The sequence below is a fragment of the Salvia hispanica genome, chromosome 3 (assembly GCF_023119035.1).
Source record: "Salvia hispanica cultivar TCC Black 2014 chromosome 3, UniMelb_Shisp_WGS_1.0, whole genome shotgun sequence".
NCBI lineage: Eukaryota > Viridiplantae > Streptophyta > Magnoliopsida > Lamiales > Lamiaceae > Salvia > Salvia hispanica.
Window position 1 is genome coordinate 27,247,863 of NC_062967.1, and position 70,968 is coordinate 27,318,830.

Consider the following 70,968-nt stretch of genomic DNA (forward strand, 5'->3'; position numbering starts at 1 on the left):
ATTATATACTACTACTAATTTACTAAAGATCAGATTTGCACAGAAAATAAAAATAAAAATTCATATACTATTAGTATTTGTTAGTTACTCCATACTACCACTGTTTGACAAAATCGTGAGCTACTCATCAAAATGTTCATAAACAGCAATGTGAAAATTCGTAATTACAATAATATGTATGACAGTATGAAGAATACACTAATTAAATTAAAACCATAGTATCTCTACTTAACATTATTCTCTCTTAATTTACCATTTCTCCACTTTAACTATTTATTATCATTCTTATAAAACGAGTATGCAAAAGTGATCGGGACTCTAATGGTGGACGGATGTAGTATGACTTTAACCGATTGTGACTTATTGATATCTAGTTGAATTGTGATATGGTTGTTGACTTGTTGTGTGTCATGCGTTATTTATGATAACAGTTCAATAGCCCTCGATGCAATTACATATGGTAACAATATAAAGATTTTATTGTGGTTCAGAGTAAATTGTCATACGTTCACGGTATATAAACACCAGATAATTAACTAACTTAGTTGTGTTCAACTTCCAACACTCAACTCCTTCTAGAATAAGACTTCAAAGAGGATAATATATTCCAACATAAATTACACTACCATATACTAGATTTTATCATTTTTAGTAGATATAAATTTGCATCCTTAAAAGGTTTGCTAACCAAAAGGTATGATACAATTGGGCTTTACCTATGAATAAATATATGTGCACACATAAAAGCATGACCATATGAATTTTTTTTTTAACATAATCAACAGTTATAGACTTAATAGTAGTATAAAAATATTTAGTGAACAATGTAGGAAGGTATATTACATTTTCTCACCAAAAGGTATCATACAATTAGGACAACGAACCAACCAACCAACCCCGAGAGACTCACTCCAGCAGCCGTCTGTGTTTGCACCACGCGATGGCAATCACGTATAGGAAGACAGTGCCGGCTGAGCCACCTCCAACAGTCCACAAAAACCTCGTCATCCCATGCACTTCGTCTTTGAAAAGTTCGATGGTGATGTTCATACCGAAAATCCCAGCAACCACCACAAACGCACTCACCACAAGGGTTGCTGTTGTCAACATAACCCCCATCTGAAGAAGATGGTTTTGTTTGTCGTCAAGCATAATATTGATGTAATCCTCTGTATCATCGACGTACTCCCTCAGCTTCATAGAAAAGGGTAACTTGTTAAGAAAGGAGAAATAATATTCCGAATTTGAATGCCAAGTTGAAAGATGCGTGTGACATACAGTGGATAACTTGTTGAGTGTACCGTCTATCTGAACGAAATACGCTTCCAAAAGCATTTCTAGCTCCTCCACATCGAGCTTGTTGCTTATGGCACTATGCGTACTAGTATGGGTACCGTGACTGCGTCTGCTTGGGGCGTTAGGGCCGCCAAACAAGGCCTCTTCGCTGGTAATGTTCCGGTGGCCAACATAAGCACTCTCAGTGCCCTCCAATATTTCAGCAGGTGTCCTGAAATGGTATGTTAGTAATGTTGTAAGTGAAGTATTTGTAGGAAGATACATGTGTAACATGCCTGTCATCCATGTCAGCCTCGTCCAGGTCATCTTGCTCTTCTACAGTAGAAACAGAAGAAGACGCAAGCTGTCCATCTAGTTTGTCTGTTAGATACATCTCTGCCATATCATCATCGTCATCCAACAAATGCTCTAGCTCATCCCTCACCTGATAAACCATGACAGAACACATTCATAAAATCTTCATCTCAGAGTCCAACAGAATACGCGTAGCAGAAAAGGATAACGCAAATTACTCTACCCAACCTTTTGCACGCGCCCAGTTATAGCAACCAGGCGACTTTTAATCTGTCTGACTCGTTCCAAATTGAGAGTACTAATTTTTGAAGTCAGTTTATCAAGTGCTGGATGAGCTTCTTGCTCCAGTGTCCTTGCCTAGCTTGAGATACAAGAGGAAAAAAATGAACTGCAGAATAAATACTATATGACATATTGGACTTCGCTAACAGAAAAACTAACATAGAGTTTTCGAACCTCATTGTCCAAGCAACTGCAAGCAGCCTCAAGGCATGCCTCCAATGCAACAAACTCAAAAGGGAGCAGCTTCGGACCATCTCGATTCTCCCCAAGTTGTTCTTTCCCATCTGCCTTCTCTCCCTCTTCTTTATTGGGAAAGTTATTGGAGCTATCTGGAGGACTTGCGGGCATTGAGTGAGGCCCTTCCAAATCATATAAGTTTGTCCAGTTTGCACTCTCACCATCCCCAGCTTCCTTAACCACCATTACCACACCTCATTCAGATATGTGAAGCTAAGACGTGAAATATCTTTAAAATTAGACAGTAATTTTCAGCTAATATAAGCTCATCACAATTCATGATTAAGCATTATTTATATCTTTATCACAAGGAAATATGCAATCCTAGCCCATTTCACTGAATATAAATCAAGCAAGTTATCTCAAGTCATTGAAACAAGAGCTAAAATGCAGGAAAACTACACAAAATATAGGTTGATGCAAATCTTTAACACCAACTTTGAATAGGTGAAAAAGTACATTGTGCAGACAATTTCCCATGATCATGTATTCAATTATGACAAAGTTCAATCCTATGTGAGGACATGACAAAAATTATTATTGAAATAATATGTCATTTGATTTTTTTTGTAATTTTCGACGAAGCCTCGTCGTTTTGGTGAAGTTTAACATTTTGTTATGCCACCGCAGACCAAGACACATCGTTTTGGACATTCCATCGTGCCACCTTAGATTCAATTTGGGCGAAATTTGATATTATGGAAAACTAGTATCACACTAAAAGTTTGTGTGTCTCTACCCCACATTCAAATTTGATGGTAAAGAACTCAATTGACATATAATTGGTGTTTTATTCTGCCATTAACCCTGGAAACAATCAAGGGCTTTAGATATCCCAAAGTTTCCGATCCAGTAACAATAAATTAGTCTATGCAACTAATCACACTTAATCATCCTAATTCACAATTGCAAAAAGGATTTAATCAAATTGATTAATTCCACGAGATAATAAATAACCAACTACTAGTAAAGTAGATGCAAGCGAAGAAGAAACCTGAGCTTTGACGGCTTGATGATGGCGAAGAATCCTCCTCTGAAGCTCATCAACAAAGGGAATCACAGAAGGATCCTTGGAATTGAGCAGGAAAACCTCCTGCGCCGTAATGATCGCCTTAATATGCTCCAGATTGATCACAATCGCCCGCTCACGGCCGAGGACGGTGGAGGGGTAGGAGAGGAGCGGGTCGAGGATCCGGAGATCGCGGGCCGGCAGCCCGGTCCGCCGCATGATGGCGTGCTTCCCGACCTCCACAGAGTTGGCGTGCCCCGTGGAGTCGAGGAGCAGCCACGACCGCACTCCCACGGCCTTCTTCCGGAGCGCGCCGGCGAGGCCGACGGCGGCGGGGCGGAGGAGGGGCTCGCCGCATCCGTCGTCATCCGGCGCCGCGGCGACCTGGTTCGGGGGCTGGAGCGTGGCTGCGCGCATCGATTCGGCGGATTTGGCGAGGGATTGGGATCGGAAAATTTGGGGATTTGGTGATGATTGTGAGATTTTTTAAGAAAGGTAGTGAGATTTTTGTCGAACACATCAAAAGCATGTGATTCCTCCACTCACGATGCTAATCGAATCAACTCGCTTCGTTTGGGCCCAATAACCTTACCGAGTTTGGGCCCAATAAATTCATTGGGTTATTCTGACTAAGCTGTTGGGCTAAAAAAAAGTTACTTTTAATTCATCCAATCTATTTTTAGAGCATCTCCAATGGCTTTAGGCCAGCCATAGGCTAGCCACTCTCTCTCCATGCCACGTTATCATTACTAAAAATCCACCTGCCACATCATCATTCTAAGCAAATAGGCTAGCCGCAATAAAAATAATTCAATTTACGAAATTAAATTTATGACAAATTACGGAAATAAAATTTACGAGACATATACGGGAAAATTCATTAATTTCATTTAAATAAAAAAGGTACATTGATTAAAAAAATTACATTAAATAAAAAAAAGTGGTGCAAATAAAAATGACGTGAAAATCGCGAATATAGTGTTTCAAAAATTAAAAAATAATAATAATAAAAAATTGCGCTGGCTGATCGCCAGCCTCCAATGGCGGCCAGCGCCTTCAAATCGGCGTGCGCTCGCCTAATGGCTAGCCGATTCGCCGTTCGCCAATCGCAGTACTTCGGCTAGCCAACCGACTAGCGACGCGAATCGGCTAGCCGGTGGACTAGCCGCTATTAGAGATGCTCTTATATATAATTATATACTATTATAATAAATGAGAACACAAAATTTCTTAAATAATTATCGTTTTAAAATTTGTACATATAATTTTGTGAGGACAAGCGTAAGAGTAAATAAAACAAACTAAGATAATGAGTATAACATTATTCAAACAATGAATTAAAATATATTTTCGCGTACATTTGAAATAATAATTTCTTTTATTAATTTTTTTTAAGTTTGGAAAAATGATTGATTGAATAATTAGAAATAGTTCGTTTAAGGTATATTTTATGAGGCTTGAGTTAATTTCGGGTAAGTCCCATTAATTTGATAGCGGATTATCGAATTTTGGTTATTCGAGATGTGATTTATTCGGATTATAAATTTTCAGCCACATTCCTATTAAATTATGGGGCTATTTCGACCATCCAATGAGTTTCGAGTTGAACCGATAAAGTTATTAGTATAATATTAGTAGTTGAGAATAAAATCCAACTCATTAAATAGACAAACATGTCAAAGATGGAACTCGGAAGGGAACTAACTTTTGTAGATCGACCAAAATGGAAAAGCATGAATATTGGTCATGGATGAAAAGATTATTAGGAAAATGGTAATTATTTCTTATTTTATTTTGTAATATATCCGTTGTTGCCTAATTTTACTCTACATTATAAACAAGGTACACATTTTAAATGTAGGATGGATTATATCTCAAAATTTGATTCATTGTATAACAGATAACTTCACTTAAGATAGTACACTTTTTAATTAGTAACAAATTAGACTTCGTTTTAAATTTTAGATTACAGGCACAACTTATTGACATGTGACAACCACATTTCAGTCATCTTCTTAATCCACATCACAAAAATAAATCTTGACGTGAATCATCAATGGACGAAAATTTTGAGGATGTCAAGTTTTCTGCATGTTGAATGCTACATTTTACTAGTTGCAATGTGTTAAAAGAGATGATTTCTCTTAACATGATTCCGGCGTCGCGATTGCGATCGTCCGAGGGATAAAAGGTAGTCGCGGGAGCTTTGCCATCAAACCAAGAACAATACGGAATTGAAATAAAAGCGTGAAAATAAAATAGAAGGATAATTGATATTTCTTGATGGAATATAAGATTACAATGTCTCCTATTTATAAGACTACCCTGACTTAGAAAACAAGAAAATAAAGATCTGAAATATATGTTGAATCAATACTACTAAACTAAATAATAGTGTAAGGTCTACACTCGCCAAGATACAAACAAGTAATACAACTATTACAGAAGATCTACTAAGAACTAGCTTAGATCTTCAAATCTGGAACCAACTGTTTGCTAATCCGAGAAACCTGAAACACTTAGCAAACCGATCAAATTCGTTCACCCGCAAAATATAAACAGAAGAACGAATCCAGAAGGTAAAAGAAAGATCAAAGATCAGAAAAGATTAATAGGCTCAAGTTGCATCACATACAACTGCACAGGCCTATTTATCCGACCCTCAATTCCTATATCCACCGATTGATTTGCCCAGGAATGAGAAACTATAGAAGATTTGCTTCCAAGTATCCACAAGCCCTAGACTCAGCAATTCCCACAGATTGCAGTCAAGCACAAGAGGCCTAGCTCCTGCAAATCACTCCCTTCCTCAAGAACCCAAGAAAACCTCCCACAAGCACGGTCAGATCCCTTAGACCAAAAACCAGAGGTTTTCTTACTCAGATTCTCCCTCACAACTGACTCAGTGTTTACACACGCAGCACCACGAAGGAGAACACTCCAATCTCTCAAGCTCACAGCACACATAGATCAACACAGAGGAAGAAGAGAAGAAACCCTAATCTCAACACAGAGAAACGGCGCATCAATCACTGAAGGTAAGGGGGGAGAGAGGGAGTATATAAAAGACTCTAACATAACCCTCAATACCCAGAAGACACGTGTAGGGTTAAGGAATGAAGTGGGCTAAGGCCTCAGCTACAATCAGGCCAACACTCTCGGGCTGGTTACACAAGAAGCAGACCGGCCCAATTACTAGGCCCACTATATTACATTTCTCCACCTTGGGCCTTATCAAATCAGCAAGGAATTTGGCCTGTGCTTTTCATCATCGCCTATTGATGCCTGCCAAGTCAATGACTAAACAGACATCAAACTCATAGTGTATCCATCAACAGTTATACAAGTATAGCAAAGAATAATACACAAGGATGATACCTGACCACTTTACCTATCCAGAGTCTATGTGAAGCTTTCTGACACAGTAGAGCATCTTCTCCACTGAGAGACACTTAGTCCCCATATCTGCTGGATTATGGTCAGTGTGGAACTTTTCAAGAAGGACTTCGCCTTTCTCCACTACATCTCTGATGAAGTGAAACCTCACATCAATGTGCTTGTAACTGTCATGGAAGACTGAATTCTTGCACACTTGAATTGTTGACTAACTGTCTGAGTAAACAACAATGGGCTGCTTAAGAAACTTCAGCTCACTCATCACTCCTTTTAGCCAAAGTGTCTCTTTCATGGCCTCTATGATGGCTATATACTCAGACTCAGAAGTGGAAAGGGCTACAATGTGCTGCAGCTGTGACTTCCAACTAATACAAGATCCACCAAGTGTGAAAACATAAGAAGTGGTTGATTTCCTCTTATCCCTGTCATTTGCATAATTTGAATCTACAAAGCCACAGAGGTTAGTATTATCTGAACACTTAGAAAAATTCAAACCATAGTTGACAGTATGCTTGAGGTATCTCAGTAACCATTTCAGAGCCTCCCAATGTGGCTGTCCTGGATTAGACATATATCTAGACATGCAAGAGACAGAATATGCAATATCTGGCCTTGTACTCACCATTAGATACACAACAGATCCAATTGCATTGGAATATGGGACATCCTCATTCTTTGGACCTCACTGTCAGTTTTTGGACACTGGTCCTTGCTGAGAATAAAGTGAGGAGCCAATGGGACAGTGGATGGCTTGGCATCCATCATATAAACTTACTGAGAATCTTTCTTATATAGGAACTCTGATTCAAAGTCAGTTCCCTCTTCTTCATGTCTCTCACAATGTCAATGCCCAGAATCTTCTGAGCATCCCCTAAATCCTTCATATCAAAGTTAGTAGACAACATATTTTGCACATATTTGACAGCAGAAGAACTAGGACTCATAATCAGCATGTCATCAACATACAATAAAAGGAACACAGGAGTAGAAGAGAGATCTTTAAAGTAAAGGCATTGATCAAAAGCACTTCTAACAAAACCTAGGGACTGCATGCATTGATCAAACTTAATATTCCATCTCCTAGGGGGCTGCTTTAAACCATACAAAGCCTTTTTCAAGAGACACACATGATCAGGGTATTTAGGGTCAACAAACCCTTCAGGTTGGCTCATGTAAATAGGCTTATCTAGATCACCATGTAAGAAGGCTATTTTAACATCCATTTGCTTGAGATCCCAGTCAAAATAAGCACACAAAGCAAGTATTAACCTAACAGTTGTAAATTTAACTACTGGGGCAAAGATCTCTGTATAGTCCACCCCCTCTTGTTGAGTGAAGCCTTTTGCAACCAATCTGGCCTTATATCTCAGGCCACTCAGCTCCTGCTTCAACTTGAACAACCACCTGCACTCAACAATTGTACAATTTTTAGGTCTGGGCATTAAAATCCAAGTCTTATTCAGAATTAAAGATTTCATCTCATCCTCCATGGCCGTCAACCACTTAGGGTAGAACATGGATTTAAGAGCCTGTTTGTATGACTGTGGTTCATCTCCATCTGATTCATGAACATTGAAAGCCAAGGCTATCAAGTTCATCTCATTACTCCATCTCTTGGGTGGTCCAATGTTTGTCCTCCTTGTTCTATCACTGGCCAAAACATAGTTAGGAGGAACATAAACAACAGAATCAGATAGTGTTGTGTCATTTAAGTCTTGAGTCTCAGCTGGGCCAAGTTGGGGACCAGCATTCTCTGTGTCTGGTTCTAAGTTGTCCTGCAAAGAAGTGTCAGTTTGCTCAAACTCATAAGGCATAGGAACCTCCACCTCATTTGAGGTAGACTCCACCTCAGCAGAGGCAGGCTCCACCTCATTTGAAATATCAGAGGTCCTAGAAGCAGCAGAATCAACCAAGCAAGGAAAGTCAAACTCATTAAAAATCACATTCCTGCTATTAGTAACTTTAAAACCAGGCTCACCTCTAAGCCACACTCTGTAGCCCTTCACACCTTCAGGATACCCCAAGAAAACACATTTTTTGGACCTAGGTTCTAATTTATCAGTCTTTGACAGAATAAAAGCAGAACAACCAAAAACTCTTAGGTGTGAAGGCTAACAGGTTTTCCCCAAAAAACAGACTCAGGACACTTTCCTTTTAAAGGGACAGAGGGGGCCCTATTAACCAAATAAGCAACAGTGGTAATGGTCTCACCCCAAAACTTTTTTGACAAACCACTCAGGGAAAGAAGACACCTAACCTTATCCAACAAAGTTCTATTCATTCTCTCTGCAACCCCATTTTGTTGGGGAGTATAAGGAACAGTCCTATATCTCCTAATATCGGATTTAACACAGAGATCATTCATTTGAGAGTTGCAGAATTCAAGACCATTGTCAGTTCTAAGAGTCCTAACCTTCTTCCCGGTTTGATTTTCAATAAGACAACCAATTTTTGAACTTTTCAAAGACATTAGATTTATTTTTCAATAAAAACACCCACACTTTCCTTGAAAAATCATCAACTATAGACAGGAAATATGAGCAACCACCATGTGTAGTAACAGAAGCAGGCCCCCATGGGCTTGGAACAAAGCACTCATGACTCGCAACTTGTGGAACATTCATCTAAAGAAAGATTCATTATGGATCAAATGGATCCATAGCGAGTTCCTCCAACACAACACAATCTGGGATTGGACGGCAAGGAAAAGGGAATCACCCCTGTTCAAGAGACTACTGGATATCCGAGACTTTATGCTCAATGGCAGGACTAGAGAGGAAGTCGCACACCTATGGGCCAAATGGGACGCTGCAAAGGGGACAGCCGAGGCATATGAGTGGTTTCGGCCCAAAGGCGAACGCAAACTTTGGCCACGGTTTATTTGGAAAGACTTCGTGCCACCAAAGTTTTCTTTCACTACTTGGCAAGCTATGAAAGGCCGGCTAGCGACCAGAGATAGGCTGGGTTACTTGAACTCAGCCCAAGAATGCCCCTTATGCTTAACACATACCGAGTCAGCCGAACACCTGTTCTTCAAGTGTAGTAAGACGAGAGAAGTGTGGACAACCATCAAAACATGGCTCGGACTGAGGAGGCTGCTCAGCTCTATCCCAAGTGCTATCAAATGGATGACCAAGGAACGTGTGACAGCCGTGATACGCAAAGCTAGAAGACTAGCTCTTACGGCAACAGTCAGCCTTACATGGAGGGCACGCAATGCTGTGGTCCACGAGGGTACCACTTTTGAGCCGAGACACATTGTCTTTGAGGTAAAGAAGATCACATATGCCACTCTATACACTCTTTACCCGCAGGAAACGGTGCAACATTACCTCGGCATCTAGGAATGCGACGGGAACCGGTATGCCACTTGGGTACTCTTTTTCCCCTTAGAGAGTTTTTCCCACTGGGTTTTATCTCTAAGGGGTTTTAATGAGGGCCCCCCTCCAACCTCCCGAGGGGCTTGCAGTGGAATCTTTCTGACATGATTCCGAAACGGTTCGAAGGAAAGATCTTGGCGGAATGCTTTTTCTTGCTACGTACATCAGTCTTGGAATGTTCTGCTTTAGATAACTTTCTCGAGTTTATCTTGTATTTCAGAAATATTTGTATCGGATATTTGAGCATGACATTCACCCCCCTCAGCCAACAAGCCTAGGCTAGTTGGTTTGTATCCCTCGGGAATGCCCGTGTTTTGCTTGTACTTTACTTTCTTCGTTTAATTCCATTCTTTGAAACACCAAAAAAAAAAAGAAGCAGGCCCCCATACATCAGCATGTAAATAATCAAGAACATCATGGCTGGAACAGGTAGGCACAGAAGCAGGAAAAGAAACCTTATGTTGTTTTCTCTTAACACATGTATCACAGAAAGGCAAAGGCAAATTAACATCATTATTGGTCAGAAGACCACTCTTACAGAGGATGTGCATGCCTTTCTCACTCATATGACCTAGTCTATTATGCCACAAAACAGTGTTATTCACTTTAGCAACATGTGCAGCATTAACATCACATAAGGGCAGAGTAGAGCATATATACTAATTATTTTTCTTGTCGGCTTTAAACATGCACAAAGAGCCCTTAAAAATTTTCATAACCCCATTTCCCCATCTATCTTCCAACCCTTCAGTTTCAAGAGCAGAACAAGACAAGAGGTTATAATAAAGACTTGGCACATATTTCACATTTTTCAAAGTATAAGAGATACCAGAACTGAACCTCAGGCACACACTTCCAATGCCTTCAATCCTGCACTGCCTATTGTTTGCCATGGAAACAAATCTATCAGTAACAGAGGTTAGTTCAGAAAATAAATCTTTGAATGGTGAAATATGATAAGTACAACCGAATCAACAAGCCATTCATACTTATTTATACCAGTATTCAGGGAGGCATTAACAGAGGTAATATCACAGTGCATAAAGCAGGTACCAAGATCATCATCATCAGATTTAACCAGGCTGGCAACAATTTCAGTCTTAGTCTCAATGGGCACTCCTTATTGAAGTTCCCAAGTTCATGGCATTTGAAACACCTCTTAGACTTTTTATAGTCTTGAGAGGAGGATCTGGACTTGCTCCTGTGGTTTTTTCTGTTTCCCTTGTCAGAAGGCTTGTCATTTTGTTGCTTATCCTTTGCCCTGGTGTTGGATCTTCCCCTAATCTGCAAAGCCTTATCAAGAGCAGCTTTAGAATCAGATTTTTCTTTCAATTCCAGTTCCTTTGATTTTAAGGCACTGACAATCATGTCCATGGTGGCATTATCCCTACCATACTTGATTGTTGCCTTAACATCACCATAAGAATCTGGAATTGCATTCATAAGAGCAATGGTTGTATAATCATCAATAGTCTTGTCCCTATACCTCTTAATGTCTAACACAAGCTTAGCAAAACAGTCATGATTTTCAAGCAGGTACATGCGATTAGACAGAGAGGTTTCAGTATACAACTCATCAAGCTTATCCCAAAGAGCTTTAGCAGTATCAATCACACCAACTTTTCTAATAACAGGATCACTCAAACTTAAGAAAATAGTAGATAAGGCTAACTCATTCATCTCAGCATGTTTGGTAGCATCTTCAATAACAGATCCATCCACAGCTTTGAAGACTTTCTGCTGCACAAGAACACACTTTAGTTTTTGCTTCCAAATACTATAGTCTCATTTCCCATTGAAGGGAACAAGACCAAAAGGGAGGTTAGACATTATATAACCAACAAAAAAGGAAGCAAGAAGAAAAGAGCACTTAGAGAGGGAAAAAGAAAACTACAGGAAAGCTAAAAACACAAAAGGCACAAGCACATCAAGAAGTTACACAACAAAGCACCTAGGTCAGGATTTCCCAGTTCACAAACACTTGATTTTTCGAGGGCGCAGGGGGTCACTGAAAGAGGTTCTCCAGCTTGTTGCAACCACACGTTTTAAAACTTCTTGAAAAACTCAGCAAGAAAAACAAACCGGCAGAAAACCAAGAACACCTCAAGACAAACCAGAGCAGAAAAGAACCAACAGAATCCCTACAGAACAGGGATAAAACGCACAGCGGAACCAGGAACGGAGCAGAGAGAGAGAAGCCAGACAACCAATACCAGATCAAGAGATCAAGATAGAGATCCCTTGTATTACCAAGAGCCAAAAACGCCCGCTGACAAGGGCGAAGAGGAATCAGAAACACTCGGCTGAGCCCTAACACTGGCTTTGATGCCATTGTAAGGTCTACACTCGCCAAGATACAAACAAGTAATACAACTATTACAGAAGATCTACTAAGAACTAGCTTAGATCTTCAAATCTGGAACCAACCGTTTGCTAATCCGAGAAACCTGAAACACTTAGCAAACAGATCAAATTCGTTCACCCACAAAATATAAACAGAAGAACGAATCCAGAAGGTAAAAGAAAGATCAAAGATCAGAAAAGATTAATAGGCTCAAGTTGCATCACATACAACTGCACAGGCCTATTTATCCGACCCTCAATTCCTATATCCACCGATTGATTTGCCCAGGAATGAGAAACTATAGAAGATCTGCTTCCAAGTATCCACAAGCCATAGACTTAGCAATTCCCACAGATTGCAGTCAAGCACAAGAGCCCTAGCTCCTGCAAATCACTCCCTTCCTCAAGAACTCAAGAAAACCTCCCACAAGCACGGTCAGATCCCTTAGACCAGAAACCAGAGGTTTCCTTACTCAGATTCTCCCTCACAACTGACTCAGTGTTTACACACGCAGCACCACGAAGGAGAACACTCCAATCTCTCAAATGAATGATCTATGTGTTAAATCTGGTATTAGGAGACATAGGACTGTTCCTTATACTCCCCAACAAAATAGGGTTGCAGAGAGAATGAATAGAACTTTGTTGGATAAGGTTAGGTGTCTTCTTTCCCTGAGTGGTTTGTCAAAAAAGTTTTTGGGTGAGGCCATTACCACTGCTGCTTATTTAGTTAATAGGTCCCCCTCTGTCCCTTTAAAAGGAAAATGTCCTGAGTATGTTTTTTGGGGAAAACCTGTTAGCCTTTCACACCTAAGAGTTTTTGGTTGTTCTGCTTTTATTCTGTCAAAGACTGATAAATTAGAACCTAGGTCCAAAAAGTGTATTTTCTTGGGGTATCCTGAAGGTGTGAAGGGCTACAGAGTGTGGCTTAGAGGTGAGCCTGGTTTTAAAGTTACTAATAGCAGGGATGTGATTTTTAATGAGTCTGTCTTTCCTTGCTTGGTTGATTCTGCTGCTTCTAGGACCTCTGATACTTCAAATGAGGTGGAGCCTGCCTCTGCTGAGGTGGAGTCTACCTCAAATGAGGTGGAGGTTCCTATGCCTTATGAGTTTGAGCAAACTGACACTTCCTTGCCGGACAACTTAGAACCAGACACAGAGAATGCTGGCCCACAACCTAGTCCAGCTGAGATTCAAGACTTAAATGACTCGACAAATAGAAATATGGGGGTATTCGTAGAGATATTCTCGTATCACAGTGATATCAAATCATAATAGTATGTTATTATTATTATTATTTGATCAACACTAATTTGACTTTGTTAGTTTAGAATTTTCAGATTTAAAAAACAAAGTGAATCTTCTGAATTTTGAAAAAAAAAATAACGATCTGATTTAAAAATAGAAACATCGAAACCACATTTAATGATTCAGTTTGATTGGCTCGATTATTGCTATTTTGACCACCCTTAATCAGATAGATTTTTGATGGGCTGAAATTTGTAGGCTACAATTCTGGTGTAGCTGATCTTAAGCCCAATAGATATTATTGGTGCAGTTGGCCCAATAATATGTATTGACTAAAATAGGCTTCAATAATTTTCATATCTGATTTCTTTTTTCCTATTCTCCATTACTATCATTTAAAAAAAAATTGCATACCAAAATATATTTACATTCAGTTGATATTAATTTTTAGATACAGGTTAATGTGGTATCATTAACTTCAAAATTAATAGTCCAAGTAATTCAACCATCAACCAAATTATACAAATTAGACCACATATCTAAATAAAATGAAACAACAAGGTGGCAATCGAATAAAAATCATCTTCATTAAAGAAATATATTATTTATAGATATATATTTCTTGTAGGTGTGGATTCCGCAGATAAATAAATTGCAAGTTTAATTATGGGCATTGAAGATCCTCATAGGAAAATGGAACAAGAAATTAATTGCAGATGGGCTGCTTTTATAAACAAACATTAAATGAATCTCGTCAGTTTTCACAAAATTAAAATGAATGTTATATTAAAAAAGGAAAAGAAAAGTATAGAAAAAGAAAAAGGTGAATCAGCCACATAAATGTTTTTTCAATTCAATATTGTTTCAGAAGTATGGTTGGCACAAGAAATGCTGATGTTAAATGGGCATTAACTTGAATAACTATTTTGGGCTTCAAGTAGACCAGGTAGATAGGGAGTAGGCTCGGTACAATTTAAGTAAATGTTGCTATACCTAAAAAAAATACATTTATTATACTAGTAGTATTAGTAAATTCAAGAGAAATTACAAAATTCGGTCAAATTATAGTCTGTGCTGCACATATCTGAATTGTGTTGATCAAGAATGATGAACGCGTCATACATAACAAACAGGACTTGGTATGCATACTCGAGTAACTCGTCCCCGGTATACTCCCCCCATCGATAAATACCCCTTCATGTCCAACACGTGCATGCACGAGCTCACAAAGCTCCTAGTGAGCACATATTATAAGCCCATTTTAGTTAGCATTTAGCGAGCACATACAATTGAATAGGAGGAGGATAAAATTTTGAGAAGTTACGAGCATACACAATTACACATGCACGGTAATTTAACGAGTATCAAAATGTCTTTGCTCGGTCTCTTTTGGCCCCAAAAGGTCATGCATACAATTGCAAGAGGTCCCCAATAGAACCCAATACTCAATAATTTATTTAACTTTTTTTTAAAAAGATATCAAATTAATTTTACCATGCACGTAAACGGTCTGTTTGTTTTCTACTCCCTTCGCCCCAGGGAAGATGACCCCTTCCTTGGGTGGCACGGGATTTTATGTAGCTTTATTTTGTGTGTTAAGTGGAGAGTAAAGTCAGAGAGAGAATAAAGTAGAGATAAATGTATTTCTATTTTTAGTAATGAGTTATCTTGATTGGAACAAACCAAAAAGGAAAGTGGGTCATCTTCGGTGAGACAGAGGAGTATTTTTTTTTGTTTTACCTAGCATGATGGTGCTCGCCTGCTCGGTTATGTATTTAAATTTTATAAACAAACTAAATTAATTTTACCGAGCATATAGTTCCTTAATTGGTAATTCATGTACTCCGATGCATAATGTAAAATAATTTTTTACCGAGCAAAATGTATTATTATTTTTAAAAAATTAGTAAATGAATTTTACAGAGAACATAAATGTTCAATAAGTTATGTATTTTTTAAAAAAAAATATTTATTTAGTATAGTAAAATTGTTTTGAGTTTACTGATCATGTACTTAGATCCAAACACTATCCAGACACAGCATTTACAATCAAGATCTTGGTGTACTTTTAAGGCATGAAAATATATTTTTTGGATGTGATGTATCCATGGCATTTGTCTTTATACAGATAGTGATTTTTGGATGATATTCGATGAATATAGAATATTGCGTGGTTAATATTGGGTAGTTGGACAATTACCATATACATCCTAATAAATTAAGCACAATAAAAATTGTGATTCGCTGAAAATTATAAAAAAACATGAAAGCAATTATTTTTATTAGAAAAGTACCAAATATTTACCGAGCAATAATAAATACATGAAATAACTTATCTAATGCATGGTGCACTGGTAAAATAGAACCCACTTGTAAATAGCTAGCAATTAATGTAAGCTTATGGGACATCATAAACCCCAGAAATTTTAACCTTCTACGTGGACATTTCATTTTATTTAATTTAAGATAAAATGTTAGAGTTAGGTACAACATATCTGTCTACAAAATTTTAATGTTACTACTATATTTATACATATCAAGATATCAATAACTCCCCAACTAATCATATTTATCGAAACGCATTAAATTGATGCTTCATGTAGATAACTCAATAGTAAATAGCCTACCTAGTTTATAGCATCCCCACACCCACGCCAAAATGAAAAACAAAACATTATTAGGATTAAACTAAAAAAGGATTATAGTATATAACCTTTAGAATGATTGAGTCAAGACTCAATAGATCCAAATTCAGATTCATATATGTGTGGACCATTTGATAAATTAAACAGATTATACAGATTGTGTGACACAATACTATCCAAAAGAAAATAATCTATATAATTTAAGTGGTCCACTTTTATATTTGGATTGATGGCGCTTAATACTTATGTGGTCCATTGTTTATGTCTGAATAGACGACACTCAATAATTATTTTTAGTTTAGTTTTGGAGTTTCTCATTTTGTTTAAAGTTGCGGGGTAAGATCACTAGTCTTTCGTGGGTGATGATTGACAGATAATGCGCTGATTTGTGTTGCTCGCGTGCTTCAATTTTTTTGTTTTTGTAATGTTTTAAATAAAATGTTTGTTTCATTGTTTTCATGTTGATGTTTATATTTTGAGTTGCTTTATACCGCTATCTTGCTATACTTTTGGCTTGAGCGTACCATTCGAAAAATCTATGGTACGATGAATGGAAAGCTCGAACGCATATCAGCACACATTACACCATACGACCACAAATTAAGATCAACTATTCTAAAAGTAAAATATTAAGCAAAATTGAACAAAAGCCTAACCAAGAGACCAACAACTCCTTCATCCTCGTTGTTTTTCTTTTTATTACTTTTTCTATAGAAACAAACTATACATGCATAATTTGGACAACAATCATGATTAAAATGATAGTACTACTATATATGAATGTTTACATACATGGTCCTAACTCACAAGTCACAAGTCTACACATTCCAACAACTGTTAATGAGTAAGTAAGTGCATAATTTAATAAACCAATGTACAGTAACAAACATTGAAATTTACTGCATTTATGAATAATAGTTAATATGTCATGTACAATCGACGACACATTAATTTAGATCTAAATTCTGGACCACTTTAACCATTTCATTGTTAGCAGCCGGCTTTCTAAAACTGACACTTTTTTTATATATATTTGTCTTTTATTCTGTAAATACATAACAAGATCTCAATATAAATTTGCAAGCCAAATAGTCTACATTTTATTACAGTATTTCTCAATTTTTGGCAACTTTTTCAAACTTCCAACCCCATGAGAATATAGTTTTCCAATCATTAAAAAAAAAAAATCGCAAACTCTAGTAGTTTTCACAGTATAAATTTTATATTCATTTTTTAGATTTACCATATAAGGCAATAGGACCGTACCTCGTTGACAATACAGTTTAGTAGGCTATTTCATTGCATAAATCGGTTGAAAAGTCAGATCTCCAATTAGTCCTTAAATAGTCCAATAATAATTTTCTAGCTAGGATTAGAGCATACACAACGGTGTGAGACACCCTAATTTGCCACAACAAGGGAGTGTTGCACTCGCATCTCTCGGCCAATCGCAGCACGAGTACGACGTACACGCTAAACATGTGATGCGACTAAGCTCGAATTTGAGGAGGTTTTAATTAGATAAATCAAAAGGAGTAATTCTGTTTTAAAAAAATAAAAACAAAATTAATTAAGAACTTCGTGAGAAATTCAAATGTTTTGGTTCTCTCATGCATTTTCGATGTGAGTCACTTAAAAAGATTTCACATTGGTCTTAATTAATGTACTATTCAATTAATACAAAAAACAACTAGTAGATTATTGATGGAAGAGGTTTCTCAACGGGACACTTTATTGATAATTTGAGCGACATTAGAAATTGATCCGGATAAATAAATACAAAAAAGAGGCAGGTCAACTTTGAATTATGTATGTTACTTTGCTCCTCGGTCTGTTTTGGTGTTGGTTGCGACATGTCTTGGCTTGTTTTGATACTTTGTTGTTGTGGTTGTTTGTTGTTGTCCCCTTGCATGAGCTTCTGCCGATCTTAGCCTGGATCGGTTGAAATATAGTTAGTGAAAATTACTAAGTACTTTATTAGAAAGAGAAATTTAAAGTAAAGACTAATTTTGATGATTCTCAAAAAAAAAAAAATATGACTATTTCTTGGGGATGGGTATAGACTTATAGTATATTCCTAAATAAATAGTAGAGGGCTCGTGCCCTATACAAAAATCAATAGATTTGGAATTAAATTAGAGTTCTTAATTATTTTTAATTGCTCTATTTAACTGTTTTAAAATTTCAATTTGTGAAATCAGACACCTTTCTAACACACATAATATGCACATTGCATGCACGCGCACGTAATATGCCCATTGGACACACACATTGCGCACATGCACAACATACACTCTTGCACGAACAACTCAAAATACATTAAAAACTAATATAGAGATACATAATACACGGAAATAAAAATTTTAAAATAATATTAAGGTAAAAGTTAATGTCAAATTTTGGTTAATTTTTTAACATACCAAACAAATAATTTAGAATCAGTATATAATTTTATATCTACTAAATAGTTAATTTGAAATTGAATTAGAATATTATAACTTCACCAACGGATCGTAGGGCAGTTGGCCGCGCGGAGTTGTGGTTACTTTGAGGAAACCCCGCTACCCGCTGGAAAACTTTTGGCCTTAATCCGCAAACCTGTTTAAGCAGAATTAGTCGGATTCTGCCAAAAGCTCTTTCGGTGTAATTCCAATTTCATGTAATTCCAATTTACTAACGCAAATTCCAATTCAATGATTTTTTATACACATAGTGCGTGCTCAAGCCATGACTTAATGGAGAGCTAAGATCTCAAAAGTACAACTGAATCACAATTACTATAAAAGTAGAAAAACAAAGAAAAGCAGAGGTATTGGGCTACCACAAACACCCCTCAATCCTGATAAACAAGCACAAACCAAAACAAAAAAAAAAAGCAAGGAGAGCAGCCAAGAAACAACACGTGCTTCAAAAAGACGTCCAAACATCAAGAACAACAAGACACCCAAAAAAATCTTTCAGCTGTATTTGCTAGAGAATTGGGAGTTCTTATCATAATGCACAAGTACTTAACAAGCTGAGGGTTCACTACAAATACGAGTTTGGCTCATTATTGCTGAGTTGATGGCTTACTTCTTCACATTCATCAAACAATGCATGTAGTTATTGATAGACAGAAGAATTACGGTATGCACTTCCGTGTACTAGTTAAAGCGTTACGTCTGTGTTATTACTCTGTCCATCCATCAATAAACTTCTCATTTTACCATTTTTGTCGGTTCACTAATAAATTTCTAATTTGTTTTTTACTACTTTTGGTAATGGACCATATATTCCACTAACTTTATCTTACTCATATTTTATTATAAAACTAGTAATATAGGAGTATAAAAGTAGGATTCACCTTTCACTAGTTTTTCCAACTAACTTTCTACTACTATATATATTTCTTAAAACTCGTGTCGGAACAAAACTCTGCTTGTATTGGTGGACGGAGGAGTACAACGTACTCCCTCCATCTTATTAAATACTACCTCCGTCCACCAAAATTTGTCACATTTTTCCATTTTCGTCCGTCCCCAAAATTTGTCTTATTTCACTTTTACCATTTTTTATAGTGGACCTCATCTTCCACTCACTCATTCCTACTCACATTTTATTATAAAACTAATATATAAAAGTATGACCCATAATTTACTAATTTTTTCAACTCACTTTCCATTACATTCTTAAAATTTGTGCCGGGTCAAAGTGAGACAAATTTTGATAGACGGAGGTAATATGAAATATTTGGAAATCGGCACGAATGTATATGTACTGTTGTTTAGTAAATTAATGAAAAGAAAGAAAAGTAGGAGAGTAGAAAAAATAGAAATAGAATTATTATTATTTTAAAAAACATTTTATTTTTAATGGGATATTGAATAGCAGTAAGTAATTTCAAACTACGATCTACTGGACCCTGGATATAAATAATTCTCCCACTCCTCACGTGATGAGATATTATATTATATATGTTTAATTTATAATATTAAATCAGCAACATAAATCTAAACTAGGATGTGATGTGATTTGGTCCTAGGCTCCTAGCATTCACTCTGCCACAATTACTATGGTTGCCAAGTGTGTAGGGCTGGTTCAGACGTACAATTTATTAGCCATAAAATTCTTAGATGAATGATCTGCCTCCATTAATATTGAATCATGACGTTACACATTCATTTCACTCCTATATAAGTGTTGAAATACGCCTACCCCTAGATTTACGTACTAAATGCATGTACACGTTGTTGGTATACATGTTTATACAAATATGGAGACATTAGTTATGTTCAACCAGTAAGTCTGAGTTTCGAGTTTTTTGTTTAATCAGTGAGTTGGAGGTTCGAGTTGTCTTGAATTGTGAGTTATATGCTTCTAGTTGAAGGAAAAGTGCATGATTGTGTTATGAAGAGTTTTAAAATATTACTACAGTATTATTTAAATTTCAACTGCTCATATCCAAGTTATAACGAATCATATTGTGATCAAATGTATGATGTCGAGGTGCATATTGAGTAATATTTGCACATACTCCCTCCGTTCCAAAATAGGAATCTTATTTAGTTATGAGACGAGTTTTAAGAAAATCTAAAGAAAAGTGAGTTGAATAAATTAGTGGAATATGAGTCTCACTTATATATATTAGTTTTATAACAAAATGTGAGTGAAATAAGTTGGTGGAATGTGGAACCTACTTACTATTTATAGTTAAAGTGAAATAAGACTCTTATTATGGAATTGACCGGAATGGCAAAACATGACTCTTATTGTAGGACGGAGGGAGCTTATATTATTGGATATAAATCGGATAAGAGTGATGTAGATCACACTTAAGCTAAGTTTATTAATTGAAGTAAGTTTCCATTTGAACCTTTTCTAAATCGAGATTCAATTTAAGTCCAGTCCCATCAGAAACCCAGTTTAGAAAAACCTTGGAAAGCACGTATAAGATCCACTACTATTAGCTTTATCACTAATTTAAGATTAATTTTAATTATGTTTACCCTAATGATTTCTACTGATTAATATTTTTCAAATTCCACCTTGCTCCAATTCAATTTTCTCAAAAATAATTACAATACAGTGTCTGTACTTAATAATCATATTATGATTGATAATAGATTCCATAAATAACTCTCAACCCTCTAATAATCACTATTTTTCAGTTCATATTCCATAATATCTAATAAAAAATATATATATATATATAAAATACATGAGTAATTAAAAATATTGTGGGTGACTCTAGCCCACTTTCTGTAGGTCGGGGATGGACTAGTTCATAATTTTCTGATCTAGTTGTGGATTTGGATTGAGCGGAATCTTAAACTGATCGTATTAGACCCAACCAAGATCACATTAAGCCTACAAAGAGTGAGCCATGGTATGCTACAAGCGCAAACCAACACAACTAATTAAAACAATACTCCCTCAATCCACGAATAAGAGTCTCGTTCACTTTTTTGCACTTGTTTTGTATAAATGATAATAAATAGTTAAAGTGGACAAATGATAAAGTAAGAGAGAATAATAAAAAGTCTTGTCTAAATTATTCTCTCTCTTACTGTATCATTTGTCCACTTTAACTATTTATATCATTTTTACAAAACACATGCGAAAAAATGAACGGGACTTTTATTCGTGGACGAGGGAGTATATATTATTCAAGACAAAGCCAAAACAAAAAATAACATCTAAACTAACAAGTAAAACAAAACATCAATTCAAATCCTAAAAAATTGATAAATCCAAATCAACAAAATGTGCAGAGACCCAATCCACACAGCAACAGAATCAAAATATCCATCGACACCTTTAAAAAATTTCTCCTATAATGTCTATACAAATTACTCCCTCCGTCTCAGATAATTCGACCCAATATTCCATTTCGGACCGTCCCACATAATTTGTCTTATTTCACTTTTACCATTTTTGGTAGTGGACCATATATTCCACTAACTCATTCTTACTCACATTTTATATAAAATTAATACTTTAAAAGTAAGACTCACATCCTACCAACTTTTTCAACTCACTTTCCATTAAATTTCTTAAAACCCATGCCGGATCAAAGTGTCTCAATTATCTGGAACGGAGGGAGTATCTTAACAAAAAATAGTTATAATCTCGTACTTTCATTCTTAAATTCTAGGTCCATGCCCTAGTTTATGACTGGATAGACTTGGAATTGATAGCTCTTTGGCCTAAAAAATACTCTCTCCGTCCCATTGAAGATGACCCACTTTCCTTTTTAGTTTGTTCCAACCAAGATGACTCATTATTTAAAATGGAAACACTTTTATCTCTACTTTATTCTCTCTCTCTTACTTTACTCTCTCCTCTTAACACACAAAAATTAATTGCATAAAATCCCGTACCACTCAAAGAAGGGGTCATCTTCCTTGGGACGGAGGAAGTATCAATTTTATAGTTAGACTTTTAGAAAAAGAGGAAGATTGATGAAGAAAAGCAGATGTATAAACTTTTTGTATGACCAGTCTCCATAAGTACATTAGCCTGAGCTGTCATCATTATAATTACAATTCTGTTCTGACACTAATTTTTGCACAGAAATTCTTGCATGATTCATAATCCATAAATTGACCAATATATTTTTTAAAAATTGACCTGAATAGTGATAAAATACAAACTTATATATTATACAAACTCAAAACTCCTCAATACGGCTTCAACGCAGTTTCAATACAATATCAACACAGTGTAAAATTTCAAGATTTTAATGTCAATACAATATCAACACAGCATTAATCATTGACTACCGTTGAAATTCTGTTGACGTTTTCCTGTTGATGTTTTTTTTTTTGATCTGTTGACATTTTTTAATGGTCCACATCATAGTTTTGAGTTTGTACAATATTTAGAGTTTTCATTTTGTCACATCCCAATATATCGTTGTGCATTAACATCTAGTACTGCATAATCTAAATAAGTTGTATACATGTATTTCCTTGCCTATTAGGAGTACTAATTAAATATCGCAACTTAGTAGTTTTTGGCATGCTTTATGTATGCGATGCAATTTAGAAGCCAGAAAAATGAAATAAATTCAATTGGGGTAAGTTAAATTTGTTTGTAAAGGCTAGTTGCTTCTAAAATGATGAACTTCTCTTATAATTTGTTTTGCAATTAATTTTAAATTGAAACGTTAATAATGTATTCATTTATGATTTATTGCAGTTGTTGCCTAAAATATGTCTAAATTTAAAATTGTATAGCAATATGTTATAAAAATTTATACTCTTATAAACTATTACTGTGGTTGCTACTTCCTCTGTTTCATAGTAGTGAAGTCATTTTGTCATTTTGGTATGTTAGGCCATCCACATCACAGTCTCTTATTCGTCTCTTAACCGTCTCATCTCTTCACTATTCATGGGCCCCACTGTACTTTTCATCTAATCTCTTAACTAAGAGACAGCACATGCATCCATCTATCTCTTAATCATCTCATCCCTTAACTATTCATTCAATTTTATTTTTTATTTTTATTTTCAACAAATTCAATTAATATTTCATTGAAATATTAAATTAATACTAATAATTCATTAAATCATTAAAAACCACAAAAATTATAACATCCGAAAATATAAAAAATACATAATTGAAATCCTATGGAGTATTTTTAATTTTAATTTTAATTTTTGAATTTTCAATTTTTATTACAATATTGAAAAATACAAAAATTAAAAATTACAATATTTTAATTTATTTTATTTTCGAATTTTCCTGATTTTTTAAAAAAAAACAAAAAAAAAATATTTTAAACGGCCCGCGAGTGGGCGTCACGCACGAACCGGAGCACACCACTTCGCCAAGGCGCGTGTCTCGCCAGCTCGAGGCCGGCCTCTTCAGGACGCGTCACGCATCGAGACGGCTCGTCTCTTCGAGACGAGATGCATGCCGCATCGCCGTCTCGAAGCTGTCTCGTCTCGTCGAGACGAGATAGGGACCGCATCGAGACGCGATGCGGATGCCCTTACATAGTAGTAGTTGAGTTATTTTCACTTTTAGTAAAAGTCACACATTTCTTTCAACTTACTTTACTCTCTCTTACTTTATTCTCTCTTCATCTCTCTACCTTTTTTATTTCCTACTTTATTATTTCTTTACTTAATTCATTTAACACAATTTTTCTTAATCTTCGTGTCGGAAAGAAATGCCTTCACTACTATGGAACGGAGGGAGTACGATATAAAGTTTAAACTCCTCCCAATTAAGGGTTCGTTTGGTAATTATATTTAATTAAATAATGAAAATTGTTAATTGAAAAAAATGCTTAAAGTCAGCGGTTGACATGCAGAATCCATCAAGAAAGATAATAATTCATTTACTCCGTAATAATTAACACAATAACTAATATACGATAAAAAGAATAACAAAGAAAATAAATACTAGCGAGGTCAACCATGCCAAAGTTCGATTTTGTAGCACACAATAAATTCAAAAGACGCCAATATAGCTAATAATAAACATTCATCAAGCCGAGATCTAATAAAAATCACACTCCCCGAGAAAAATCAAAACAAAATAAAAGTTTATGTTATTTGTGTTCCATAATATAATTATCTAGAAATAAACAAACTATGATAAAATTTAATGGTTTTATTAGTAATTAACTTTTTTTATTTAATAATCATTTTCAGTCTCGACCCATCGTAATTGATGCGTTTATTTTTCATTTGAAGTTAAAGGACCGAAAAAGGGGAAAAGAGAAATAAAAATAGAGAAGAGAACAATAAATCAATGAAATAAATTGGTCAAACAATTAATAAAGTCTAATAGTTTTTGCAGTACTGTGCTAGTCCTATTATATGTTTTATGATCTTTATAGGACAAAATATTTATATCAATATTGAAGGAAATAATTGGAAAACACAAAAAGCTGCTGCCAGAAATATAATTAATTCCTGACAAAGTCATGTAAATCAGTAGATATATATTTGCTTGAATAAATTTCATAATATCAAACTAATCGTTATCCAACTCAATGTACTTTTTAATTAAAATAATTATTTTTTCATCCGTTCACATGCATTATTTATCATATCAAATATTTTTCAAAATACTCCATATTATTTATCATATTAAATATACTATAATAACCTTTTAAGGTGGTTTGATGTTGTTTCTTGGAATATTTTTTATTCGGATTGTTTGTATGCGTTGAATTTTTTTCTCTCGCCATACTCTTTTGTCAGATATTCTTTATAACGTAGTATTATTTATTATGTATAAAATGTATAATAATATTTAATTTTGTTTGCCAATTTTGGCATTGTTTAGTGGTTTGCTTTTTGTTATGATTGTTTGTATGCGTTGAATTTTTCCGCACGCTATAATACTCTTTTGACTCTTGCATTTTATTAGTATTTAAAAACATACGATAAATTAATTGGGTCCATCATCACACTGCTCATTTTTTTGTCTAGTTATACAATTAGAGAAAATTAAATTAAATAGCATTGAACTATTGATGCAAGAAAAGTAAAATGACATTATTATTTCATTAATGTTTAGCCATGCAATAATAAGCCACCACATATAACGGTAGCAACCATCAATAATTAATATTGGAAAATTACTCTTCTTTTAAACCATGAATATGACGCACCAAGATTTTGAATTGCGAATATATAATTAATTATGAGGTTTTATTAATGAGTAATTATGAGGTAATTTATGACAAGTAAGTTAATAGGTTTGACTTTATTTTTTATTTTTGAAGGGTGTAGGTTTGATTTAAGAGTATATAAAGTTAAAAAAAAAAAAAAAAAAGTCAAACCTACCTGTCATAAATTACCTCATAATTGCTCATTAAAAAAACTCTCATGAATGACTGTATAATTGCAATTCAATTCATGACTAAAAATAACAATAATATTAAGAGAAAAAAAGAAAGAGCATAAATAATTGGGTTTGGTGTGTTTTGGATTAATTTTTATGTTGTCTGTATTTTAAACTATTTATGTATATATAACTCGTTATTTTAGATTTATTTGTTCTATATTTTAAATTATTTATATGTATATTTATAGGTAGTCATTTTATTGGTTGATCAATTTGTACTACATAAAAAAAGAATTAAAAATCGAGTTTGGTGTGTTGGTTAAGTTTATGGAATTAGTTATAAACTAATTATTGAATTTTAACATTGATTTACCTATCTGTAAGTAGTAATTAAATATCTAAATTATTCAAGAAAAATGTCCCCATAATCAATTTTCTGGCAATGGAAATATTACGTGGGTCATCAAACAATGACGTGGATTTTAAACAAATGTATTAAATGGAAATGAGCTGGCATAAGTGCAACAGCCATTTTTCTGTTTCATTTATTATTTATTTTATTTTATATATTAATTTTTATTCCAATACTTTAAACAAATATTATTGATTTTATCAATTTATAAATTATATCAAAATCAAAGCACAATTTGTTTATTTTCTCTATAAATGTAAATATAAATCAAAATAACAAATTGAGTTATGTTTCATGTAATTTGAAAAATCAATATAACAATAACAATTTTTATGGAATTAGAAACAAACTAAATTTATAAAACAAAACATTAATGCTAAACATGAAATAAATGAGAATAAATATCATGCATAAAAATATACTCCACTGGTATAATATAATGTGGTCATATTAAAGAACTATAAATATTTATTTTCGATATTTTGAGATTCTTTGAATTCGACTCGAGTACTATTTTTTCCGTTTGTAACTTGGTTAAAATTAGGCCTTTGTTATTTAAATTGGTCCCCTATTTGTTTCATTTTTCAATAAGTATCATTTAAATCGGTCCCCTATCTGTTTCATTACTTTCATAATTATTTTAATCGGTCCCTATTGGCTATTGGTTTCATTTATAAAAGTTAAGTCGATGTACTGTGAATGGCTCAGGATCGTTCAAAATTGTGAACCAAATATTATTAGTAATATCATAACAATAATATTGTTTTATGATAAAAAAATATTCTATCCATCCATGATATTGAGTTCATTTTAGCACCAGATTTATGAAAGTTTTATCAAAAAATTAAGGAGATAAAGAGAGTATGAGAATGAGGGAGATATTATTTTTGTAAGTAAAGAGAAATAGCTCACTCAAGGAACATGTACAACTTAAATAACTGATCAAATATTTTTTGACAATTAAAATTGAATACTGAGTATTAATTATCTACGTGGCAATGGATGCTAGAGCTGCAATTGAACCAAATAAAAAAATGCTTACTTGGCAAACTAATCAAAACACAAAAACACCTAATCTTTTAGTAATATGTCACGCCACACCAAAAATCACGATATGCCAAAAGATTTGATATTTAAATATTTTTTTGGTATTTCGATGTTTTTGCTAGTATCACAAGCTTTGGCTAAATTTTTTATTTTTGGCTCAATCATAAAACTTGACCGTAAAAATCATGAATTTTAGTGTTGGGCATTTCCCACTTGGATTTGGGTATATTTCTATGTTGGCCAATTCGTTTTGCCAAGTAAGCATTTTTTTATCAGGTTTAAATTACACCTCAAACGTCCTTCGCCACGTAGATAATAAGCCCGGAGATAACACGTTGGATAAGTATATCCAGCTACCAACCAGTACATGCATTTTCCCTATTACAAAATCATAAATAAAGGTCAATAAATTGAAGAAGTTTTAATGGAAATGAAAATCAAAATCTCAACCCCTAGAAAATATAGTAGCAAGAGGTAACATTAATATTTGAGAAATAAGGGCCGTCCAACACATGCAAGAACTTAAATATATCTCTTGCAAAAATTAATAATGGTGTGGTTGGATTTGTTAGAAATTAAGTGATGCTTTAATGGCTGTTGCTGAGCTTTCTATGTATCTGTATCTATACATCTCTACACACACTAAACACACACACCGACTCCCCAGGCAATGAATGACGGCCTTCCCTGCAGTTTTGCTTAATTGCAATATTTACTGCAAATTTCCATTCCTGCTCTACCATCTTGGGATTTTTTCCAACAATTAATACAATCTACTCATTTACTCTCTCTCTCTCTCTCTCTCTCTTCAACATCCACCCCTCACCTTAATTTAATTCAGCATTAAATCAATCCCATTATATTTTCTCCTATATATATGTACCATGGTCCTAGACTTCCTAAGCCAACAACCCCAGCCACTTCATGTTGTGGCAGTTGCTGACTCTACTGGCCACAACCACCGTATAGAAGCTGCGCGACTTTCGACACCTTCAGGTATATCTAATTCTCCGAACGTGTGTGTAGCAACTCCATCGACTATACCATTCATACTCATATCGGTAATATATATTTTCGTCTATTTGATCCAAAGGTAAAGCGAACGGACGAACCTTGAAACGATGAGCCGAAGGAACGGTGCGAAGCTTGATCTCAAGTTGAACTTGTCCCCGCCGAGGGCTGGGCGCCGCGTTAGTGAGGAGTCTCCGAGGAGGCGCTCACCGTCTGTTTCGCCAACGAGCTCATGTGTCTCGTCGGAGGCGAACCACCAGGAGGATCAGTTCCGCTACTTGGAGGGCCATGAGGAGAACTCGATGATGCTGGTGGGATGCCCCCGTTGCCTCATGTATGTGATGCTGTCGGAGGAGGATCCGAGGTGCCCCCAGTGCAAGAGCACTGTGCTGCTCGACTTCCTCCATGACACCGCCACCTCCACCACCAAAAACAACAAGAATTAGAAACCAGTGGCTCCAAAACAGGAATAAGGAAATTTTAAAGATTCTGCTTTAGTTCAGTTACTTTTCAAAAAAAGAAAAAAGAATCAAATCAGAATGCAGTTATTTCCAGAGGTAGTTAGCTAGTAGCACTATTGTTGCTCCGCTTCTCCACCGGCATGTACAAGGAGGAGTGGAGCCTTAATAGTGCTACTTTTATTTCTCCCTTTTTAAATTAGTTCTGGTCCATTTCTATTAAGCATAGGAAGCAGATTGCCATGGCTATGCATAACAAAGTTTTATTTACTCTCTCTCTCTTTCTGTGTGTGTGAATTCTACCAACCACAGCAAGACAATTCAGCATTACTTGTTACTGAGAGGCTAAAGCTTACAAGTGGTAATAATAATTGTAAGAGAATAAGTTTTGATTTCTTGAACCCACAAAAAAGAGCAGACTCAGCCTATTAATTAGTGAAAATGATGCCACATTACCACATTTAAAAATGTGAAAGTTATGTTTTGCATTGATGTAACATTGTTCTCATAAAATACCTAAAATGAAAATGTTTTAACTACGCCATCATTGGCAATATTGACTTATTCATTAACTGCAACTAATTGCATCCTAATCAAAATATTATATGAACAGAAGAAAGAATCATGCTAATGCAATTTTTACTACAATGTGTTCATAAATGGCAGTAACTCTGCAATAAAGGAGGCACATTAAAAAAGAGTAAATAAAGAAAATTGTCAAAAACGGAAGGATTTCAGTTTGAAGTACGTCTTTATGACACCTTAGATATCATCGCCAACAACCGATGGATAGCAAAATTAGCCAGCTCACTTGTGGTAATCCTAAGATCTTAAATATCTTTATAAGTAGCTCAAAGTCAATATTACAAGTAAGCAACGCAATCAATGAAAGACGCCACACAAAAATTATGTGCATGTGAAGTTATTACAGGCGTGTTAGACCAGAGAAGGCTAATTAGGTAAATGCACCTGGGTTGTAATGAGGTTGGTTCGCTTGAGCATTCAAAGAAAGTAGGCTATACAAGATTGGGAGTCCATTTAAGCCAAATAAATGCAAGAGTAATTGAGATGGTTGAGGGAGAACAAGGAGGATTACGTCATAACACAGTATTGCAAATAGAATATGAAATTTTCGTGATGGAGTGAAAAAGATGAAATAGAATTCTTAACTTTATACTGAAAGGAGTAAAGCTAGAGATGAGAAAAGCTTCCCCGCCAAAGCACATTACCTGCAAAGTCAACTAACATAGCTTATTCGGTGATCCTAAATGACTTAACTCAGCCACTCAAATAACAAAGTGAATCATACTATGAACTGTTGCGACAAATTATGAACACAAATGTTTTCAAAAGATGTTACTGCCTAACACACTCCTCTTCTCCACCTAAACATATGTTGCCTAGATTCAGGCTAGAAAATTAGCTAGAAGCTAGTGAACTGAGTTACTGCGTCCATTGTAATCGGAACACTTGAAATTCCGTTTGGCTTTGCACTATACCTATGGGAGATCAGCTCTCTGCAGTTTGAATATATGAGTTTCTTTCTTCCTACCTTCTCAAATAATGAAGTACCTGTAACTTTCGTATCAGTCAGTTAAGGTTTCATCACCCTTCAAGTCCTAGTTTACTGAGAGCAGTTCGGATTTGATGACAAGGCACATGTATCTATCGTCAATGATTCATCTACTATTCCTATTACTTCCCATAATCCTCTTTATTTCCTTCTATTCCCCTGTTATACTTTTCCACTGAACAGATGTGCATGAACTATTAACATCAAAAGGTTTATTATACCAACCAACATATATTAAATTAATGCATTTACTAGCTATGACAACTTGATTTGACAAATCAATGACAGGGACTATTCATGAGAAAATTTTCAGGACTACTAATATGGACTTAAATCACTTATCTGAATATCATTTGTCTGGGAACTACTTAACTCATTAGCTACAACGATTTTTACGAGGATGTATTTTGCATAAATAAGGATATCTGAAAAAAGAAGATATATCAGAGGGTAATGCTGGTAAAATCATGTGGATTAGTTTAGATAATTATCAATATTTATCCTTAGTTGTTTTGACTTTATTTTTTAGGAGTTTTCAGAGAGTAGTTTATCTTTTCCTAATTTGAGTATATTTAGGTCTTTACTAGAGTATAAATAAGGTTATGTTTTTCAGTTTAAAGTGTCCAGAAATTTAGTTGTTGTCGATATTGCCGTGTGTTGCCCTCCTTGGAGGTGTGGCCATTTTGAAGGCGTTACCGTGTACTCTTTTTCTCTTCATTTATATTATACTACCTCCGTCCCATTCTAAGTGAAGCATTTCCCCTTCAAAGCAGGATTTTATGTAGTGTTTTTATGAGTTAAGAGGAGAGAGTGATGTTGCCATTTTAGGAAATATGTCAATTAGAGTGGAACATCCGAAAAAGGACAACGTGACACTTTGAGTGGGACGGATTGAGTATTACTTTGTAGAGTCTTTTCCTTCAATTTTCGGTGGTTTTGTTATATCCTTGTTCTTCGCAGCTGATATCCATCTCCTCCACCTTTACTCTTATCAATTGGTGCAGTGAACGATGGTTACCACTCATAGCACGGAAGCTCAGCTTAATGGATTGGAGAAGGCTGTACAACTCAACGCCAATTTCAACAAGATTGACGTCAAGTTTGTAGAAATTATACAGGAGACACGATCTGTTTTCCTGTCGCCCACCCAACCACATGACATACCCCTAACACGTCGCAAACTACTCCGCACAGCGCACGATGTTCCACACAGCACGATCATTTGTGGATTAGTTTAGATAATAATCAATATTTATCTTTAGATTATCCTTACTTGTTTTGAGTTTATCTTTAAGGAGTCTTTAGTTAGTACTTTATCTTTTCCTAATTTGAGTTTATTTATGTCTTTCATTGCTAGAGTTTTATTTGAAGTTGGAGTCTTTTATTGCCCTCATTGGAGGTGTGGCCTCTTCGAAGGCACTATCCATTTATATTATGCTATTTTAGAGTCTTTTTCTTCTCTGTTTTGGTGGTTTTGCTATGTTCATTATTCTCTGCACTGCAGCAGATTATCCAACTCATGCACCACCTAACTCTTCCCTGTTTTCCTCATAGTTTTTGTGAGACAAAAGCAAAATGTTTCTTTAAATAACATGAAAACAAGACAAATCACACGCTATTTAGTACGGGTGAATAGTGCAGCTTAAATAAATGTGGTACACTCATGAAAACTCCATGGTGCACTAAATTATCAAAGGCGCTAAACTATTCCAACGTTAACTAAATCACACGCTATATTAGTACGGGTGAATAGTGCAGCACTAAATTTAGAGTAGCAATTGTCTACACATAAAATTTAGTGTGGGTTCCATAGTTTCCCTGTTACAATTTAAATCATTATCAAGTGTTTTTAATTATTTACATTGATTATATCCTATGCATTTTTTATTTAACTGTTGATAACACAAAATTGGTCTATCAGATCATTAGATACACATTGTCGAAATTACATTTATTACTGTATTTAGCATTACACGGTTATTGTTTATCATCTTAATACAGCCTTCTAGTGTGCATGTTGATCATTAAACTTAACATTTCAGATAACATTCTTTTTACTGTGACATTTAGTGCAGACGATTGGAGTTGAAACACTTTCAGAGCAGAAACTGCAATATAGTGATACAAATCCAAGCCTTCAAAGTAATGCTACATTTTCTGAAGGACTGAGATAACTTTATTAGCAGTTAAATTAATATAGAACCAAAGCAAGCTACTAACTGCAGTTCCCTTGAGGCTTGAACTGGACTTTTACTTGTGATCCCGCAAACTCACTATTAAATTTATTTATGTAGCAAAATTGAATAAATAAGGCATTACACACTATGTTAATGTTCACCAATGGATTAGGTTCCATGTTATTACCTTAAGAAGGTTAATGACCAACTTAAATTAGTGGCCTGCTTGCTATCAAAGTAAAATTTAGTATTTGGAAAAACCATATGGAACTAACTGTGCTTCTTTAGCATTCAAACTAAGGATGGTTCATAAAAAGAAATCAATGCATTGCTAAAGAAGCTATCTAATGCAATGTCACCTCATAGAAGAAGATTTGTCAGATGGATAGATTTAGAATAGAAATGCAAAGATTTTAAATGGATAGAACTAATGGCTAAAAGTCACTCAAATCACTGTAAAAAATAGTTCAAAATCAAGGTGATGGATTCAAATCCATATCAGTTCAAAGAATCACCAATGGAACTCCCAGTATAGATTTTAAATCCATCGTCAAGTTCTTAACCCAGACACGGAAAAAAGGAATATCATAAACTAAGATAATCATAATTTTGATTCTTCATATGATTTTGTTCACATTTTCAATTTACTAAACTATAATTAATTTACACCAAATAAACTGTAAAGAGTAATAATAGAATGGACTCAAAGTTGACTTCAACAATCTAAATGCAATCTCAACTACAGACGGTCAAAAATTGATACTCTCTTCACGCCCTATGCCCCTCATCTGTGAATTAGACGTCTATCTGACTAATATGTCTAAGAAAATGAGTAGGAGCCATACTGCCCTTTCTTGACTTTTAAGTCAGTGCGAGTTAGAGTAAGTTAGGTCAAAAGACTAAAAACCACAATCTAATTCATACTACATGAGAAATCTTCAAATTCTATAGACAAATATGTTGCAAGAGGATTTTGTAAGTTACATGCAATGGAAAACTAGAAATAATAAAATAAAGACCGACAAAAAACAATTTTCAAGTTTGTAAGTTACCTACTGTGACTGCACCACAAATACATGTTCAGATGTTCTTCTGCTTCAGCCACGGAATTTCCTTTCATTGCCTTACACCAAGGATAGCAATGGTTTGCATCCCAATAGCCATGCCTGACTGCAGGGGAGCGGCTTTGGGTACATAGAATATGGGTTGGGTGATAAGAAATGTCTTTGATAGACCTGCACCAACTCAACCCATTGCATTAGAATATACCGATTTCAGTTTTTGCTCAAATGTAATTTCAGTTTTCACCTTCAAGCCCTCAAGACATCTGCTCTGGCAGCCATTTGATGTGCCAACAGAAGCCTCACTCTCTGGTCAGTGCTCCAAACGCTAATACGCTATATATTGATGAGTGTCTTCTTGATGATTGGTTGTTGCAAATATTTGCCTCTTTTTTCAAAATATTCCAGGGACTTTCTTTTCCAGATAAGTGTTTTTATCAGAAATTATAAAGCTAAACTGAATTAAGAGTAAAGAATATTGGAATTACAAAGACAGTGTCCTGTATCAGAACAAGAATATAGAAATTCTCGACTCCTAGAGGATATTGAGCTTTCTAGAAAAAAGCTGTAAAAGTATCTACAAAAAATTCTAACAGATTTTGAAGGCGTGATAGCTAGAGAAACAGTCAAACCAGTTTTACTGCAAAATGACAGATCCACGTAAAAGTGAAGCCAAATAAAAGAATCTGTCACGCATTCTTAGAAGAAATCAGATCCCATTCAAGGGAAACTAATAAGAAAGCAGGAAGCACCATATAATGCTTTCTCGTAAGAATCTGTGCAACCTTCACCAAAATCACAAACACACACACGCCAGACACATCTTGGATCTTATCATCTTACACAGATTTTCTATACAAACAAGATATGGCTTATGTCAAAAAAGTAATAAGTTCATCTTTCAAGTACAAGTAAATAGACTTAATACACGGGAAAGATTTAACATAAGGACAGTACAAGTGTAATTCCCCACAAGATACTACATATACTTTGAGCTAAACCATGAAATGAAATAGAAAACATTTTTGCACAGAAAAAAGTAGCTAATGACTGCACCTACATCTTCTAAATGTCAGAATGCTACGGCATTATCACCAATGGTTCCAAGCAAACCAAGGAAACTCAAAAACAGTGTTTTATGATTCAGAGAACCATAAAGTTTCTTTAGCCAAGTGTTCAACTCTAGTATTATTAAGTTAGATTCGCCAAAGATAGCTTTAAAAATGATGGCAATTGTCTGTGATCTTCCTGAGTTATATATTAAAATATATTATGAATAGTAAGGTTAATATCCCACCAAAATTGATGATATTGAGGTCAAGATGCGATATTGGAATCGAGCTACGGTCGTATGTATGGAAACTCCCTCACCTCCTGGACGAGACAAGCTTAGCAGAAAAAGTTATTGCATAACAAAATGAAAGAGCTCCCAACAAAAGTCAGACGACTAATTTTGGTTGTTAAGACTCAAAAAAACAAGATTTATGCTGCAGTACACGTGTATTATAACCATGACTAGAAGTTTTACAGCCGATATAAAGAAAAACCCTTACTTGATAGCAATTATAACCAGGAGAAACCTACAAGTCTTGTGTGTCATGTCATATCCCATGACAGCATGATGAAAGATGACGCCAGGTTTCTAAATGAATTTCAGCAACACGCTTAAGAACAAGGCGAGAAGAGATATACTGTACCTGCCAGTGCCTATCAAAACTTCAGTAGGATATTTCAGAACAATTTATTATACAGCTGAATGATAAAAACAATGCACTTATACTGTTCAAGAGCAATGGAAACACTAACCACAGAAAAAGGTACTCAAGAATTTTCATGAAGTTCTCCCCATCCACTGCTGCCTCTAACATGTCTGTCAACAATTCCATACTCAGCATTCTGAGCACTTCTCCTTGAATAGTTCTCAGCTGATATAGGACCCTTCTTTAATCTCCTATAGTAAATCATCTCCCAAGGCCAAAAGCGGGCGGAACCAAAATAAACTTCAACAGGTAAGTCCTTTTCATTTTCCTCTGGGAGTTGCAAGCCATAATGTTTCATAACCATGTGTACTTCCTCTAACGACATTCTCGCTTCTCTGGAAGCATTCAAAATTGATTGATTGTTACATTCTGTTGCAGCTACATGTCGCTCAAGTTGTGAATCTCTTATCCCTTTCATCAAGTGCAGAGATAGATTATCAACAATATGCCCATCACCATCTGAAAGTGGTACATATGACTCAAGTGAGCCCTTGGAAGAAGAATGCCAAAGATTATTATCCTTTCCAGATGAATCCTTTGGCATCACCAACTGTGTTTCCTCTTCGAATAAATCCGCACATTGTTGAAAGGCAACAACATTTGCCAAAGAGCCCTTGGAATTTCCCTGAGCTTTATTTGGAGAGGGAGATACACTATGATTGACTTCTTTAGGTAATAATGAAGAGGTAGGCGACATTGACCCAGCTTTAGACCGTGGTGACTTTAAGGTTTTATATCCAGAATGGCGTGAAGGTGAAGATCCATAAGAAGAAGGTAAGGAAAATTTCTCTGGATGTATTGACTTCAACTTGAACCGTGATGAGGGTTGAGATGATCTAGAAGGTGACTGTGATCTGGATGAATTATCATTAGAGTGGATTGAAGATGACGATGGACCTATTGCTCTCTGAAAATGACTTTTATCTTGACTTTCGTAATCCCTCCAATTTCTTTTTTTATCTTTGAACTCATTCCCCCTACCTCTAGGAGCAATTTCCTGAGTGGAAGAATCTCCACGCCTCAGCAATTTCAGATTGGTTTTTGAAGTTGTTGGCTTCCTGTCACTGTCCTGACTACTGAGGGGAAAAGTGTCACCACTCTGATGTGGCCTTGGTTGACAATCAGAGACATGCCTCTTTGGCTCTAGTGGGCAGTTGCTCCTTTTGTGGCCCAACTCCCCACAAATACAGCAACTCTTTTGAGATTTTTCATTGTAGGAAAGCCCTCTTCTATCTTGGACCTTCTTGACAGAAGATGAACCCACCAAATGAGATATGTCAGATCGCTCATCCAATTCCTTTTTACCATCACTGTCATGAGGCTCATAACGGTCAAAGTCCAAGTTATTTTCCAAATAAATTTCACTTAAGGGGTCTATAGCCGGCTCATCCCACCTACTAACATTCACATGGTTCTTTCTACCATCTCCTATCCCATGATGAACAGTCGGAGAAGTATGACTGCTTTCTCTCACATAAGGCTTTGAATCATCTGGACGGTGCCTAGTTGATTCATAGATTAAGTTGGAAGAATCAGTTCTAAGTTCGACATCTGCTTTGTGAGGGTTCAACTCTTTCTCTCGTCGACCATATGAGGTCGACCTTCGATGAGCGTATTCTTTCATTGAGTACTTTCTATGTGGTTGCTCGTTCAACTTCTCCCCAGTGGGGGGCCTTTGAGATTTATGAGGCTGCCGTTTAGACCATGATATTGTTATGGCCTGACCACAAATCCTTGTCCCACAAAGTGTTTTAAGAGCTTTTTCAGCACCGGCAGGATAATCGTAAACTACAAACCCATACTTGTCCTTCACCCTTACAGTACACCTACCAAACTTCCGGAAAACACGTTGAAGGTCATCTATACGAGTGCCAGCTGATAGGTTTCCAATATGCAATGACATCTGGAAGATACAACAAGAAGAATTACCAAACTAATAAAATACCTCCGAACCTGTATCACATGTATAATTACACACACATAGGTCTGCAAGCAGCATGCAAGATGCAACAAAATACATAAGTCATTGGGCAAGACAGTTAGGTTTTTAGATTGTTAAGTGGTGTGAGAAGAGTTAGTTGATAAGTCGTATATAACACAGGCAACCAAAACATTACGTTTCTGAAGCAATAAATAATAAACTGATTCGCTATTCTCTTAGCTCAACTCACACACACATTGCACACTACTACAACTCTCAGCCACTGCTCTCCGATCTGAAGACCCTGGAGAGTAGTACCCCGTATCAGAGATTCGTGTGCGTTTGGATGGTAAAAGAAGAAGCAAGTTAGAATATAATCCTCCTTTTCTTCTTGATCTATTTTTCTTTGCTGATTCAAAATTGCAACATCTATCAACAAACCAAAACCATTCAAAATTGAAAAAAAAGCATCACTAAATCCAATTCTAACATGGTTGCATGTATAAATTCAAAACATCAACACAAAATTCCACCCCCAAAACACACACTTAAGTCACACAAGAGCTCTTCAAAACTTTCCCACGGTACTCATATGCATTTGACCATACATTTGAAAGCTTCCACCACTAATTTGTGCGACTAAACAGCACTAATCCAAATAAAAGAACAACGAAAAATTTACTAAATATACGAATCCATGAATGAATAGAGGCAATAATCCAATAGCGCAAAATCAACAAAATCATAAACATTCAACAAACTCACTTGTGAAAAAATTACATAAGCAAAATGGAGTAAATGTAAATCACCTGAAGATTGTGACGGTGCGTAACTCTCTCTGCAGTGTGTGAAGAATTAATTTAGAGATTTCACAGTACAGCTTTTATACTCCTACTTCCTTTCTAATAATTATTTACAAGTCCTTCACGTTTTCCGTAATTCGACTACAACCCCAATATGTTAATGCTATAAACAACGATGAATCGAATTCTAAGAAAATGGAGTAGTTGATTTATGAGATATGGAATCATTGATTACGAATCTATTCGGAAAAATAATGAATTTACTGATATTCAGTTATTCACAACAAATGATGTGGAGTACTATAGATTTTAAAGTTTATTTCCATTTTATCCAGTTTCAACTATTTGAATCCAATTTTAGTTTATTGACTTTTATTGGTTAACACAAATCCTATTATTTTATTACTATTAACTTTTACTATTCTTTCTTTGAGTGAATTACATGCTTAAGACCTATACTTATCACGACGAACGTTTGCGGTCCCTATATTTGTAAAATATCATTTGCGGTCCTTATATTTGTATTTATGCACGTTTTAAGGTTCTTTTCACTTTTTGATCTTTTTTTGGATGAAAATACCCCAAAGGAAAAATTTGTACACTATTTTCTCTCTTTCATCCTCCTCCTTTCTTTTTCCTTTGTCTATAATAAAATTAGAACTAAAATTATGGGTTTGTTAATCTTATTTCCTTGTGTTGCGAGAAATTTAATCATATGATGATAAATTTTACATTTTCACGTCATTTTCCTTCATCACACTAGAGTATTTGTATCTCGCCTAGTTGTGTTTCTCAAGATTATGAACTTCAATCCATTGATTTTATGTGGATTTGTTTATCGACTTGAATTTTCCTACTCGAGGTGTGAAGACATTGAATGATTTCGTAAGGCTGTGGTCGCGCAATCGAGTTGAATGTGAAGTGCTTATGAATGTTTTTATGCGGTTCCTTTGCGTTTGATATGATCATAGTTGCCATTGCTCTTTGATTCACTAAGTGAAAGCTATTAATGAATTGAAGACACGAAATGAGTCATCGATCGATGTATCTTGTAATGAGTTGTGGACTCCAAAGTGTTTCTGCTATCTGTTTTCGAAGTGATTTGTTCGATTAAATGTTCAAAGGATTTGTTACAGAGATATACAGATCATGTGTGAATAGCTGAATAATGGATCTCTCCTTATCACTCTCTTGTAATTTATGCCTGTTGTAGCTGTTTAGGTGATCGTTTGCTGGGTTAGAACAAGGAAACTGGCATTCTAATCATTCCACATTTTTGTAGTTCCTCGAAATTTCAGGTTGTTGGAGGAACTTGAGCGTGGTGAGAAGGGAATTGGTGATGGTACTGTAAGCTATGGAATGGATGATGGGGATGATATCTATATGCGCTCGTGGACTGGCACCATTATAGGTCCTCACAATGTGAGTATATCCTTTGCTTATGCATGATTGTAAAATAGGTTTAAGCATAAATTCCTTTTTTATGCATTGTATATTGGTTCTCAAATGTGATTTGGTATGAAGATAGTAGTTTGAAATTCCCACATGCCTCATGTAATTTACAAACTCCTTTGCTAGTTTATTTGATTAGTAGTATGACAGTATCAATAGGCATTATTGATTTTTCTTTTTCTTGATCTACATAAGGAAATTGTTTCCTTGAGATTGCTCTTTCTTTAAAATCTAGCTTTTGTTTCTACCTCAGAGTTGCTCAATTTGGTAGTCACCACCATACTTCTACACTGAATATATTAGAACTATTGTGACCATTACTTCTGCAGTAGATCAGGTCAAGATTTTGAGAACAACAAGATATGTACATCTGTATATATTAGAACTATTGTGACCATTACTTCTGTTTGTGATTGCAATGCTAAGGACTAATTTTGCATTATCTTTTGCTGTCAGTCTGTGCATGAGGGACGCATATATCAGTTGAAGCTATTTTGTGACAAAGATTATCCAGAGAAGCCTCCCAGTGTTCGTTTCCATTCCCGGATTAACATGACTAGTGTAAACCATGAAACTGGAGTGGTACAGATACAATCAACTCAAGGCTAAGTTTTATTTTATTTTATGTATACTCCCTCTGGCCTCCATTAAATGACTCATTTTTTCTTTTTCGTTCGTCCACCAATATATATCTCATTTCACTTTTACTCTTTTTGGTAAGTGGACCCACATTCCACTCATATTTTATTATAAAACCAATATAGCATAAAAGTAGGACCCACCTTCCACTAACCTATTGGTTCGAGGGAGGAGTGTTACCAGCTAGAATTAGCTCGTCTTCTCAACACTGTTGTTTTTCTTAAGGCGTAATTTAGTTATTGAATGAATGATAAAAGTGAAATTGATATCTGGACCAATTCTCAATAACATTTGCCTACAGTTTCTGAAGGTGCATAGTAAATCCCGCTTATATCGTTTGATAAGGACTGGTGTATTTGTTGTTTTTACTTCATCTGGAGCAAATGTGATGTGTTGGATACTTTTAACCCGGAAAAGCACATGCTTATGATATACGACATTCATGGTCCAGGTCGAACCCAAAAAGTTTGGGCCTCTAGCGAATTGGCAGAGGGAGTACACAATGGAGGACATACTGACACAGCTGAAGAAGGAGATGGCTGCTCCACACAACCGCAAGCTCGTCCAGCCACCTGAAGGAACCTATTTCTAGTGTAAGATATGAAGGTCTTAATTGACCATATTCTGATTGATAGTTATCCCATCGTCTTAAGATGGAAGTTGTATGGGTGAATGCCTGAAAAGCCATCTCATATCTCCTCTCGTGGATTTCTTGTATCTTTTATTCTGCTTTATTTTCTTTGCGAACTACTCCTATGTCGTATCGGTAATGGGATTTCTTGTGTGTGAAAATCAACGAACGTCTTGTTAATATCATAATTCTTGTGTTCTTGAACGCATTTATCTATCCTCCACATGAAAATTTTGGAAAAACATCATTTGTTCTTACTTGTAAAATATCTGCACCTAGTGATTTCTTATTAGATTGATGTATAATTTTTAAATTAACCTTCAATACAACAGCAAATTGTACTGTTTCTATTTTGTTTCATATTTATTGTTGTATGATTTTATTTAATTCCTCTATTATTTTTGCATTTTTTGCGAGTACTAAAGTTTACTCAAATTGCACCAACACTTGCTAATTACTCTCTATGTCTCATCTAAAATGATACATTCTCATTTTAATATGTCGTTAATAAGGTAACATGTTTTTTTTAGAAATTATAAAATGATTTACTCTCTCCAACTGATACATTCGAATACTTTTTCTCTCTCTAATTATTTTTTTTCTCTATTTAATATCTATATCCACATTTTTCCTCTCCAATTAAATACATAAATACGTTAATCAATAACTCTTAAAATCTTGTGTTGGCTAAGAAATGGATTACTTTAGTTGAGAAGAACGGAGTAATTTTTGGATGTAAAAATGAAGCCGAGAGGTGTGTACTCTTAATAATCAAATTATAACCTGAAAAACTAAACCCTAAACCTAAACCATTAGAGTTTACACTCTTTACATTTTATTTCGGCCAACAAGAGTGTATATATATATATATATATATATATATTAGGTTGAGATTTTTGGGCCTAATTGAGAATTGAGATGCAATCTCAGCCACTCATTCATAATTTTGGCTCAATGTCAACAGTGTCTAGTTTATGTCAACAAGGGGGTATTTATGTCATTTTCGCGTGATGTCAACTACAGAGACATTATGTCAACTACAATATCAACAACAAACGTTATTTATGTCAACTACGATGTCAACAACAAACGTTATATATGTCAACTACGATGTCAACATCAAACGTTATTACGTATAAATGATGTCAACAGCAACATTTTACGTATAAATGATGTCAATAACAATAGTTGACATGAATTGTTATGTAGTTGACATTAAAATTTAAAAAAGGCAGAAAAACTCTCATTCTGGAAACGAGAACAAACTCTCTTCCCTCTCTCACCAACTGCCTTCTCTCTCCCACCTTCTTCATCCCCAACACCTCTCTCTCTCGATTTCTATCACAAATTGGACAGATCCTAGATCTCCAACACACCTTCACAAAATTAGATACACCCAAGCTCAAGAAACCCATCGTTTCTCCAAGTTGCTGCTCTATCAGAATCGACGCCGAAGCTGTCGTCAGTCCAGATCCCCTCTCCGTTTGCGTGAATTCAAAATGCCAGAGCCGAAACAGAGACAAGGCAGAGGAGATTGACTCGCCGGAGGTGAAGCGGCCGAGGGAGGATCTGCTGGACAGAATCAACGAGGATTACGATCTCTGCACTTCCATCCACGACCTCGACTTGTTCATGAAGGGCTTCGATGAGGAAATCACTGCATCTCCCACTTCCGGTCACGGATCTGGAGCAGCTGAGGAAGGAATCGTCGAATCGGCGTCGGATTGCGGCGAATCCGGAGGGGTTGAGGAAGGAATTGTCGAATTGGTATCGGATTCCGACGAATCGTGGCCGGATCTAGGCTATCTGCTTGAGGCGTCCGACGACAAGCTAGGGATTCCACCTCCGACGGCGTCTCCGGCGAGGAAGGAGCTGGTTGGACTCGTCTGAGTTAGGATGAGTTTTGTGAGGATGAGCAGCTGAATAGCACAAGCTTAAGAATCTAATTAAAATCATGAAATTACCATTCTACCCTTTCATAATAAACTAATTTAAAAATAATTTTTATGTGGCAAAATCTGGACCACTCATTTAATAAAAATGAGTGGCTGATATTGCATCTCATTTCTCAATTACCCTAAAAAATCTCAATTGATCATGGACATATATATATATATATATATATATATATGTACTTTATAATTTTGAAAATTTTTCTTTTCTCCAATAAAGTTGGATCCATTCTCCAATAACAGTACTTTGATTACTTTTTCTTTCTATCTTTCTCTTACTTTACGAATTGTGTATTAAAACGTGTTAGAACCAAAAATGCATACTCTTATAGCACGAATGGAGTATAACTAATTGGTCCTTAAAAGTACAAAATTTGACTGAAATTTAGTACTCCATCCATCCCACTATAAGTGGGGTGTATATCTTTTTGCGCCGTCCCACTATAAGTGTGACATTTCCTTATATGACAAAAAAATAGCATTCGATCTCCCCTTTACTTTATCATCTCTCCTATTTTTTCTCTGTAATTTTTTCTCACTTCTACTTTATTCTCTCTTCATTTACTCCATTAGTCCCAACTAAGTTGAGTCATTTCCCTTTAGACAAAAAATAAAAACATTTAATCGCTCATACTTTATTCATCGCCTACTTTACTCTCTCTTTATTTTTCCCACTTTATTTCACTCTCTTACTTTTTAACACATTTTTTTATTTCCGTGCCCAAAAATTTTGTTTCAACTTAGTTGAGATGGAGGGAGTTCTAAACACCACTACCTAAAAAACTGTGCACATAAGAAATGTGTCACATGTAATGGGACTGAGGGAGTATTTTACACGAATTTGAAATTTGATCATAAATATTACTTCATCCGTCCCCTAAAGAATATGCACTTTGGATTGAGCACGAGTTTTAATGCAAAATTGGTAAAGTAAGAGGGAAGTAGAGAGACCAAGTAATTAAAGTATTGTTAGTGGAGAATGAGCTCCACCTCATTAGAGAGAAAAGAGTTTCTAAAATTGGAAAGCGCATATTCTTGTGGGACGATGGAAGCATGAATTCGCATTGCTGTGAATTTCCATGATTTGGAATCTCTAACAAATTTGGGGAAATTTTTTCAAAATCAAGTAACGTGCAAAAAGTCGTCATTTACATCTGTTAAAGAGAAGGCATTTATTACACTAACGGATTTTTCACCTATATAATTCGATGCGGCACATAAAAGTCAACGAGAAAACTAAACTTGGTTGAAATTCGCTACAAGACATATAATTTCAATAATATCAACTGCCACATTTTAAGTTCGTGAAAAATACTTCCTCCGATTCACTCAAGATGTCTACATTTTCTTTTTAGTTTGTCTCACTCAAGATGTTCATTATGTATATTTAGGGGAAAAAAAAATCTCTTTCTCTATGTTAAAATATTCAATTACCTTTTTTTCTCTCTATATACTCACTTAACAATTCTTAAAATCCTGTGCCACTAAAAAATGTGGACATCTTGAATGAAACGGAGGAATACCAAGTTTTTATTGAAGTAAATGACCTTAAAGACTACTCCATTCGTCCGCCATTAGGAGTCCCGGTCACTCTTGGGCACTCGTTTTGTAAAAATGATAATAAATAGTTTAAGTGGAGAAATCGTAAAGTAAAAGAGAGAATAATGTAGAGAAGACTCTTCTCAACACTATTCTCATTCTTACTTTGTCATTTCTCCACTTTAACTATTTATTACTCCGTATCATTTTTACAAAACGAGTGCTCAAAAGTGACCGGGACTTCTAATGGCGGACGGATGGAGTATTAACCACATTATATGATTAAATAATAATAAAAATTTGAATTAGTAGACCCCACTAAAAAAAACTCCTATAATATCCAATGATGCACTATTTCAAACCCACCATTTTCCCACAAACATGAAATTCCCATTTCCCTTCAAATCCAGCGAAATAACCACCACCGCCGCCGCGTCGTCGTGGTCGTGGCCCAGCTGCGCCACCTCCCCGAGAACACGCTCCTTCCGCGCCCCTGATCCACACCAACACGAAGCCTCAAATCGAGAATCCGCCGTGGCCAGCGCGCTGAGATCGGAGCGCCTCTTCTTCGAGGCCGGCGCGACGAGTTCCGCGCTGGCGGAGGCAGAATCAGGCGGCGGAGGTAGAGAATCAGGCTCGGTGTTGGTGGTGGCGGTGAATTCGAGGGATCCGTTTCTGGATTTTAGGGCTTCGATGGCGGAGATGGTGGAGGGCGGCGGGGAGAGGGATTGGGGGTTTTTGGAGGCGCTGCTGGAGTGGTATCTCAGAGTGAACGATGAGAGCAACCATGGATACATAGTTGATGCCTTTGTGGATTTGGTGATGGATGAATACAGCTCCTCTTCTGCTTCTTCAATTGCTACCGATTCGTTTTCTTCGTCTTCTTCTTCTGTTTGAGGAGTGAGTTTTCTAGAGACAAAAAAATGTCAATGTAATTAACGATGTGTTTGCGTTTAATATTAATGATTAATGATTAATGCAGTTGAATAAGAAAATTTCTGTTTTCTGATTTACTAATTACCATGATAAAATTAAAAAAAAATGAAGGAATCAACTGTGTTTGTGCATTTATGATGCTATTTACTAATACCCATCTTTAACTGATTATTTTATTTTATTTTTAATAAATATTAGTAAAATTTATAATTCGCTAATTCATCTATTAATATTATTATTATAAAATCAATGTACTTATAAACGTTTTCCTCTTGACCAGATTTTGTTATTTACTTTCTTTTTTATTTTTTAAAACATGCCGAATCAAAGTATGATACTAGTAGGAGTATTTAATAAGAATCTATTTATCTATGTACATATTAGGCATCTAATTAGTCTATTATTTGGCCAATTAATTTGTTATTATCGCCTTTATCCTTTTTAAAATTAAGAGAATCAAGTAGAGTGATGGATGAACCGTGAATCTTGAATATATCTTTCTTAACCCTTTTGTTTTTTTTACTGAGACTAAGCAAATTTATAAATATAAGAAATATTTAACCTATCATGAAACCAACTGCTTAAACCAAATGTTAGATAGGACACCGACTCCTTGAGTAAAATTACAAGTAAAATGTGATAGAAAATCACCAGCAAAATTCTCTTTTCTCTATGCATATGATTAATCTCTACGCATTTAAAATCTTGAAATAAGGATACGAGTTTATCATTTGAATGTGTCCAAATTGCTTTACTATATTAATGATTTACTTGGACGAAAGACAATTCCGATTTTGTATCGAATTAGTATTTCATGACATGATTCGCATCAAACACATTTTCCGAAAAAATCCGCATGCCACGATCCCATATTCCGTAAGGTCAGATAATTTAGTCTCAAATTTTAATAGACCTGTGAATTGAATCACTTTTTCCGAAATCTCTCTTTTATTCACACAAGTACACATTGACAAATTTTCCCAGCCGGGTAAATTTGTTATCATAAAATGAAACTACGAAGAAACATAGTCAAATTCCATCAATATTAGTACTACTAGTTTTTTTCATTGTATGTAAATTTTCCTGCTACAAATGAAATAGGTTTGGAATTCAAATTGTGCAGTAACTATCATTTGACAGCAACAATACTAGTGATGGAAACACTTGGTGTTGTTGTCTTCCTCTCCTCTCTCTCTCTGCACCAATTATTTCAAACCATTAGCAAAACACCAAATCTCTGAACTCTCATTGTCAAGACAAACAACCTGGAACGGAGCCGTTGATTTTTTATTTCATGACGAGAAAAATTCATAATCGCTAATCCGAGATGTGCACTAGGTAAACTCACGCTCGAACATCCAGCAAGCCACTCAGTGAATTATTAAACGGAGAAAACGAAAAAAGGTACATTCGATAATTTCGAGTCATATGCATATGTCCTACAATAAGGTAGTATGAAATGAAATGAAAAGATATGAGCTAGTTATGTTATATATAGTGAACTATTAAAGGTGAATACTTCCCTTTTTCCCAACATAAAAATAGAAAAAGGTAGCACATCATCTTTATCAGAAATGCAAGAAAACAAACAAGTGAAAAGGAGATTATTCTGTGAGAATGTTGCTGGAATTGCATTAAATTTTTGGTGGTCCATTCATTCACATGTTAGTTTGAATCTTCATATGTTTGATTTAATGTGTGAACCTTTATCTAATCCTAATACACTTGAGATAAATTGAGCTAATTAACTCGTAAACTAGCGTAGTTGATGGGCAAGCATACGAAACAAGGACATGAGAGACGTCTTCCTTATGTAACTCGAAAAAGAGGACTAAAACCTGTAGGCCGATGTCAACTGCTTTTTGCAAGTTGTGTGTGGTTCCTGATCAAACTCGAGACGTGCTGAGCAACCCATATCGAGCCAGCTGCAGTGCAGGAGAAAGCGTGAGTATGACCCTCGCGTTCAACGTCAAGACTTGCATCGGGTACTTGTTTTTTCATCTGTGTTTTTCCAAACAGAAAAGGGTAAGATTCAAGCAAGAGATGGCAAGCGTCAGTTAACATATGCACAAGAGAGATATCAGCGAATAAATGTGTGCAATTTGCTTAAGTGGGCCAGGAAATTAAGTTGATATATATGACGAGCAAACTTTGATAAGCTAATGGGCGCAACAAAAACAAACTACTACCTCTTCATAAAATTGTAAAGGACCCCAGTGATCATCGAGGCCAAAAAGAAAAGCAATCTGGCTTCTTTTGCTCGTGATGAATTCCAAATCTGGTTTTTCTGGTAGCTACATGTGGAGACGGCCACAGTTAAAAATAACGAAAACATCAGATGATAATGCCTGTATTATTATAAAAAAGTTGTTTTGGAGTTGGGAGCCAAAAAAAAAACTTACTGTCTGAAATTCGGTCATTGCCATATACAGCACATTTCGTAGCGTATGATACTGGAAAAGAGAGTTTGTTAAGCAAAAATAGAGTGGCTCGTATCAATCAGAGTAAAAAAAAGTACGATTAGACTCAAGGGGCTCGGGTACTCAGATGAATCAAGATAAAGAACTACCAATGTAACTAATCATGTAACATAAGAACCATTGATTAGCAAACGACTGCACCTTCAGAACGTGTGTGCATAGAGCCTCAACAGCGGAAGAAGACCATGACTTCCCAACGGATATTTTTACAAGGAATCCTGTGAGCTCCGATGGGAGGGCTCCAAACAAGGCCCCGATGGCACTAGCTGCAGTGCATAGAGCTGGAGACCTGATAATATTATTAGATCATAAGTTCATTTTCTAAATCTAGATATCATCAGTTAATCGACTATCGTATCCACATTGGAGAAATTATTGAAAGAACGTAGATTATAAATTATAATCATCCATTAGTGCATGGGTTTACATGATTATGCATACATGCAAATGCAACTCAAAGGAATAAAGAAATCGAAGAAGTCTACATCGCAAGGAAGAGCTATACATTGCAAGTCTTCTAATGAATGTCTGTGTTGAGGATGCAGTGTTCACAGCCAAAAAAGGGTACAAACCAATGCAATATGTAACCTAACAGAGTAAACATACGTCAGAGTCAAGAAAAATATGATATGATAACAAAAGGCTAATTTTAAAAACACAAGCTGACTACATACCTTCCTGTGACATCTCTTAAGTACTTCAAGAGATATATACGAACCAATGGAATGGCCAACCTTTAGATACAAATTCAACATCAACCGTTAAAGGTCTACCAATTGAAGAATGAGAAACTTTTAAAAGTTAAATAATGTATGAGCTAGACATAGATTCTGCGAAGATTATAAATGTACTTGAGACTGCGTTCAAAATAACTAGACTTGTTTTGCTGTAAGGTGGAAATGTGAAAATGTAACACGAGGTTTACCAGTATTATAGGTATATCAACATCTTGAAGTTCCTGCTCAATAAAGCTTATCTGGAAAAAAGTGACGGAAGAATAAAAGCCGTTTCGAGCCATGAATTCCATTTAATTTTCAGAGATGGCTTGCATAGAAGGAGAGAAGACAGAATCTAGGCATAACAAACGGAAACATCATATTCCACAGACCACAGTATATATTAGAAAGGATATATCCAATATAACAGCTCAATATTTACAGATCATTGTTTACCAAATCATGTTTTGAGTGAGTAAGCTCTTTTCAGAGATATAAAAATACTGTGAGAATTTACCTTGTGATCAATTTGTTCTTCTAACGAGAACAACCTTCGAGACTCCCAATCCTGATAAAACAAAAGGCATGAATCCAATGCCATTTTCCGATTTCAATTAGAAGTATTCTCTAATAGACGATCTTTATCAACTTAAAGGCATAAAAGTAAGATATCCAGCAAGAAATAACACAAAATGTGAGAAATATCACATAGTATTCTGTAAAATCTAAAAGAAACAAAAAACAGCATTCATTATTGTGCAAAGCAAATCATCCTAGAACTGAGCATTGTCATGATTTACTTCCTTTTGAGCTACAAATCAAACTCAAACTTCATACTATATCAATATCACTTGGTAATCTCAAGGCAATTAGTTACCTTTTTCGACTGCGATATGTGGCTAATACCTTCACAAAGGAAACCAAACAAGCAATCAACACAGCTTCCACAAAAAAGGCCTAAAAAACTAAAACAAGATCATAAAAATCAAATCTTTACATGCCTGTGACAGAGGCAGTCCCTCCCAATAGCTCATACAATGACTCCAAAAATTCTGTGTAAAATGACACAACACCTACATAACATATAAACCATTCCCAATTTCAAACACAATGAAAAAAAAGCTACTTATTCAGTCCATATAAATATGAAATAATTATACACCTGGGTTGCCTGGGATTAACAACACATGTAACTTAGGCTCATTGCTATTAATCTCCAATAAATCCGTCTTAAATCTGCCTCAAAATGGGTGCAAAATGAAAACAACTTAGATAGAAAAATACAGCAATTTTAGTAGGATCACAGTTGTTGAAATTACCCTGAAATATTGGCAAGTCTGTAATTAGCACTTTTCTTGTTCTCGATCAAACTCTTGCTTTCACTGCCCATTTTCGAGTGGATACAATTTGCCGGATAGTTGCTCCTGCAAAGGGAAACTGCAGAAATGAATTGGGAAGTGCAGAAATTGTTTGAAAAATAGAGAAATTTGAAACGCAATTAGAAGTACCTTGAGTTGGAAAGAAGTGCTGAAATGGGAGAGACAAGCCTAAGAAGCATCGAAATCACTCTTCAAATGGAAACAGCAATTTCAGTTGTAAATATTACTCCTACTGTATAATTAAGTGCTGAAATTGTATCAGGAGGTTATTGCTAACGATGAGTTAACTACTGTATTATGATTAAATAATAAAATTAAATGGAGGTTATTCGTAATATTGTCGTATATTCGTATGGAAAATAATATCGTTTGCTTAAATAATTGAGACTGATTTTTTCATTGGCGCATAATTGCTGACGAAATGTAAAAAATATTGTTTTTTTTTAACTGATTTTTAAAGTTGTGCATAGGCCTGCTTATTCGGCCGGTTCTGGTAATAACCGGACCGGTTAACCGGTTTTAAATTTTCGTAAATCCTAAAACCGAAATCGAACGGTTCCAGTTTAGAACTGGCCGGTTAAGAACCGGTCGATTTCGATTCCGAACCGGAACCGATGTGTAATTTTAATCCAAATTTATTTATAATTTTAAATAAATTCAATACTAAAAAAATAATAATCCTACGTCAAGAAATATAACAAATAATACCTGAAAAATTTAAATAAATACATAAAGAATACAAACCAACAATACAATAATATAGTTTATGTTAGAAATTTTTTAATACAAAAATATGAAATTCTAAACTTTAGCAATTTTTTAAAAAAATGAGTTTTAAAATTGAATTCCATTTTCCTTTTTTTTGTTAAAGTTAAATTTATATCATATGAAATGATATTGTATTTGTATAAGTTCTTTTAGAAATTAAAAACAAACTTAAGACGTCCTACTCATTGTAGTTAGTTTATAAAAACTGGATTACAACAATAATTGTAGATTCAAAGTATCATGATTTAAAACATTTTAAATACTTCCGAAAACAGAGCTCGCAAATCTAGCACTGTTTAAATCTAAAAATCACACAATATTTTAAATTATTTTACTTTAATTCAAAATTAATTCAATTAAATTAGGTTTATTAGTATATTAAATTATAAAAAAAATAAAAAAATTTAATTATAATCCAGTTCGCGGTTAGGAACCGGTCGGTTCCGATTCCGAACGGAAATCGGTTTTATTTTAAAAGTTGGAACCGTAGCGGAACCGGAACCAGAATAGTTTCGGTTCCTTAATTAAATGGTCGGTTCCGGTTTCGATTTCGGTTAACCGAGAACCGGAGAACCGTTTAGCATCCCTAGTTGTGGAACTAGTCAATATTTAACTACTCCCTCCGTTCCACTCTAAGTGGAATATTTTTGTTTTCTGCATGGAATTTTATGTAGTGTTGTTTTGAAAGTTAAGTGGAGAGAATAAAATAAGAGATGGGAAAAAGTAGAGAGAGTGATGTTTCTAATTTTAGAAATGTGTCATTTAGAATGGAGCATCACAAAAAGAAATATGTGTCACTTATGAATTTTATGACAATGCTGCTAAAATTTAGTTTTATAATGCAATATGAGTTCTATAAAGTTTATGAAATATGGAATCTATTGCCAAAAATAATGAAAAATAAATGAGATTTTTATTAGTGGATGGATGAAAATGTCAAAATAAAATGTTTATTAATATTTACTAATACAATCTTGGACGTGTAAGGTTAATTAACTAAGAGCATCCATAATAAGAATAGGCCAGCCACTCTCTCTCTCTGCCACGTCAGCAGCATTAAAAATTCATCTGTCACGTCAGTATTTACTCAAATAGGCCAGTCATAGGCCAGCCGCAATAAAAATAATTAAAAAACAACTACATTTACGGAATTAAATTTACGATTATATTACGGAATTAAATTTACGAGACATATACGGAAAATTCATTCATTTCATTAAAAAAAAGGTACATAGATAAAAAAATACATGATTTTTTTTTTAAAAAGGGCTTCCACACACGAGCACCCGCCACTTACCCTCGCTTCGTCAAAGCCGCCACCGGTATCTCGAACCCCCACCGTGCCCTCGAGGCATCCAAATCCACCCGCATGTTCTCGAGTATCAAGTAGAGAAACCTCTTCTCCGTGGGTCGGTTGCGGCCTTCCACTCTTGGAAGACCGCGAACATCCGTTCCTCCGTTGTTGCACGCGAGAATAAGGTGTACGCGCGTGGGGGCGGGTGCCGAGATGACCTCCCGGGGCGATGAGGGGATCCTCCCTCGCGCCCGTTGCGCCCGCCTTTGGCCAACCGGGCGAGGGCGACAGTAGAGGATGGAGGGACGAAAACTCCTCAGATCCGGGGAGGTTGTGGGATCCGCACGCGCGCGTAGTCGCCGGAATAGTTCAGCCTCGCTTCTTCGGCCACCCGCGTCGCAACCCGCCGAAACTTGCGAGTCCTTCGCCAACACATAGCATTCCCGGGTGAACTCCTTATACTTCCCAGGGAACCGACTCTCGCTATCCTCCAGGCGTCTCCTCATTCCGCCTCACTCAGCACTGTACAACCCGAAAATCGGCCGACCGCGGCCCGATCCGTTCCCACCCCTTCCGCACTCATCTCCGCCGTAGTCCTTCCGTGCGGGCAATTCCTCCCGTAGGCTGCTCTAATCTTCGCCCCACATGTTGACAACCCGCTACTCTAATCTTTGCAACGACGATCGTCGCAAACCGACAACCACCCTTGGCCACGCCGCGTACTCATCCTCCGTCCACTTCCTCCGCGTGGGGTGTGTCAGCCGGCATCGCGACGACTCGCGACCACCTTGCCCTTCTCCTTGGTCTTCTTCTTCTTCGCGCCCGACCGCCGAACGGAGTGTCCGCTCCCGAGATCGATCCCCATCTCATGCAATGACAAAAGGTCATCGACGCTCCAGCCATCATCCCCATCAACGCTGCCAAGGGACGTAAACCCGGGCTCATCGCCGCCATCCGGCCCCATCCGGATCCCACGGTACCGTGGGAGTATGAGAGCCGTCGTCGCGAACCGGACTCGTTGTTGTTGTCCATCGCCGATGTTGCTCTTGTACGAAATTTAGAGAGAGAGAAACTCGTTAAACAAGTGGTGCAAATGAAAATGAAACTAAAATCGCGTATATATAGGTTTTCAAAAAATAAAAAAAAATGAAAATTGGCTGGCGCCGATCAGACGCCACAATGGCGGCCAAGTGTCGGACGCAAATCGGCTAGCCACGCCGATTTTCGCCGATCTCGTGGCGGTCTGATGGTTCGTATGCCACGCTAATGACGCCAATTGGCTCTGGTCGGCTAGCCGCTATGTGGATGCTCTAATTGTGTCATTTTATTTGGGCTTTGAGTCTTTTATCACCACCCATATTCGTAATATTGTTGGGCTTTCATCCTCGACTTATTATTTGGGTTTCACTTTGTAACAACAACGCACTAGTATTCAATAAACTACTAACTTCCAAATTTAAGACCAATCCCACTTTTAAATACATAAAAAATTGTGTTGGGAACCACATATTTTCTGAACTTTGTTTTGTTAGTATACAAATTTAAAAATGAACAGATTTTTAATTGTGAATAGTACTTGTAGGTCAAACAAAATGGATGTATAATATAGTATAAATTTGAAAACCAAATGAGGTAGTAGTATTAGATAATAGTATTACTCAATTTATCAAAAATAAGTAGTCAGATATAAAAAGGGAAAGACAGAAATACCCCTCACCAAACTATAAACCCGTTAAATGGAGGGATCCCATGAAATCCACTACACCACAAGTTTCCCTCCATTTTATTTTTCTCTCTTTCCAATTTAAACCCCATTTTATCTCTCTTGAGGAGATCCTTTTTCCTATATATACACACACCATTATACTAACGCTTCATTAAAAAACTCTTCCTCTCTCTTTCTCACCCTGGTTTCTGAGATTTCATTTTATTTCTCAGAATCCATTCGATTCTCGCATTAGGTATCAACTTCTCCTTCTTATTTTTTAAAAAAACTGTGCATCATTTTTCTACAATTATTGTTTTTGTATTTCTTTACCATTTGTTTTTGAATTTGTTGGTAAGAGATAAAACAGGGGGGAGATTTTAATAAGCGTTTGCAAAGATGATTGAGGAATTGATTACCAGGACTTTGATGTATGTTTTTTATTTTACTATCAATGCTTTTATTTTATTTTTTCTAATTCATTTTTTATTTTGGGAACAGCCTGGTGTTTGGATATGCATATCCTGCATTCCAATGTTTCAAAACATTGGAAAAAAACAAATTACGGTTCCAGAACTCAGGTTCTGGTGCCAATATTGGTAAGCATTTTTTATTATTTTATATTTAATTATATTATCAAATCATGTTATGTGCATTTGGCTTGTTTCATATCAATATTCATGAATTGAATTATTGTGATGCAAAACAATTAGACATATTTGTGTGTATTAATATGATATAAAAAAGGACAATTAATTAGAATTATGTTGTGCAGGGTAATTGTGGCGCTGATATCAATTCGGGAGAGGGTTCTTGATATATTTATTTCATGGTAAGTTGCACTAATCAAAACACAATTAACAAATCCAAATTCCATTTTCATTATACTCTCATTAATTCCATGTCTAATGTCTTCTTTTTTTTTTGAAGGATCCCTTTCTACCGTGGAATAAAGTACTAATGTACATTTACTTGTGGCATCCCGGCACTAAGGTAAAAAACCTAAACCAATATCCTTGAATCTTAGTTTGACGGGAAGTGTTTTATCAACTAAATTGTAATTTATCGTTGCATTAATAGGGAACCACATACATGTACGAGAAGGCGGTGCAACCTTACGTTTCGGCCCCAATCGACAATAGATTGGGGCATAGCAGAATTGAAGCAAAGATCCGGGGATTTGGTACTTCATTATTGGTACAAAAGCGTAGACATGAGCTCAAAAACTTTATACAATGTCTTCAGTTATTGATGACTCAAGTCATGAACGCTGCATTATCAAGACCTCAAGCACAGGTTTCAATTTTATGCTTTACTTTTTCATTTTATGTACTTATACATGCATGTCAGACACCAAATTTTCTTAATCCACATTTTAAAATTTTCAAATCTTTTCATTTCTACATAATTAGCCTATACTATATGCGGTGGTTAATGTTATATAAAAGATTCTAAATTCTTGTATGCCCACTTTTTATAGGACGACATTAAACAAAAGTATGATCCCAAAAAGCATAATTTTTTTACCTTTAATCCAAAATTTCTGAATTCAAGTAAAGTCATCTAAAAAAGTTCAAAAACTAATTTGCTTTTTTATTTTAAAAAAATACTAATAATTTCAATTTTTTGACCTAATTTTGTAGGAGGTCAATCCAAAGACGATCCGCGCCAAGAACGCAGGGGAACACGCCAGAATTTCCTAATGTGAAAGCGCTGACCCTGGAACGGCCGCCACAACCCCTAAATCCGACTTTATAAAGGGGAAGCCAATAATCAAGACAATTTATTCATACCGATTGACGAATTTTCCCCAATTCGGCTAAGAGACATGGGCGGTCCCATAGAATGGTTACTACGGGCTTAAGTCCTCAATAAAAATATTTTCTTAGTATTTTTCTTTTGTAAAATTTTTATATTTGTCCGAATTTAACTCAAACTTACTATACAAAAACTCTATTAACAATCTAATACAGTACAAAAAAAACACTAATAAAAATATTTTAGGAAATATAGTTGATGATTTGATTTCTTTGTGCCAGGGTCAGGTTGAGGCTCGTCAACAACAATTGAAGAGTAAATAAATCAATTCAATATAGAGTAGGATATTTTGTTTTTAGATTTTTGTATTTTTAATTCATTTTATATTCCAAATTTTGAAATTTTTTTGGGAAGTTGTACATTTGTTTTGTGTGGGTGAAATGTAAAAATCCGCACCGTCGCCGTCGCTATCTGGAGCTGCGGATCCAGACAAGCCGGAGCGTCCAATCGATAGCCTGCGCGGCGCCGCGGCGGAGCAAATAAAAAGGCGGCTAATGGCGGAAAGACGCGGCGGAGGGAGCTGCCGCCGCCGGAGCCGGCGGAGGCGGACATCGGCTGGAGATACGCCCACGCCGCCTGCTTGACGAGGCGATTCCGGATGCCGATGTCGGATCCGCCGTGCGCGGAGCTCGGCCGCGGCGAATTGACCGCCGTCGTCGGGAGGAGATCCTTCAGCGAGGTGTAGCTGTGCGAATTAGGCTTGATCGACAGCAGCTCGAGATCGGAGGAGGAGCTGCTGTTGTGGTGGTGGAGGAGGAGATTGAGCTTTAGCGGCGCTACTGCGATCGAGGAGGGACCGAACTCCGGCAGCGGAGGAGAGGCTGCGGCGTGCCGCCATGAATTGAAAATTGAGAGGATTTGGTTTTCAATTTCAATTCTGATTTCCTTTAAATTTGGGCGTTCCGTTGTTTGGAAAAGTGTGCCTACGGCGGCGGTCTTCGCCTTTTATGGTGGAGAGATTTTCTGTTCGTTTTATTATTTTAATTTTATTTTCCATTTTGTAATTGGGAAATTGAGTCACGCCCAATAATTGGTGTATGGCTTTTTAACTTTATATATTATTAATTTATTCCGTATATATTTTTGGAAAATTATTATATTTTATTTTATTTTCTTTTCTTTTTTTTGACTGGTCAACGAGTTTTATATAATATGATTACTCTCACTATTTTTAAAATATACTTCTAAATAATGGCAATACAATTTAAATGTCCTATTATATCAATAACTTAAATTTTTCATTGTTATATTACAGATTTAAATTTTCAAATGATTCCGAAAAGATCTCCCTCCGTCCGATTAGTATGACTTTCTTACTCGTTTTATAAAATTATAAAAATAGTTAAAAGTGAAGAAATAGTTAAAGTAAGGCAAGAATAATGTTAAAAGTCTTCAACATTATTCTCTCTTTTACTTTTATCATTTCTCCACTTTAACTATTTTATATCGATTTTATAAAATGAGTAGAAATGTACGTTTCAGCAGAGGAGTATTGTATAAAGGGTGAATTGTTAGAAAATTATCAACTTCGATTATATTCTGGTCAAATCCACAATTTTAAAAGATGTTGGATATTATAATAACTTTGATATAATTTCTCAATTTTTTCCCATAATCTGGTATTGAAGGCATGGCATAGCAATACTATGTGCATGGAAACATTCGATTTTAGATACTTTGTTTAATACGTCTAGTCAATTAAGTCTTTAAGTTTTACACAAGTACATTGACCGTCAATACATTCCAATGCGTATCATGTCAAAAATTTCGCTACGAGACATTTAAGAAAAAAGTCAAAATTATAATATAATCGGTCATTTTTTAAAGTTGGGAATTGACTAAAACTTTATTAAATTTGATATAGTGTTTTTTATGGGTAATTTGCCTTCAATTTTTTTCAAATACCGTTTTTGAAGTCGATTACAGATTTGTGGATATGATTGGCTCAATGTTTTTTTGAATTTAAAGGGATTACGGTCAATATAGATTTGTGGAGATGATTGAGAGTAACTATCAATAATAATGATAATTAAAATTGATGTTGGGGTTTGTTTTGTCCACACATCCCAATTTTCCATGACACCATTAAACTACTCCTGATTTACTAAAAGTAAAATAAAATAAGCTATCACCGTCTAAGTTTTAACTTTTAAGTTTCAATCTAAAGTAAATTAGAATTATACTAACATATATTTGTAATTAGCTAGTTCTACTTGAGTGTAATAGGATTAGAATTTGAATTACATCTGTAATTAGTACTTGAGCGTATTAATGTGATCCCTTTACATGCACTGCCGGATTCAATTAAGAACAAAGGGTACCATGATATCCCCCAAAATATGCAAATAGTCTAGTGGTAGAAGCATCATCTTTCTGCAGCATTGACCCGAGATCAAGTCCTCCAAAGCACTTTCTAATAATGTTTGATTAAATACAATCATTTATTAATTGTTTGCTCATTTACTTCATATAGTTTCTAATAATGTTTGATTAAATATAATTATTTATTATTTGTTTTCTCCTTTACTTCATAAAGTAAATAATTAAGCATGGTTGAATATAATCTTTATTATTTATAATTTCTGTTATACATATATTTTAGATTATATAGAAAATATAATGCGTTTTATTTTTAGTTTAAATATTTTAAACTTTCTATAGACTAAAATAAATTCTTTGTTATCTAAATATCTAAGAATCCTAATTTAATATTGAATTTTTTTTTCAAGTAATAACACTAAAAATGATTATTTTTTTAATAAAATGACTTAATAGAAAATTTGAGATAACATAAGAAAAAGATTGATTGGATTTTACATTTTTAAGTCAATATAATTATTTTTCATACCCACTAATATAAAATGTCTAGATCCGCCACTTTTGCATGCAACCTCCGGATTTTGAGACTTTTAGAATGATAAGATTTAGAAACTCTTTTAATAAAATTATATTAATCGATGAGCATATTATCTCATAGCATTAAAAAAACCTACTATTTTGATGGAGTAGTATTTGTTTTTTCTGTGTAGGGAGTAAATTTTTTCCGTTTTACTTAGTTTTCATAATTAATTGTGAAGAAGAAAGCTAAGTCCAGAGAGGCAAGCAACGTGACAATCATTGGTTTGATAAAAAGCATTCAAAGTGCAAAATATGAGTTTTTTTTTTTTTTTTGGCTATTTCTCATTTAAATTGGAAACCATATATCCACATTATAAACAGTCTAAAATTTTATTAGGCCCTAGCCCAAACAGCGCAAGGCTATGTTCAATAAGTCGATAAAACTATAGGAAAAATGCATCCTTATATCCTTCGATACTACTTAAATAATTTGCATCTTAATTTTACTGAATTAAATTAATCTCTTAATTAGGGAAAGTTTTAAACAAATTTCACAAAGTAAACATAATCAGTCTTCAGTCTTCTCCTCTAGAACAAGTCTTGAATACAAAGTAAATTGATGTACATATGTGAGTGTGACAACGATCATATCAATAATGTATCTTAGTTAATCTTAAATTTTATAAAGATTTCAAAATTAAATAAAGGTATAAATTGATAAAAAATAATAGTACTCTCTCCGTTGGAGTCATTTTGGAGACATTTTCTATTTTCATATATGTTTACGTAGTAAAGTCATTTCTCTATTTAAAAAAAGTAACATATTTCTTGTCCCTTACTTTACACTCTTTTTATTTAATTCTCTCTTCATCTCTTAACTTTTTCATTTATTGTTTTATTCTTCATTTACATAACCCATTTAACACAATTTTTTTTGAAACGCATGCCAAAAAAGTCCCGTCTCACTACGTGGATTATTTTTGTGAAAGAGTAATTCTATCATAACCCTCATCTATCAATTTTGATAAAGATGGGAGTATATAGAGTTTGAATTGTTTTCACGTACAAAATGTGACGCGTGACAAAAATCATACTAACATATAGAGTTTAATTGATTTCTTTTTTCATTTCAACAACTATAGCATATAATAAGAAGAAGACATTCAAGACATGATTAATCTCGTACCCCACACTCGATATAATAATAAAGTTATCTTTGAAAAATAAAGCTCATATATCTTGGTTGGCTAAGATCAAATGTATCAGTTTAGTATCTAATACATGGGCCATCAGCCCATACAGTATTAATCATTTATTTTCTAGGAAAACCCCATTATGGTGTTTGCACTATATTTCATGGGTCCAGCGCATCCCCCTAATTTCACTCAAATTTTATTTGTTTTACATAACAAATTTAGTAGAAATATAAGTTAACTACGTAGCCGTTGCCCATTGGTTTTATAGTGCTGCAAATTTAGCAATGGATAAAGACATGTTACAAGACCTTCTCAAACGAAAAAGAGAGGCGAATGATCAAGAAGGTATCCTATATTTGGGATCGACCATTTTCAAGACAAAGAGATCCCTTTGTCACCTCTTGATACTCTGCAACAACCCAACCATCCATGAATTAATAGTAATAAGAGTATTAATCAAAGCCCTTTTAATTTAGGTGGTGTGTTTTCCTCAGTTCTTGATCTAGGGAGGGATCTCAAGCTCACCTACACATTTGCGGGAGCTTTTACGTGCAAATCATACAGTTTTAATGTGAATTGATAAACATAAGGAAGAGAATGAGAAAATATTCCGAGGTTATACTCCATCCATCCATTTAATATGTCCAAATTTTTGTTAGTTTGTACCCCCTCCCCCCAAATGTCTATATTCCAAATAGAATTTCTCTCTTCTCTTTTTATTTTTATTAAATTATTCAAACCCCATTTCTCTATGATTATACTCTAACAACTGCACCTTTAAAATGAGCCATTTAATAAAGTGGAACAGTGCATGATAATGTGATTTGTAGCATAATTAAGACAATGACATATCTAAATATATCATACTCTCTTTCTAGATGACTTACCAAACCTCCAAGCTTGAAATAGTCGAATTTAAACCCACCTTCTTAGCATTCAAAATTGTCAAATCTGCAGTAACCTGCACATCATCATATATGTAGCTATGAATGCTTCAAGAAATAGTCAATACTATATAAAAGGCAAAAAAGCCGAGAACATCATGAATTTTTGTCTATTTCTAATCGGTCCTACAACTTTAAAAATCAGAGGTAAAAATCATGAACTGATTTCCTGAAATAATCTGATTTCCTACTTGTAATATATTATAGATTTGCAATATACAATAGCGAGTAATAAAATTTAAAAATGTGTTGAGAAAAATGATAAAATTCGCATAGATTTTTTCAGTAACCACATGCACACCTGTCACACAATTAGATCCGCTAAAAAATTGAGAAATTTTGTAAATTCAATATTTTTACCGCCGATTTTTAAAGTTGCAGCACGAATAAGAATCTAACCAAAATTCGTGATTTTTCTCACAGTTTTCACTAAGATTAACCTGATTGAAGAAAGGTGCAGATTCCATGTTTTGAGCTCGAAGTGTATCTGCATTGATTGCTTGATAGTTTCTTCTGCTTCTAAACACCTTAGGCCTCTTTATATCACAAAAAACAAACCATCAAAACATACTACTATGATTAAATGAAAAAAAAACATGTGATACCAATGTCTGCAAAATAGGTTGTGAAGTGGTGTAAATAAGCTCCCACTTCCCATTCAGCAGATCAGACTTCACCGGCTCGCTGTCGGATTCACTGCTTCAAGCTTCCTAGTTATCTAAAGATTAATTAAGAGACATATTTCTAATTACTTAATTAACTAATCACCAATTCATCAAGAAAATGGAAAGGAAAGGTGTGTACACGATCGATGAGTTTCTGATCTTCAGGGTGGCGTCGGCGCCCCTGTCGAGAGGGCGAATGGCGTCGAGGAGCTCTTGCTTTACAGCTTCTGCGTAGCTGCTCCTCTTGTTTTTCGATGGACCCGAGAAGAATGAGGCGTTCGCGGTCCATTTACGATGAGATGGAGGTGTCGTGCTTTTGGCCGGGAAAGGGGCGGCTGTGGTGGGAGTGTGGCGAGATTCGGGGTTGAGAGGTGGCGGGCCCGAGCGGTGGCGAACGGCGGAGAGAGGGCGGATAGGCCATGGGAGATGGGAAAGGATTGAAGAAGGTGTGTATGCTTTATGAAGAGAATTACACACATACAATGATTTTAGGAGGTTATGACGTCTCTATTAGTTGTCGGGTTATTGCGATAGGAAGGACATTTTGCTGTTGATTATTTGTCGCATTTTGTTTATGAATTTCGTAGAGGTTTACGAACTCGCCACTTGGTATTTGTAACTTGCTGCTTCATAGCAAATTATATATTTTGTTAATAAGTACTCCTCATCTAACTCAGAAGATAACCTCTTTTTTGGCGCTATGAGAATTTTTGCAACTTTATTTTATATATGAAGAGAATAAAGTAAGAGAGAATAAATAAAATAAAGAGAAAGATGTTCTATTTTTAGTAATGGATCATTTCAATGGACAGAGGAAATATTATTAATTAACCTTTCGATTAAGGTTTTAGAACTTAACTCATGACTAATGGTTGGAGATGAACGCCTTACCAATTGAGTGCTATTTCGTCGTTTGTTAATTTGGGAATCATATAAAACCTTTCCTCTACAGTATCTGACAATACTGACATCGACATTTTCTTAAAAAGGAGAAACTCAGAAAAGTTACATACTCCATTTTATACTACTCTATAAAATACTAATAGACCTGTAGTACATTTTTTTGACGTGAAGGGTGGTGGGTTTTCTTATATTAGCACAACTCTATAAAATAATGGAGTTATAGTAGCACTTTTTTTGACATGAAGGGTGTGGTGGGATTTTCTTATTCTATAAAAATAAGTTATATTTTCTTGCCCATTTTTTCAAATAATCTATATCTATATATGATATTTTTTCTTTCTTTATTCTCTATCTCAAGAAAGTTGAGTCACTTTTATAAAAATATAAAAGATAAAAGAATATTGACATCTAATATCACTGAAACTTTCAAAAGTTGGATTTTTTTACGAACTTTAAAATTGGCAAATAATATCGCGAACTTTGCCTGGGTTTGTTTTTTCCCTTAATGAAAAAATTCATGTGATTTTAATAGATTGAAGAACAATTTTGAAGGGTGTGCTTCAAGAAAACTATCTTCAAAGATTGAAAAAGTTGAAGCTCTCAAAATTGTTATCAGAAATTACGAAAAAAATCCGTATCATAATATTATTGGTGGGAATTTTTTCATTCGTGGAAAACAAACCTGGGTAAAGTTTGTGATATTATTTGTCGATTTTAAAGTTCGTGGGAAAAATCCAAGTTTTGAAAGTTTCATGATATTAGAGCCAATATCCCAAAGATAAATATATACCCCTTTTTCAAGTCCACCAATAAGTATCACATTTTGCCATTTTCTCCGTCCACCAATAAGTGTCTCACCTTTCATTAACTTTATTTCATGCATTTCAATGTAAAATTGATATATAAAGTAGGACTCACCTTCTACTAACATTTTCCACTCACTTTCTACTATATTTCTCAATATCTGTGTCTCGATCAAAATTGACCTTGTATTAGTGAACAGAGGAAGCATAATTATATACACATAATACTCCTCAATTTTATTTTATTTATAATTAAGTATATTACCCCATTGCTAATTTATCACTTTTACATTTTATATTAGGAAATTCAACATTGATTTGATTCATAAAATCATCACTATAATTATTCTTTACATATTTGCACATTAAATTTTTGAATGCCTAATCTTTGGTGAACTGTACTCAATTTCGATTCATTTTTAACTTATCATAATGATAGAAGATATTCACAATTATCGATAAAATAATTTGATCCAGATCAAGAATTAAAGAGGGAGTTGGATTTGAAGAGATAGACTTCTTATTCTAAAAGTTCTTTAATTAATTATGTTTTAAAAAACCTTTTGCAATAAGACTATGGTCTATGCGGTAAGAAGATCTTATTGCATTAAATGTTAGTATTAAGTATTTTCCTTGTTAGCATCTGTATGAAACTATATAGTATATTCTTGATATTTGTACATATTTAATCAACCTTATTCTACTTATCTCAAGTCTCAACATTTCATTACAAGAGAAATAATTAATCATGGCTTCGCAGAAACTGATTATTTTGGTCGCCATCATCTTGCTTGTTTCATCAGGTTTACATAGTAGATAACTCTTATCTTGAAATTACGCGACAAAAAATATCTAAACTTATTTTTGTTAGTATATTTTGTTTATTTATCTTTTCTACTAAACTGCCACTTGATATATGTCGTTTAAGAAGAAATGCAAGATTAACGAAGACTGCGTGCTTTACTGCAACGAAGGATATCAAGCGTTATGCAGCAAGAGAGGCTATTGTCGCTGCATATTTGATCAAAAGAAACTAAGTGATGGATCTCCACATCTTGTGAAGAGAGATATTGATAGACTTTATTGACATCAATATTTTATATTCCATTGGGTTGAATCGTAGTAATATCCATCAATAAAATGATGAATTCATTTCGCAATTATTTTTCCTAATTGCGTTCAATAGAAATGTTTTCTTTTGATTTGCTTACTCCATAACTTTGGCAAGAGATGCAATTTTCGGAGATTGATTTGTTATCCAAATATACAGAAATAAATCAACATGAATTTGATAAGGCATTTTAGTAAGGCACAGATGATAAGTTGATAACATCACATGTTAATTATAAGAAATAAATTCAATTATAAATGGCACTTTGCATTTCCTATCCATTAGTCTCATGCAGATAAACCCATCTATGTCTCTACCTAAACTTGAAAGTGTTCACGTCTATAGAATATATAAAAGGAGAGTTTTGGCAAAGTTTAAAAAAATTAAATTAAAAATGCATAATTAAAGGGCAACTAAAATTACGTGAACTATGAAAGTGGAGTGATGGGAGGTTTTAAAAAAGAAACTGTAAAATAAAATTAGTGGGGTAATTACAAATGAAGATATTTTTAAAATATATTTGTATACTTTATAAATACACGTATGTGTGGGAGTTAGAAATGATAGTGTATAATTAACGGGTGATTAAGTGGATTAATGAGATGAATTATGAGGGAGAGCTCTGGTGAGCTATGCTCTGCCAATGCCATTGCTGATGACTGGATGTTGGCACTCGCAGCTTCACTCTTCCGCTTCTTGCTGGGATCCTCTCTTTCCACTGCCCAGGCAAAGTCTATCCTCCTCACCATGTTCACTCTCTTTTCATCATAGCCCACATCCCTGCACACACACACACCATTCACCAATATCACATTAATCCATCTGAATTGACATTTTTTGCATAGTGTGAAAAGTGAACTGACGTTGGGTTTAGCCTATAAATATGTCACGATACCCAGTGGCGGAGCCAGGAATTTTATCATGGGGTCCAAAATTAAACTTAAAAAAAATATCCTCCGTCCCGGCTAAGATGACACATTCTTTAAATACTGACAGATTTAGGAGTTATTGATTGAGTGTTTAATTGGAGAGAAAAAGGTGGTGTAAGTATTAAAATAGAGAGAAAGAAAGATGAATAATTTAATAGAAGTGAGAAAAAGTTGTTGGGTGTATTAATGGAGATAATGTTTCCAAAATAGAAAATGTGACATCTTAATTGGGACAAACTAAAAAGGAAAACTGTCATCTTAAGCGGGACGGAGGGAGTAATAAATTAAATTATAAGATTCAAAATGTAAAAGTTAAATGTAATCACGCATAACATTTGTCTTCTATTCTTCATCTTCGAAATCAGTAGCATAATAGTTTTATTAGTAATTAACTTTAACAAACACATCTTTTTCGATGTAAGGAACTAGCAATCATTCAATAGTTGGTCTCCATGCTATTGCAGAGAAGTCTTTATGATCTTCATTGCTGAAAATGCTCTTTCTACTCGATACATGTGACAGGTAAGATCAATGACAACTTAACTAATAAATAAACCATTGAAAAATATTTGATATTTCTATACTAAGAATAGCAAAATATAAATTATATACAAAAAGGATAAAGTTCATATTATATATACTTCATAACTAAAACAATAATGAGTAACCAAAATATACAATCGCTCAAATCTAAAAAGTTGCAATTACGAACAATAATTAATAAAAATAGTATAAAACTATTAACACATACACATCAAATAAAGAATTGGGGTTAAAGAATTCCAACGACGAACCGCCATAGCCATTGAATTACATAAGCTTATCTTCTTTCTCCTCCTTTGAATTTTATGTGTACCGATTTAGAGCTTGAAATATGATTATTTAGGCCTCAATTTACATAATTATTGACCGAACAAAGAAACAACATATGTAGAAAAATCAATTGAATTATGTTTAGTTTGAAATATACCTAGTTATAGATAACCGATTTGCATTAGATTTATAGAACAACAAAAGGAGATTTCAGATTACACATAAAACGGCAAAAAGGAGAAAGCTATAAAAGGAAATGATTCATATAAATTTTGTTGAGAGGAAAAAATTCATACAAATTTTGCTAAACATATATTTAATAATATATATATATATATTATAAATTATAATTAATGTAAAATTACTAAAATACCCTTAGCTTTTTTAAGAATTGAGTGAGCCATGCCCCCACCCTCCCTCCGCTCCTGATACCTACTTACCTTACACAATTTAAGTATACCTACTTACCTTATATTTTTTGTTTTCTTTCATTCATTTTTATATATCAATTTTGATACAACATCGTATTTATTTTTAATATTATAGTATGACTTATTGGTATTTTTCTTTTCAGTTATATTTTTCATTTCTTTCCGATCATTTTTATCCATTATCTTTTTCTTTATTTTTAATACTTATAACTTTTTTTAATAGTAATGATTAGATTCTTAGTCCATCTATGTTACTTCATAGTTGATCCATATTAAAAATTTTATGTTGAAATTATAATTAGCTAATTTTTTTATACATATCTATAAGTAGGTTGAGTCATATGAAAGGGTTACGGTAAATTTAATATATAATTTAATTTGTCTTTCATTTTATTGAAAACTATACAAGTTGTTAGGCGATTTACTATTCTTCAATATTAATTTGTATAGATTTTTTATTTTCATATACTCCTAACTAAAATTCATGTTGTTCATCGTGAATATTTGATTCTCATAAAATTAATATTACTATTGATTCTAATTTTGTTTAATTAATTTAAATTGAAAATTAATATTTTAAAAATATTTTCCATATTAATCTGTGCTACTAGTTTATACAAAATAAAACAATTATTACAATTTTGGTATAAATTGAGTAAAGACTAGTTTTAATTGGGTGCCAAAATATAGAATAAACCAAATACTCGAAATGCATTCGATTTAAATTTTTGGGATTTTTTTCCCCATTTGATTCTGTCATTGTTTCTAAATGGGCTAGTTTTTGGCAAGTTCAAGCTCGCGAGCTAGTTCTTTTTCCAAGGCCCAATTTGTTAGTACATAGATTGAAGATTTGAAGTAGTATAGGAAATTCTCAATTCAATAAAGAACAATATATGTAGATCATGGCAATTATTATTTCTTTTAATTTTTTCTTTCAATCTTAGTTTCGCTGTTTTGATTTAATTTAACAATATTTAAATAATATGCGCATATATATCCAGGGGTTTTTAATGAGTACATATTAATTATTAATTAGTGGGATTTTATTATTCATGATCAGGGTATGTGTTTTTTACGATTATATTAGTAATAAATATTAATTATAAATATTATATTAAACAATTTTTTATTTTAATTATCAATCTATTGATCAGATATTGCATTTAATGATTGCTATTGTATATATATTTTTGTGAAGATTGTAATTGTTTGGAACTTTGGATATGTTGGTGAATAATTGATTTGTGGAGTAGTTTTTAGTGTAAGTTCTAGAAAACTAAATTTAGAAATTTTAATTTTTAGATATTTTTGTACAATTTTATGGTGAGACAGTTTCACAAGTTGATATGAATTAAAAAAATTCTATAGAATTATAATCGCCGGTTTCTAACTGATATATATATTTTTTTTATCTAAACTGATGAACAAATAAAAGGAATAACAAGAAGAGGAAAAACCAAAGATGATACGACAAGATTCTTAGATATTTAAATGTGTTTCTGTAGCGAGCCCATCAATGTTGGAACAGCACATGATCATAAATAAACTTATATGTCAATTTAATTATTGAATAATATATATAATTAATTAAGAGATCTATTTAATAGTATCTTCTAAATTAAATAAAAGTTCAATTACACTAGCTACATATTACATGAAATACATGCCATGTTGCATTTATAAAATTTGTTATTCAGTTCTCATTTTACAGGAGTGAAGTTTAGGGTTCAATTTTCTTGGGTGTTATCTCTAGTTAATTAGAAATTTAGATGCCCCATCGACTAATTCTTGGCCAATAATTTTTGTTGATTTATCATTAATATTAGTAATTTTTCTCGATTTGAATGGTAATATTCTCGTTTTGCAGTAAGTAAGATTTAATGGTGGTGACACAAGGATCAATAAATTTGGAGCAAATACCGGTAACAAAGAGCCATATGTTATTGGGAGGCATCCAATGCAACCATCCCCACTAAAATGGGGACCAATTGTATTTGCATTTTGTAAATATAGAAAACTCCACCCAACTAATAACATCAACATTTCGAGCACAATTACATTAATTATTTTGCGTACACTCCTCCACATTTTCTTTATGGAATTAATAAACAAAAAATTTTAATGGTCATCACTGTAGATTAAAATCTTAAATCTTTGACATATAGATTCTCAATTATTCTATCGTTAGGTTAACACACCTGCAACTCTCATTTATGTGCATATCTAAGAGTTTTAGTTATCTTCATTTTGCAAATTATATTGATTCACACGTGAGTCCTCTTGCGTTAAAGATAAAAACTTATTTCAATTATTTTGTTTGTGTCAAATTCTATATCCTTTAATTTTAAGGATTGAATTTATTTGTAGTAGTTTCCAATCAGGATTAGAAGTTGAGTTTGGATTTAATTTTATTCCCTTAAGGAATTGCGTTTCTCTTTTCATTTTCGATTAGTATTAGGACTTTTTGTTGTCTATATAAAAGTCACACGGTTAACGTTAATGAAATATTTTTTTGGAAATTTTAATAAATAAGATAAATTTAAGTTTCTCTATTGATTGGTGTCGTTTCACTAATATGTTCAATCATTCTTGAGGCGATTTGACATCATATACTGTAAAAGTCTAGTATTGCAAACTTGAAATATTCATATGCCTATATATATTTGAATATATATTCCAAAACTGTAATTTTATTATATATCATCCTCCTATACTTTTTGGGAAGAACAATACTTTCATTTTCAATAGTGAGGAGTAGAAGTGTTTATTGCAAATGAGTAGAGATTGCAACAAGCACTCCTAACTTCCACTAAAACACACTTTTAGGAGAGAAAGAGACAGATATTGCAAATTATATGATATAATTAAGCACTTCTTGCATCATGAAATATTTATATATTTCCATTTTTGTCATTTCTTCCCACTACTCTCTATACACATCCCTTGTTTGCCTCTCTCTCTCTCTAGGCGGCTCTGTTTGAAATTTACCGACAGTTTTGGATTAATTAGACGGCTGTTTTCTTCCCCTTGTAAGATTACAGGTAATCTCTCACTCAAATCACTTGAATGATAAAATTCACTAATTTGAGATCACTTCAATTAAATCTTAAATAACCTAAATTTAGCTAGAAAATTCTATCCGTATATAAACTAATTGATTATCAATTCCATTAATTATTAGGTAGGCAGCTTTATTATGATTTAAATACTAATCTTACATCTGCACAAATCGACAATACCTCAATCCATTTTTTATTCAAAGTAATGTGAATTGATCCCTTCCTTTTCCCATTAATCCCTACTTTCATTCTTATCATCTGATTTAGTTCTTGTTCTTGCAAACTTTAAGTAAAATTTGCATAAAAAAGGCTGAATTTTTTCTTCTCTTTACTAGATCAAAATGACTATGCACACAATATGCTTCAAAGAAAATGAAGGGATTTTCCAAGATCCACAGGAGATTCCTCTCTGGAGCGTGGTGGGATCGCGCTGCCGCCGCCGAATGTGCTGTCTCTGGCCGGGAAAAAATCTTCAGTTAGGTGTGGCTAAGGAATCTGGTGAAGATCGGCGAGTTCTTGCAAAGGAAGATTCCACTCACTTCACTGTTTTTACTGGTAATTATTTCTCAAACCCTTTTTTAGACCTTTACTTGAATTGGTAAAAACTAAAAAGCAACCGTCAATAATTACTAGGTGAATAATGAAAAAGCCTTCTTTGAAAACTCATAATTTATTTGTATGCATATCATTCATTTTCTTATTTACAATTAGAAATAGTAAAAATTGATATTATTTCTGGGTACCTACTTTTTGTTGTAGTAAAAGGGAAGGTTGTTTGGCCAAAAGTTTTATTTGTAGATAAGCTTTTCTTTAAACAGTGATTTTTTATTATTTATTTCTTGAGTTACAACTTGCACATTCATTATTACAAAATTTAGATGAGTCAAAACTTTGATTTATAAGATTAATATGCAGTATTTTACCTATTGTTGTATTTCATTATTTGTAGGGTAGTGTAGAAAAGATCGATTGTAAACATTCAAAGTAGATGTTACATAAAATAATAAAAACGAATTTAATATCTATTTTTTTGATCTTTATGATTAAATTTAGAATCAAGCTAGTGTGCCTTCTTAATCTTGTAGGATTTTTTTGGGACACATTATAGTGTTATTTTCATAATCGGATTTGGGTTCAAGGGGGAAAATCTTAATTGATAACATGATAATTAAGAGCTATTTACTAGGGAAAAAATTATAATGAAAAAAATTATAAAAGACCAAAATGTTTGATTGGGCCCCCCAAATTTGATCTACCCCGTTCTCAATTAATTTTAAAATAAAATCATAGGTTAAAGTCGGTGGTTGGTTACCCTTCTCATATGCTTCAATGAATGAGACCTTTTTTTTTTTTAAATTATAAGGTCCAAAATTTTGATAACCTATAGAAAAGTCTCTCAATTTCCGATAATTACAATAAAGTCATTTAACATTTAAAAAATTTTAATCCTTTAGTTTCTGGAAGAATTTCATGATAGGGCTTCTGTGTTTTGAAAGAGTAACAAAAAACCCCTTATGTCGAGCAAAAAACCCTCCCAAAAGCCCTAACTAGACGCGAGCAAAACCTATCTGACTTGATCTTTCAAAGTTTAAACTATAATGATGAATTGAAAGGAGCTCTTTTACGGATAAAGGCCAACATTTGGGAAAGAACTTTCCTTCCCAAAAAACGAAAGTTTGTGTCATGACATGTGTAAATAATAACCACGCCCCTTTTTAAAATACCCCCCCGTCCACAATATGAGTTACTCTTGTTGTCCAGTTTAAAAAAATAAAAATGGGGTAAAGTTTGTAATTGGCCCCTTTTTTTTTTGGAATAAAGGGAA

At 34.6% G+C, this 70,968-nt stretch overlaps 6 protein-coding genes across 13 annotated transcripts; 3 read left to right on the forward strand and 3 right to left on the reverse strand.

Moving 5' to 3' along the window:
• Positions 1–793: 793 nt before the first annotated feature.
• LOC125215277 (magnesium transporter MRS2-3) lies at positions 794–3,610 on the reverse strand. The gene is made up of 6 exons (XM_048116648.1): positions 3,104–3,610; positions 2,047–2,283; positions 1,819–1,947; positions 1,572–1,720; positions 1,279–1,507; positions 794–1,194 (listed from the first exon to the last, which is right to left on the reverse strand). The coding sequence occupies exons 1-6, from the start codon at positions 3,533–3,535 to the stop codon at positions 907–909; spliced, it is 1,464 nt and encodes a 487-aa protein (XP_047972605.1). The 5' UTR covers positions 3,536–3,610; the 3' UTR covers positions 794–906.
• Positions 3,611–27,239: 23,629 nt separating this feature from the next.
• Positions 27,240–38,322, reverse strand: LOC125213203 (serine/arginine-rich splicing factor 4-like). Of its 6 annotated transcripts, none has more exons than XR_007174889.1 (8): positions 38,149–38,322; positions 35,465–37,321; positions 35,356–35,365; positions 33,906–34,069; positions 33,650–33,832; positions 30,018–30,076; positions 28,491–28,807; positions 27,240–27,756 (listed from the first exon to the last, which is right to left on the reverse strand). XR_007174889.1 is itself a non-coding variant. In XM_048113609.1 (3 exons), exon 2 carries the CDS (start codon positions 37,319–37,321, stop codon positions 35,480–35,482), a length of 1,842 nt encoding a protein of 613 aa, XP_047969566.1. In that variant the 5' UTR covers positions 38,149–38,320; the 3' UTR covers positions 35,086–35,365; positions 35,465–35,479. The 6 variants fall into 6 exon arrangements, 1 of the variants encoding a protein (XP_047969566.1); XR_007174887.1 differs by having other exon boundaries at positions 35,212–35,365; positions 38,149–38,320; XR_007174886.1 differs by having other exon boundaries at positions 33,906–34,073; positions 35,212–35,365; positions 38,149–38,320.
• Positions 28,500–29,117, forward strand: LOC125213204 (protein GL2-INTERACTING REPRESSOR 1-like). Its single transcript, XM_048113610.1, has one exon. The coding sequence runs from the start codon at positions 28,500–28,502 to the stop codon at positions 28,833–28,835; it is 336 nt and encodes a 111-aa protein (XP_047969567.1). The 3' UTR covers positions 28,836–29,117.
• A 1,073-nt stretch (positions 38,323–39,395) lies between the features above and the next one.
• LOC125209568 (ubiquitin-conjugating enzyme E2 variant 1C-like) lies at positions 39,396–41,068 on the forward strand. Its single transcript, XM_048109164.1, has 3 exons — positions 39,396–39,564; positions 40,051–40,176; positions 40,685–41,068. Exons 1-3 carry the CDS (start codon positions 39,502–39,504, stop codon positions 40,823–40,825), a joined length of 330 nt encoding a protein of 109 aa, XP_047965121.1. The 5' UTR covers positions 39,396–39,501; the 3' UTR covers positions 40,826–41,068.
• Positions 41,069–44,715: 3,647 nt separating this feature from the next.
• On the forward strand, positions 44,716–45,350 carry LOC125216311 (transcription repressor OFP15-like). Its single transcript, XM_048117995.1, has one exon. It carries the CDS (start codon positions 44,737–44,739, stop codon positions 45,250–45,252), a length of 516 nt encoding a protein of 171 aa, XP_047973952.1. The 5' UTR covers positions 44,716–44,736; the 3' UTR covers positions 45,253–45,350.
• A 955-nt stretch (positions 45,351–46,305) lies between these two features.
• Positions 46,306–50,137, reverse strand: LOC125212395 (lipid droplet-associated hydrolase-like). 3 transcript variants are annotated; one of them, XM_048112556.1, is made up of 14 exons: positions 49,996–50,137; positions 49,807–49,911; positions 49,650–49,723; positions 49,489–49,560; positions 49,365–49,393; positions 49,005–49,055; positions 48,697–48,747; positions 48,446–48,505; positions 48,277–48,359; positions 47,913–48,060; positions 47,694–47,744; positions 47,481–47,585; positions 47,130–47,292; positions 46,306–46,487 (listed from the first exon to the last, which is right to left on the reverse strand). In XM_048112556.1, exons 1-13 carry the CDS (start codon positions 50,043–50,045, stop codon positions 47,143–47,145), a joined length of 1,029 nt encoding a protein of 342 aa, XP_047968513.1. In that variant the 5' UTR covers positions 50,046–50,137; the 3' UTR covers positions 46,306–46,487; positions 47,130–47,142. The 3 variants fall into 3 exon arrangements, with proteins under 3 accessions (XP_047968513.1, XP_047968514.1, XP_047968515.1); XM_048112557.1 differs by having other exon boundaries at positions 46,306–46,556; XM_048112558.1 differs by having other exon boundaries at positions 49,807–49,924; positions 49,996–50,093.
• Positions 50,138–70,968: the final 20,831 nt, after the last annotated feature.

What these genes read in the sequence shown, in the direction of transcription:
- LOC125215277 (XM_048116648.1), bottom strand. Translation starts at nt 3,535, where the DNA reads ATGCGCGCAGCCACGCTCCAGCCCCCGAACCAGGTCGCCGCGGCGCCG. An exon ending in TAACTGGGCGCGTGCAAAAG is followed by an intron (nt 1,721 to 1,818) that starts GTTGGGTAGAGT and finishes ATGGTTTATCAG; the next exon opens with GTGAGGGATGAGCTAGAGCA. An exon ending in GAGGCTGACATGGATGACAG is followed by an intron (nt 1,508 to 1,571) that starts GCATGTTACACA and finishes ATACCATTTCAG; the next exon opens with GACACCTGCTGAAATATTGG.
- LOC125216311 (XM_048117995.1), top strand. Translation starts at nt 44,737, where the DNA reads ATGAAATTCCCATTTCCCTTCAAATCCAGCGAAATAACCACCACCGCC.
- LOC125213203 (XM_048113609.1), bottom strand. Translation starts at nt 37,321, where the DNA reads ATGTCATTGCATATTGGAAACCTATCAGCTGGCACTCGTATAGATGAC.
- LOC125212395 (XM_048112556.1), bottom strand. Translation starts at nt 50,045, where the DNA reads ATGCTTCTTAGGCTTGTCTCTCCCATTTCAGCACTTCTTTCCAACTCA. An exon ending in GCACTTCTTTCCAACTCAAG is followed by an intron (nt 49,912 to 49,995) that starts GTACTTCTAATT and finishes TTCCCTTTGCAG; the next exon opens with GAGCAACTATCCGGCAAATT. An exon ending in TTAAGAGATGTCACAGGAAG is followed by an intron (nt 48,360 to 48,445) that starts GTATGTAGTCAG and finishes TTACTCTGTTAG; the next exon opens with GTTACATATTGCATTGGTTT.
- LOC125209568 (XM_048109164.1), top strand. Translation starts at nt 39,502, where the DNA reads ATGGATGATGGGGATGATATCTATATGCGCTCGTGGACTGGCACCATT. An exon ending in CCATTATAGGTCCTCACAAT is followed by an intron (nt 39,565 to 40,050) that starts GTGAGTATATCC and finishes TTTTGCTGTCAG; the next exon opens with TCTGTGCATGAGGGACGCAT. An exon ending in TAAACCATGAAACTGGAGTG is followed by an intron (nt 40,177 to 40,684) that starts GTACAGATACAA and finishes TTCATGGTCCAG; the next exon opens with GTCGAACCCAAAAAGTTTGG.
- LOC125213204 (XM_048113610.1), top strand. Translation starts at nt 28,500, where the DNA reads ATGAGCCGAAGGAACGGTGCGAAGCTTGATCTCAAGTTGAACTTGTCC.